Here is a 63,651-nt window from a genome sequence, read left to right on the forward strand (position 1 = left end):
CATCCAAGTAATTTTAAATTTTTTGTAGAGACGGGGATCTCACTATGTTGCCCAGGATGGTCTTGAACTCCTGGCCTCAAGTCATCCTCCTGCTTCAGCCTCCCAAAATGCTGGGAATACAGATATGAGCAGTGTGTCTGGCCTACTCTTCCTCCTGCTCACTCTGTTTCAGCCTATTTGGTCTCTGTGCTGTGCCTGGGACCTGCAGGTACCCTCCAGCCTCAGGGTTTTACATTGGCTGTTATGAGCACACCTCATTTTATTGCGTTTTGCTTTTTTGTACTTTGCAGATACTGCTTTTTTTTTTTTTTTTTTTCCTGAGATGGAGTCTCGCTCTGTCGCCCAGACTAGAGTGCAGTGGTGTGATCTTGGTTCACTGCAAGCTCCGCCTCCCAGGTTCACGCCATTCTCCTGCCTCAGCCTCCTGAGTAGCTGGGACTACAGGCGCCCGCCACCGCGCCCGGTTAATTTTTTTGTATTTTTAGTAGAAACGGGGTTTCACCGTGTTGGCCAGGATGGTCTCGATCTCCTGACCTCATGATCCGCCCGCCTCAGCCTCCCAAAGTGCTGGGATTACAGGTGTGAGCCACTGCACCTGGCCTTTTCTTTTTTTTTTTTTTTTTTTTTTTTTGAGACGGAGTCTTGCTCTGTAGCCCGGGCTGCAGTGCAGTGGCCGGATCTCAGCTCACTGCAAGCTCCGCCTCCTGGGTTCACGCCATTCTCCTGCCTCAGCCTCCGGAGTAGCTGGGACTACCGGCGCCCGCCACCTCGCCTGGCTAGTTTTTTGTATTTTTAGTAGAGACGGGGTTTCACTGTGTTAGCCAGGATGGTCTCGATCTCCTGACCTCGTGATCCGCCCGTCTCGGCCTCCCAAAGTGCTGGGATTACAGGCTTGAGCCACCGCGCCCGGCCTTCTTTTCTTTTTCTTTCTTCTTTTTTTTTTTTTTTTTTTTACAAATTGAAGGTTTGTGACAATCTTGTGTCTAGCAAGTCTACTGGCACAATTTTTCCAACAGCCTGTGCTCACTTCATGTCTCTGTCACATTTTGGTAATTCTTGCCGTATTTCAGGCTTTTTCGTTATTAATATATCTGTGACGGTGGCCCGTGACTGGTGATCTTTGATGTGACTGATGGTTTTAGGGCACCATGAATGGTGCCCAGATAAGATGGTGAACTTAATACATGTGCGTGTTCTGACTGCCCCACTGACCTGGCCCTCCATTTCCTGTCTCTCTTCCTCTCCTCTGGCCTCCCTATCCCCTAAAACACAACAACATTGAAATGAGCCCATTAATAACCCTACAGTGGCCTCTAAGTGTTCAAGTGAAAGGAAGAGTCACACGTTTCACACTTTAAATCAAAAGCTAGAAATGATTAAGCTTAGCAAAGAAGGCTGAAAGCTAGGCCTCTGTGCCAAAAAGCCAATTAGTGTATTAAAAATAAAAGTTCTTGAGGGAAATTAAAATGTGCTACTCCAGTAAATACACAGATGATAAGGAAGCAACACAGCCTATTGCTGATAAGGAGAAAGTTTGAGTGGTCTGGATAGAAGATCAAATCAGCTACATTTCCTTAAACCAAAGCCTAATCCCTAACAAGGCTCCAACTCTCTTCAATTCAATTCAGTGAGGCTCAGTGAGGTAAGGAAACTGCAGAAAAGTTGGCAGCTAGCGGAGGTTGGTTCATGATGTTTAAGGAAATAAGCCATCTCCGTAACCTAAAAATACAATGTAAAGTAGCAAGTACTGATGTAGAAGCTGCAAGTTATCCAGAAGATCTTGCTAAGATAACTGATGAGGTGGCAACACTAAACAACAGGTTTTAAATGTAAACAAAACAGGCATCTACTGGGAGAAGATGCCATCTAGGACTTTTGTGGCTGGAGAGAGGTCAACACCTGGCTTCAAAACTTCAAAGGAAAGGATGACTCTCTTGTTAAGGGCTAAGGCAGCTGGTGACTTTAAGTTGAAACCAGGCCGGGCGCGGTGGCTCATGCCTGTAATCCCAGCACTTTGGGAGGCTGAGACAGGCGGATCATGAGGTCAGGAGATCGAGACCATCCTGGCTAACATGGTGAAACCCCATCTCTACTAAAAAAAAAAAATACAAAAAACTAGCCGGGCGAGGTGGCGGGCGCCTGTAGTCCCAGCTACTCGGGAGGCTGAGGCAGGAGAATGGCGTAAACCCGGGAGGCGGAGCTTGCCGCTGCACTCCAGCCTGGGTGACAGAGCGAGACTCCGTCTCAAAAAAAAAAAAAAAAAAAAGTTGAAACCAATGCTCATTGACAATTCCTAAAACTGCAGGGCCCTTAAGAATTGTGCTAACTTGGCCGGGCGCGGTGGCTCAAGCCTGTAATCCCAGCACTTTGGGAGGCCGAGACGGGCGGATCACGAGGTCGGGAGATCGAGACCATCCTGGCTAACACGGTGAAACCCCGTCTCTACTAAAAAATACAAAAAACTAGCCGGGCGAGGTGGCGGGCGCCTGTAGTCCCAGCTACTCCGGAGGCTGAGGCAGGAGAATGGCGTAAACCCGGGAGGCGGAGCTTGCATTGAGCCGAGATCGCGCCACTGCACTCCAGCCTGGGCGACAGAGCGAGACTCCGTCTCAAAAAACAAAACAAAACAAAACAAAAAAAAAAAGAAATACATCTTACAAAGCTATAGCTGCCATAGATAGTGATTTCTGTGATGAATCTGGGCAAAGTAAACTGAAAACCTTCTGGAAAGGATTCACCATCCTAGATGCCATTAAGGACATTCATGATTCATGGGGGGAGGCCAAAATAGCAACACTAATAGGAGTTTGGAAGAAGTTGACTCCAACCCTCATAGATGTCTTCGAGAGGTTCAAGACTTCAGTGGAGGAAGTACCTGCAGATGTGTTGGAAATAGCAAGAAAACTAGAATTAGAAGTGAAGCCTGAATATGTGACTGAACTGCTGCAATCTCATGAGAAGACTTTAATGTTAATATTAAACCATTCAAGGCCGGGCGCGGTGGCTCAAGCCTGTAATCCCAGCACTTTGGGAGGCCGAGGCGGGTGGATCACGAGGTCAGGAGATCGAGACTATCCTGGCTAACATGGTGAAACCCCATCTCTACTAAAAATACAAAAAACTAGCCGGGCGTGGTGGCGGGCGCCTGCAGTCTCAGCTACTTGGGAGGCTGAGGCGGGAGAATGGCGTGAACCCGGGAGGCGGAGCTTGCAGTAAGCCGAGATCACGCCACTGCACTCCAGCCTGGGAGACACAGCGAGACTCTGTCTCAAAAAAAAAAAAAAACAAAACAAAACAAAAAAAACACCATTCAAAGTAAGGTAGAACACAATTACTTTTGCACTAACCTAATAGATGAGGAGTTACTTCTTACCGATGAGCAAAGAAAGTGGTTTCTTGAGATGGAATCTACTTCTGGTGAAGATGCTATGAACATTGTTAAAATGACAACAAAGAATTTACACATATTAGGCCGGGCGCGGTGGCTCACGCCTGTAATCCCAGCACTTTGGGAGGCCGAGGCGGGCGGATCACAAGGTCAGGAGATCGAGACCACGGTGAAACCCCGTCTCTACTAAAAATACAAAAAATTAGCCGGGCGCGGTTGTGGGCGCCTGTAGTCCCAGCTACTCAGGAGGCTGAGGCAGGAGAATGGCGTGAACCCGGGAGGCGGAGCTTGCAGTGAGCTGAGATCCGGCCACTGCACTCCAGCCTGGGCGACAGAGCGAGACTCCGCCTCAAAAAAAAAAAAAAGAATTTACACATATTACACAAACTTCGTTGATAAAACAGTGGCAGGGTTTGAAAGGACTCCAATTTTGAAAGAAGTTCTACTATGGGTAAAATGCTATCAAACACTATCGCAGGCTACAGAGAAATATTTTATGAAAGGAAGAGTCAATCAGTGCAGAAAACTTCATGTTGCCTTATTTGAAGAAATTGCCACAGCCACCCCAAACGTCAGCAACCATCATTCCGGTCAGTCAGCAGCCATCCATTAAGACAGAAAGATATGACTTGCTGAGGGCTCAGATGATTGTTAGCATAATTGTTTTTTAGCAATAAAGCGTTTTTAAATTAAGGTATGCACATATTTTTTAGACATAATGCTATTGCACATTTAACAGACTACAGTGTAGTATAAACATAACTTTCTTTTTTTTTTTTTTTTTTTTTTGAGACGGAGTCTCGCTCTGTCGCCCAGGCTGGAGTGCAGTGGCCGGATTTCTGCTCACTGCAAGCACCACCTCCCGGGTTTACGCCATTCTCCTGCCTCAGCCTCCGGAGTAGCTGGGACTACAGGCGCCTGCGACCTCGCCTGGCTAGTTTTTTGTATTTTTCAGTAGAGACGGGGTTTCACCGTGTTAGCCAGGATGGTCTGGATCTCCTGACCTCGTGATCCACCCGTCTCGGCCTCCCAAAGTGCTGGGATTACAGGCTTGAGCCACCGTGCCCGGCCAAACATAACTTTCATATGCACTGGGAAACCAAAAATTTGTGTGACTCACTTTATTGCAATATTTGTTTTAATGTAGTGATCTGGAACCGAACCTGCAGTGTTCTCTGAGGTATGTCTGTACAGTGAAATAGTTTAAACGTTCTTGTTTATTTTTCTTTTTTTCTTATTTTTTTTGAGACAGAGTTTTGCTCTTGTTGAACAGGCTGGGTGCAATGGCGCGATCTTGGCTCACCACAACCTCCACCTCCTGGGTTTAAGTGATTCTCCTGCCTCAGCCTCCTGAGTAGCTGGGATTACAGGCATGCGCCACCACGCCTGGCTAATTTTGTGTTTTTAGTAGAGACAGAGTTTCTCCATGTTGGTCAGGCTGGTCTCAAACTCCCAACCTCAGGTGATCCTCCCGCCTCAGCCTCCCAAAGTGCTGGGATTACAGGCGTGAGCCACTGCGCCTGATCCTTGTTTATTTTCTTAATGTCTGTTTCCTCCCAATAAAAACACATTCACAGGCCAGTCTTTTGTTCACTCCTATATCTTCAGTACCTTAGAACAGTGCTTGCCACAGAGTGGGCCCTCAGTAACTATTTTTTATGTTTGTTTTTTTGAGACAGAGTTTCGCTCTGTTACCCAGCCTGGAGTGCAATAGTGTGATCTCCACTCACTGCAACCTCCACCTCCTGGGTTCAAGCGATTCTCCTGCCCCAGCCTCCCTGGTAGCTGAGATTATAGGCGCCCACCACGACACCCAGCTAATTTTTTTGCATTTTTAGTAGAGACGGGGTTTCGCTATGTTTTCCAGGCTGGTCTTGAACTCCTGACCTCAGGTGATCTGCCCACCTTGGTCTCCCAAAGTGCTGGGATTACAGGCATGAGCCACCACACCCGGCCAGTAACTATTTATTAAACAAATCAAGTAATGGATTATTATTATTATTATTATTTTTTTTTTTTTGAGATGAAGTCTCGATCTTGTCCCCCAGGCTGGAGTGCGATGGCGCAATCTTGGCTCACTGCAACCTCCGCCTCCCGGGTTCAAGCGATTCTCCTGCCCCAGCCTCCTGAATAGCTGGGATTATAGGCACCTGCCACCAAGCTCGGCTAATTTTTGTATTTTTAGTAGAGACAGGGTTTCACCATGTTGACCAGGCTGGTCTCGAACTCCTGATCTCAGGTGATCCACCCGCCTTGGCCTCCCAAAGTGCTAGGATTATAGACGTGAGCCACCGCGCCCAGCCGAAGTAATAGATTATTATGCCATATGTAATCTAAATCAGATAAAGGGGAAGTGATATGAGGAGGATGTGAGACAAGGAGAAGGTGGTAAGGTCAGTGGATCAGAGGTTTTGGGTAGGGCTGGAGTGAGTCTGAATGATAGAAAGGGATTGGAGACTATGATGCTTGGGTTGATCTAATGGAGGGTGTCTTTGTTCTACTTTATTAGCTACTTCATCTCAGCCTTCATTGCTGGTTTCTCCTCAACATTTAAAAATATTTAAAAAGTTTAAATTTAGAGATGGGGTCTCAAACTCAAGGGTTTAAGTGGCCCTCCTGCCTCAGCCTCCTGAGGGTCTGGGACTACAAGTGCACCCTTGTAGTGTACACCACTGCACCTGGCTCCCCTCAACATCTTGATCTCTAAAACTAGAGTGAAGTAATTAAAAAAAAAAAAAGTCTGGGGCAGTGTTTTTCAAATTGAGATACACAGCCCATTAGTGGATCATAAAATTAAGTTCGTGGGTTGCAACCAGCATCTATAAAAATGAAATAGAATAGAATAGACTAGAAAAGAGCAGAGCACACCGCATGCAGCAAGGATATGTATCATATCACAAAACTTTCATTTCAGTTTTATATGTGTAGATGTGGGTGTTTTTTTGTTTTTGTTTGTTTGTTTCTTTTGAAATGGAATCTTGATCGTCGTTCAGGCTGGAGTGCAGTGGCGTGATCTCGGCTCACTGCAACCTCCGCCTCCCAGGTTCAAGCAATCCTCCTGCCTCAGCCTCCCGAGTAGCTGCGACTACAGGCGCCCGCCACCACACCCGGCTAATTTTTTGTATTTTTAGTAGAGACGGGATTTCACTGTGTTAGCCAGGATGGTCTCGATCTCCTGACCTCATGATCTGCCCGCCTCAGCCTCCTAAAGTGCTGGGATTACAGGCGTGAGCCACTGTGCCCGGCCAGATGTGGGTATTTCTATATGGTGCCAGTGTGTACTGAGTCACACATATGGTTGGGTCACGGACAATATAGTTTGAAAGCCCCTGGCCACCAGAGTGAGTTAAGAGGTCAAAAAACCAAGAGGCCAGGGTATTGGAAAGATTTTATCGTAAATTCTGAAATGACCAAGACTTTCTAGGCGTAGTGCTCAAATACAGAAATTTTACCGGGGTTGAAAATCTTCAATAAATGTCCCAGTGAGTCTGTAGATGGTTGCAACGGCCGGTACTTACTCCCTTTTCCAAGATCTCTAATTCTAACCCTTTCCTGCCTGTTCCTGGACTTCAGCCTGCTGCCGGCTCTTTCCTCACTAGCACACCCCAAACTGCCGTAGTAGCCTGAGCAACCTGCCTCCAACACTCTAGGTCTAGCCCCAGTGCCGAGTTTCCTCATTCATACCTCTTGCTGTCTCCAAGGGAACCTCGTGATCACAGCAGCATAATGACCAGGTCGGTCATCATTTACCGGGCCCCTCCATATGCTCTGGTAGGAATTGCCCCTTATTTTAATTTATTTATTTTTTTGAGATAGAGTTTCGCTCTTGTCACCCAAGCTAGAGTGCAATGGCACAATCTTGGCTCACTGCAACCTCTGCCTCACAGGTTCAAGTGATTCTCCTGCCTCAGCCTCCCAAGTAGCTGGGATTACAGGTGCCCACCACCATGCCTGGCTAATTTTGTATTTTTAATAGAGTCGAGGTTTCACAATGGGATCAGGCTGGTCTCAAACTCCTGACCTCAAGTGATCCACCTGCCTTGGCCTCCCAGTGCTAGGATTATAGGCGTGAGCCACTGCCCTTCATTTTATAGAGGAGAGCCAGGATTTTAGAGGTTAAGTGACTTGTCCAAGGTCACTCAGTAACTGGCAGAGCCAGGGTTTGAGCTCAAGTCTGTCTCCCTCCCTATAAGGCCTTTGCAATGCACGCCACAGCCTCCCTCACCAGCTATCTGAGTCACTCTTGACCATTCTCACAGCATGAAATTCAGATTTCATGCTTCAATAACAGCTACGAATCACTCCATTTCATGAATAGTGGGGTCTCTCACGGAGTTGAAAACGTTAAAATTATTATTTTTTTCTTCCCCCAAGACGGAGTCTTGCTCTGACACCCAGGCTGGAGTGTAGTGGAGCGATCTCGGCTCACTGCAACCTCCACCTCCTGGGTTCAAGCAATTCTCCTGCCTCAGCCTCTCGAATTAGCGGGGATTATGCCCGGCTAATTTTTGTATTTTCATAGTAGAGACGGGGTTTCACCATGTTGGCCAGGCTGGTCACGATCTGCCTGCCTCGGCCTCCCAAAGTGTTGGGATTACAGGCATGAGCCACTGTGCCCAGCCTGAAAACGTTAAAACTCTTGAATGGCTACTGTCCACGCTGCATGTCAACCCTGCCCCCAGAGCTGTGCTGGGGACATAGAGAGAAAGTGAAGACCTAAAGACCCAGCTCCTGGCCTCAGGAGATTACAGCCAGAGGACTGGAGACCTTAGAGATCAGATAGGTTATCTGCATTTCACAAATGCCAACACTGAGTCCTGCGTCACAATGCAGGAAAGAGCAGACGTCTTGAAGCACAAAGTAAGAATCAGCTTGTTGCAATTATTTATTGACTCCTGGGTCACTCCCCATCATTTCTTGGAGGTTTTAGTGCCTGGTAAAATACCGCTCACTTTCCAACCCTCCCCCTATAAAATCTTCAAAATACAAATCTCCTGGAGGCCCAGCAGTCTATACCTTTCACAGGTTGAGATGATAAAAGGACAATGTGGGAGACATATGAGTCTGGTTCACAGTGTTAGGGCCACTAAGTTGCTATGTCCCACTTGACTCCGGGTGTCTGGAGGCCACGTGCTCCAGGTGAGGCAGGACCCTCCCAACCCTGGGCGTGGGGGAACGAGTGCTGCTTCGCCTGACCTGCTGTGGTAATTCCTTCCACACTACTTGTCTTGGTTTAACAATGGGCATGTGATCATATCTGGCCAATGGGATGTAAGGAGATGTCTTCTGCGGGAATTCTGGGGATGTTTTTCATATTCTTTTCTTTTTTTTGAGAGAGCGTCTCACTCTGCTGCCCGGGCTGGAGTGCAGTGGTATGATCTTAACTCACTGCAACCTCTGCCTCCCAGGTTCAAGCCATTCTCCTGCCTCAGCCTCCCAAATAGCTGGGATTATAGGCATGTGCCACCATGCCTGGCTAATTTTTGTATTTTTAGTAGAGACAGGGTTTCACCATGTTGGCCAGGCTGGTCTTGAACACCTGACCTCAGGCGATCTGCCTCAGCCTCCCAAAGTGCTGGAATTACAGGTGTGAACCACCGCGCCTGGCTCATGTTCTTAAAAAAGAGACACACTGAAGGAACATTTTCTCTTCCAGCCTTAGACATAGATACCGTGATGACATGAAGCCTTGAGTTGTGGTAGCCACCTTGTGTCTTTGAAGGGATAAACACAAGGGCAAAGGCCAATGTGCTAAGGATGATTAACCATGGAACTTCCCCTCCTCTGACCTTCCTGCATGTGATAGAAGTTCCTTATTGCTTAAAAATGTTTGGGCTGGGTGCAGTGGCTCATGCCAGTAATCCCAGCACTTTGGAAGGCCAAGGTGGGTGGATCACTTGAGCCCAAGAGTTCAAGATGAGCCTGGGCAACACAGTGAAACTCCACCTCTACAAAAAAATACCCACACACAAGAAAACTACCCGGATGTGGTGGCACACGCCTGTAGTCCCAACTACTCAGGAGGGTGAAGTGGGAGGATCACTTGAGCCTGGGAGGAGGAGGCTGCAGTGAGCTGTGATTTTGCCACTGCACTCCAGCCTGGGTGACAGAGCCAGACCCTGTCTCAAAAAAAAAGAAGTCTGACTTTGGGCTTCTGATGCTTGTAATCCAAAGCATCCTCATGTAACGTGCAGCATCAGATGGCCATAGAAGGCCAAGCAAAGTAGCAATGGGTTGCAATGAGGGGTGCAATGCCAGCTGCTGAAGCAGATAAGCCCAGGAGTCCTAGTGTTTAATACAAGATATCCTGGCTGGGCACAGTGGCTCATGCCTGTAGTCACAGCACTTTGGGTGGGCAGATCACGAGGTCAGGAGATTGAGACCATTCTGGCTAACACGGTGAAACCTCATCTCTATTAAAAATACAAAAAATCAGCTGGGCGTGGTGGCGGGCGCCTGTAGTACCAGCTACTCAGGAGACTGAGGCAGGAGAATTGCTTGAACCCAGGAGGCGGAGGTTGCAGTGAGCAGAGATCGCACCACTGTACTCCAGCCTGGGTGACAGGGCGAGACCTCATCTCAAAAAAAAAAGAGCTGATTCAAAGGAAATCCAGTTGGGGTAGGGTCTGCATTTGGTGTGAAGGGGTCTATAAATTTGGGTAGAAAGAGACCCAAATACAGGGGCCTTGGGTGTCTGAGTCAATCTACCCTTGTCACATGTTCCCCAGAGTTAACTTGGAACCATTGTGCAAGACGGGCTCTATCTAGGTCACCACCTGTAAAGCATTAGGGATGAGGATAAATACCACGATGTTCAATGGCATGGGTAAAAGAAGACCTTCTGTTTATTTCTGAGGAGGTGGAGTAAGAGGAGGGAAAATTTACAGGTCCAGCAAGGGTCAGCAAGACAGTTGGCATGTTCCAGAGAAGGGACCCTGGCATTTATTTGCAGGGCGAATATGCAAGTAGCCTTATTAAGGGAAGGGCCCACAGACTGCTTGGGGCCAGGCAGTCTGGATTTGAGTGCTAGCTGGTGACAGCTGCCAGCACAAGCCCAGGCGCTGGAGACTCCAGGACCAGGAAATGCTGCAGTTCCCTGTTAAGCTACCCGTTGTGGGAAGCTGAGCTTGGGGTGGCTCCTCCCACTCCCCGAGAAGGGGAATCCCGGATCCCAATGAGCTCTTTGTGCCTGCAGCCCAGAGTAAGCTCCCAGAATCACTTTGGGACAACCGGGCTCCCGGCACACTGGAACCTGAGGATTTTGTAATCTTTTGGTGAGGTGGAGTTCAACACACTTACGTTTCAGTCAGTAGGATTCCATAGGAAAAATGCCATGTATTGTGTGTTTCCTATGTGCCAAGCACGCTGTATTTGCACCCAGTAGGTGGAACAAGCAGGGTTGGTGGGTTGCAATCTTGAAGCACCTTTCTTTTGTCTCTCGTTATTCCTAAATTGTGGTCAATGGGGGTAGTTGTTCCCTGGCTCAAGACAGACGCGTGACCAGTCCCAGACTTTCCTGATCCCTTTTAGGGTGAAGTCCCACAGTGACTTCAAACTGCAAAACACAGTCTTAATTCTAGAATGATGATGCTCGATTGTAGGTAACTGTCAAAGATTCCGATTATATTCAAGTTATGACAACTTTCCCTCTGCTGGGAGGAGCCAGGCTGTGGGGAAGAGGGGGTGGCCAGCTTTTCCTTTCTTGCTTGCTCACCTCGGGAAAGTTTTTTTTTTGTTTTTTTTGTTTTTTTTTGAGACGGAGTCTCACTCTGTCGCCCAGGCTGGAGTGCAGTGGCCGGATCTCGGCTCACTGCAAGCTCCGCCTCCCGGGTTCACGCCATTCTCCTGCCTCAGCCTCCGGAGTAGCTGGGACCACAGGCGCCCACTACGTCGCCTGGCTAGTTTTTTGTATTTTTTAGTAGAGACGGGGTTTCACCGTGTTAGCCAGGATGGTCTCGATCTCCTGACCTCATGATCCGCCCGTCTTGGCCTGCCAAAGTGCTGGGATTACAGGCTTGAGCCACTGCGCCCGGCCTGGGAAAATTTTTTAAGAGTCGCCTCTCCACAGCCCCCAGAGTCACCAGCAACACCTGGGACATAACCCCTCCTCCGGTCTGAGCCCCAACTCTGCAGAGCCCCTCCTCTGGGCTTCTAGGATCAGATAATCCCATCTCTTCCTTCTGTCCCGCTGCCCTAGGGCTGGCAGCTGTTTTCCCTGGCTATGATTTCTGCCTTACTTCTTCATTTTCTTAGTGATTTTTTTCAATACTTGCTTAACCAGTTTCCTACATTAAATTCTCTCTGATGAAATACCTGTTTTGGATTCTGTTTTCTTGGCTTACACTGTGTTTATACACTGGTTATTCAACAATTTCCAGCCTACTACAATTGAAAGGAGATATAAATTATACTAGATATAATAGCTAACTCTTATTGTAGAGAAAATGATGAAACATTTGCTTGTGTCAACCAGAGCTGAAAGCATACTTCTTCTCTTGGGAGAGAGATCTGAAATAACTGAAGTGCTGTTACCTTCTTTCTCTGTACTTGCTTTAAACCCAGAGAGTGGTCAAGATGTCATTCATGACCAAATGACTATTACACCTTCCAACACTTTGGTATCTGCAGGAGGATCTGGGAACATGGGAGGTGATGGGGGGCTCCATGCTGGTCCAGAAGGAAACGAAGCGGGGGAAATGAAGGGCAGCATGATATAAAATGGTGGTGGCCACTGAATTTGGGTCTCGGTTTTTCTAGGTCTGGCTGGGGCAGGGTGCATGGCAGAAGAGTTAGAAGTTCCCTTGAGTCTCTTTCAACATCAGGGCATTGTGATGGAGAAGTATCCATGCCAATGAGGGCTCCTGGAGAAGCTAGAGATAAGGTGTTGCTGATTCCAGCACCAATGGGGACTTGAACTCCTATGTGCTTTCCATCTCCAAGAGCTTAGAGAAATGTGGGTCTCCAAGCAAATACTCAGGAAACCAGCACTCTTGTTTCCAAGAGATTCAGGGGATTCCTAACTTTAATTTGCTGAATACCATCTTTGCATTTAATCTTCATTCTCCTGCTCATTTGCTTCATCACTGATAACTCTTTTAAGCAAAGATTAAGAAAAGTGGATCAGGGTCGGGTGCAGTGGCTTATGTCTGTAATCCCAGCACTTTGGGCTGAGGTGGGTGGATCACTTGAGGTCAGGAGTTCGAGACCAGCCTGGCCAAATTGGCAAAACCCTGTCTCTACCAAAAATACAAAAAATTAGCTGGGTGTGGTGGCGCACACCTCTAATCTCAGCTATGCAGGAGACTGAGGCAGGAGAATTGCTTGAACCCGGGAGGCAGAGGTTGGGGTGAGCCAAGATTGTGCCACTGTGCTCCAGGATGATAGAACGAGACTCTGTCTCAAAAAAAAAAAAAAAAAAAAAAGTTGGGATTACAGATGTGAGCCGCTGTGCCTGACTCTAATGCTTCTTAACCTTAACTGACTTTCTTTTATGTGCTCCGCATTTTTGGTCAGAAGCTTCAGAAATGTCATCAGTTTTAGTGCAGTCTTAAACAAAGCTGTGACTTTATCATAAACCTTAATCAAAGTTGTATCATCTCGGCCGGGCACGGTGGCTCACGCCTGTAATCCCTGCACTTTGGGAGGCCGAGACGGGCGGATCACGAGGTCAGGAGATCGAGACCATCCTGGCTAACATGGTGAAACCCTGTCTCTACTAAAAATACAAAAAATTAGCCGGGCATAGTGGTACATGCCTGTAATCCCAACTACTTGGGAGGCTGAGGCAGGAGAATCCCTTGAACCCGGGAGGTGGAGGTTGCAGTGAGCCAAGATTGTGCCATTGCACTCCAGCCTAGAGGACAGAGCAAGACTCCGTCTCAAAAAAAAAAAAAAAAAAAAAAAAAAAAGGCCAGTGCAGTGGCTCATGCCTGTAATCCTAGCACTATGGGAGGCTGAGGCAGGAGAATCATTTGAACCCAGGAGGCGGAGGTTGCAGTGAGCTGAGATCACGCCACTGCACTCCAGCCTGGGCGACAGAGCAAGACTCCATTTCGGGTGTGGGGGGAAGCTAATCCTGCCTGCATTTCCACAGTGGAAGCAGATGGTTTAGGGAAATCTAATTTAAAAGGAAAGAAATCAAATTAGCTCTCCAGGGGTCTGATGGCCAAGGCTTGAGCGAAGACAATTACATTAGATGCTCTGGCCTCACCAAGGCAGCCCGAAGACTGAAGGTGGGTAGGGTGGAAGCCGCCCCGGGCCCCCTTATCCTTGGGTGGGTTCAAATCATGGCTGAAGGGGACAGGAGAGAGCTCAGATTGGTGGAATGAAGTCCTTCGACTCTAATGATGCCTGGCTTGGGACCCGTGAACCTGCAGCTGATTCTGCCACTTGACTTTCTACGGGTCTGGCTCACAGACCCTCTTCATAAACTCTGTTTCTCAAAGAGCCTCACACACAGTCTTACCTCTTTTGGAGTGTGGTCAATTTAAGGAGAATGATTAAGAAAAACACCTCTCATCAGGTGCTGTTTGACAAGAATGTTAGGACTATTTACTCTGAGACACCAAAGCCCCTTAGGGTATAGAAACTACCGTGTGGGGGCCGGCGCAGTGGCTCACGCCTGTAATCCCAGCACTTTGGGAGGCTGAGGCGGGCAGGTCATCTGAGGTCAGGAGTTCAAGACCAGCCTCACCAACATGGAGAAACCCCGTCTCTACCAAAAATACTGTCAGGCCTCTGAGTCCAAGCCAAGCCGTCACATCCCCTGTGACTTGCAGGTATACGCCCAGATGGCCTGAAGTAACTGAAGAATCACAAAAGAAGTGCAAATGCCCTGCCCCGCCTTAACTGATAACATTCCATTACAAAAGAAGTGAAAATGGCCGGTCCTTGCCTTAAGCGATGACATTATCTTGTGAAATTCTTTTTCCTGGCTCATCCTGGCTCAAAAAGCTCCCCCACTGAGCACCTTGTGACCCCATCCCCCACTCCTGCCCGCCAGAGAACAACCCCCCTTTGACTGTAATTTTCCTTTACCTACCCAAATCCTATAAAACGGCCCCACCTTTATCTCCCTTCGCTGACTCCTTTTTCAGACTCAGCCCACCTGCACGCAGGTGAAATAAACAGCCATGTTGCTCACACAAAGCCTGTTTGGTGGTCTCTTCACACAGATGCGCATGATAAATACAAAATTAGCTGGGCGTGGTGACAGGTGCCTATAATCCCAGCTACTCCAGAGGCTGAGGCAGGAGAATTGCTTGAACCCAGGAAGCGGAGGTTGCAGTGAGCCGAGGTCATGCCATTGCACTCCAGCCTGGGCAACAAGAGCGAAACTCTGTCTCAAAACACACACACACACACACACACACACACACACACACACACACACACACACACACACACACACACTGCCTTGTGAGGTCAGTGAGGATAGCCGTCCCAGGCAGTCCTTGAGCCAGTCAGCTTGAACCAGAAAGGTGTCCCAGGGCATTCCTTCTGCCTACATTTTTGTGCTTGGAAGGTCATGGAGCATCAAGAACATCAATGCCGTTCCCTGGCCACAGGCAATTCGACCAGGGATTGATAGTGTTCCGGCAAGGGGTGCCAACAAGGCTGCGTCTTACTGGAAGGGAACAAACTACCTGCTTAGATCCTTCCTGCTAAAGGAGCTTGCCTGTGAGATGCAGAGAGAAGCAGAGGTGCTGGGGCAGATGCCAGATGCAGGTCTGCCATGAGCTACTGTCTCAGGCCTCTGCAGAGTCCAGCTTAGAAAATGCAGAAGTGGTAGCATGGCTGTTGAGATGATGAATATCCTTCCGGCAACCTCATTTAAGGGTTTAAATGCTCTCTTCCTTGTATCTTAAAGAGCCCAACCATGGTGCAAAAAAAAAAAAAAAAAAAAGCAACAATTTCAGAGATAAAATATTATTTTGAAATATTTTGGGGTTGCCCATAAAAATGTTCACTGTTCCTATTACTTAACTTTTACTAGCAGCGCCCACCCCATAAATGGATACAGAGGAGGAGAGAGCTGCTTCCCTGGGGATTTGCTTGCAGACCCACATTTTTATAAGCTCCTAGAGATGGAGGGCATCAAGTTCCAGTGGATGCAGGACATCTCTGTAGCTTCTCCTGGAGCCCCCTCTGATGTCCTGGGGCTCTCCACTCATGGGGAGCCCTTTTTCTGCTGGACAGCCCTGGTTTAAAGGGGATTCCTTTATGTTCAGCCAAAATCTTACCCGAGAGTTTCTGGCCATCAGTTGAAACTATGGGACAACATACGTTCTGGTTTAGACGGTTGTGTTGTTGGATGATCCCTCCCCCAGGCTACAATCCCCTGGTGCTTCACTGTCCTCTTGAGTGACAAGGTTTTTAGGCAGGCCCCCACCCCCCCAAAAAAAGTTCTGTCCTCTCCAGGTCTCTGTAGATGGTCACCTTTCTTCTTGAGGAATGGCCCCAGAATATAGCACCATATTCCTCTAGGGCCTGTCACATCTGTGGCTCAATTGTCTCCACCTGGACACCTCTCTGGATGCATCCTCTCTTCACAGTTTTGGCTTCTATTAAGTTTGTGGTAAGCTCAATTTCCACATCTTTTTTCAAATGAAATTTTTTCTTCATCCTGCGTTTATGTAATGGGTTCTTCCACTCAAAAGATGTTCCAGGATGTTCCTGTCAAGTTTCCTCCTATGATATTAATCCTGGAAGGCAGCCCTGTGTGAAATATGCAATGAAACTGAGAGAGAGTCCTGGATTCAAGCCTGTATCCAGCCTATTACCTATATGATATTGGGGCAAATATTTAACTTCTCTCAACCGTGTGTTTTCTCCAAATGTAAAATGGAATACAATATCTTTAACTCACTTGTCATTTTCCAAACTTCACGATAGACTGAAAAGAAACCTAAATGCTCATATTTTCTGTCTCCCTTAGAGCTATGAGTAGCCACGTGACAGATTTCTAGTCAGTGATGTACAAATGTGAGTTGACTTCCAGTTTGCCAGGGGAGGCTTTTGCATTTTAGATAGAAGAGATCACTGTGGCTAGCAGTTGTTTTTCCCCTACCTCTAGCTGTGAATGTAGAAATGGCTGGAGCTGCAGCAGCTACCTTATGACGGTGGGTTACAAGCCAAGAGAATCACAGAGATGCCATCTTCCACAGAGCGGAGCTGCTAAATCAACACTTCTAATTCCCTCCAGACTTAACATATGAGAAAACCCTGTTATCTAACCAGTCAAATATATGCTTGCCCAGCTAACTTAAAGTGCTGTGGTAAGGACCAAGGGCTGCTAAACATATTGTATGGATGGCTTGATTTTGTTTACTTATTCCTGTTGAGATATATCCTTTGGGTGTCATATTCTATTATTCCAGTCTCGGAGATCTCTTTGAACTATACTTCTGTTACTCAAATTACTGGGTATTTCTCAGAGCCTTGTGAAATATACATATAACAATACAGTATTTAGTAAAAGTCTTTTATTTTTTCTTTTTGAGACTGAGTCTCTCTGTCACCAGGCTAAAGTGCCGTGGTGTGATCTCGGCTCACTGCAACCTCCACCTCCCTGGTTTTAAGCAATTCTCCTGCCTCAGCCTCCTGAGTAGCTGGGATTACGGACACGCGCCACCACGCTCAGCTAATTTTTGTATTTTTAGCAGAGATGGGGTTTCACCATGTTGGCCAGGATGATCTCCATCTCCTGACTTCATGATCCGCCCACCTCAGCCTCCCAAAGTGTTGGGATTACGGGTGTGAGCCTGTTTTTTTTTTTCTTTTTTCTTTTCCTTTTTTTTGAGATGGAGTCTCACTCTGTTGCCCATGCTGGAGTGCAGTGGTGGTGCGATCTTGGCCCCCTGCAACCTTCACCTCCCGGGTACAAGCGATTCTCCTGCTTCAGCCTCCCGAGTAGCTGGGATTACAGGTGCCCGCCACCATGCCTGGCTAATTTTTTGTACTTTTAGTAGAGATGGTGCTTCACTATGTTGGCCAGGCTGGTCTTGAACTCCTGACCTCAAGTGATCCACCCACCTCAGCCTCGCAAAGTGCTGGGATTACAGGTGTGATCCTGCACCTGGCTGTATTTAGTAGTATTCCAAGTTATCATTTAAAACGTTGACCAGGAAGGAACATGGCAGGGCTGCACAGGTAGAGACCTCTCCCCCTTGTATGATTGTGTTCACCGAACCATGGATATGCCTAATTGTGCTGGAATTCCACCTACACTGCTCCATCTTGTGCCCAAGAAGCTTATGAGATATCCTGGTCTACCTGTCAGTGAAAAGATTCCCTGTACACCTGGAGGACTCTAGGAAATGACAGCATCATGGAATGAGCCCTGGATCCATGTGGAGTCTTGGTCCCACCCTTGGCCACTCAACTCCATCCAGAGGACATAGGTTTGGAGAGTAGGGCCTTGGGAGGACAGGGGGTTTATGGATATTAAAGCACTTTCAGTCCTTGAGGACATGGGTAATGTCCTTTTACTAAATCCAGCTGCTTTGATTCAAATTTGTTGCCCCTGGGCTGCTTTTTACAGTTGAGCCAAGAGGCCAACACCTCCATACAACTGCTTCTCTTATGCTCAAGGAGATTCTTTCTGGACCCAAAGCAGTTGTTACCTTTGGCAGTGTCTGTTGTCTTTTAGTGACCTAAACTTCCAAAAGGCCTTTGTTCCAAGGCCCTTCAGGAGCCGAGAGCAGCAGGCCGTCCTGGTTTTCCCTTAACTGCAGAGCTACACCTGGCCCTGTCCGCCAAGAGTCAGGGGAGGCTCGTTTAGGCCTGATTGAGGGTGTGGACAGCCCGCTCCTTTTGGGATGTCTGCCAGCTTGCAATGATCCCTTGTCTTCTGGCGCCAGGCCCGGTAATAGGTCACAGAGGGATTCTTTACTCCACACACCCCTCCCTGCCGGCTGCTAGCTGAAGGGACAGAGGTAGACATTGGACTCAAACTGGGTCAAATTTTTCTCTCCTAAAACTTCAAGTGGGGCTAATGGAGGTTGTCTCTGTGTAAGCTGGGGAGCTGGGGGGGGCAGCCCTTTCCCAACCCCATGAGGACTGAGTAGCAAAGTTGGTCTCCTCGGAGAACAAAATGTAGCAGCACAGAAATGGAGAGCTGTAGGAGTTCCTAGTCCATGTTTCCAGAATCTTCCTAAGGCTCAACCACGCCCGGCTGGTGTTCCGGAATTTAACGAGCCGAGGTCTATTCCATACTAACCCACCCTTCAGCAAAGCAGCAGCGTGGAAAGTGCGTGTCGCCTCTGAGACCTGCTTTCTCTAGAAGAAGCTGGCGACTACACGCAGGGCTGATGTTAGAACTCCTCAGGGGTCTCCTCCACTCCTACATAAAATGAATGGCTGGCCAGGCGTGATGGCTCATGCCTGTAATCCCAGCACTTTGGGAGGCTGAGGCGGGTGGATCATGAGGTCAGGAGTTCGAGACCAGCCTGGCCAACATGGCAAAACCCGTCTCTACTAAAAATAGGAAAGTTAGCTGGGCGTAGTGGTGAGTGCCTGTAGTCCCGGCTACTCGGGAAGCTGAGGCATGAGAATGGCTTGAACCTGGGAGGCAGAGGTTGCAGTGACCCAAGATCGTGCCACTGCACTCCAGCCTCGGCAACAAAGCGAGACTACATCTCCCAAAAATAATAAAATAAAATAAAACGAATGGTTGACCTGTTATTTCCACAACCGGAACAGTAGTCAGCCCTCAGATTAACAAGGGTCCTAGGGCCACAGAGCAGCAAGGACACTCAACAATGCCAACCCAGCTATTTTTTTGTGTGTAGTAAAATATATGTAATAATCAATTTACCACTTTGACCCTTTTTTTGTTCCTTTTTTGAGACAGTGTCTCGCTCTGTTGCTTCAGCTGGAGTGCAGTGGTGAGATCATGGTTCACTGCAGGCTTGACCTCCCAGGCTCAGGTGATCTGCCCAACTCAGCATCCCAAGTAGCTGGGACCACAGGTGTGCACCACCATGCCCAGCCAGTTGTTTTTGTTTTGTTTTGTTTTGTTTTTTAAAGAGATCGGGTCTTACTATTTTGCCCAGGTTGGTCTTGAACTGGGCTCAAATAATCCTCCCACCTAAACCTCCCAAAGTGCTGGGATTACAGGTGTGAGCCGCCGTGCTCAGCCCATATTAACAATTTTTAAGCATACAATGTAGTGGCACTAAGTATATTCACAAAGTTTTGCAACAATCACCACCATCTATTTCTAGAACTTCTTCATTATCCCAAACAGAAACTCTGTACTCATTATACCGTAACTCCCTATTTTCCCTTCTCTCTAGCCTCTGGTTACTTTTAATCTATTTTCTTTATAAATTTACCAATTCCAGGTACCTCCTATCAAGGGAATTGTAGAATATTTGTTCTTTTGTGTCTAGCTTATTTCAATGAGCATAGCGTACTCAAGGTTCATCCATGTTGCAGCATTTAAGGTGGAATTCTATTCTATCATATGGCTATGCCATGTATTGTTTGTCCATTTATCTGTTGATGGACATTTGAGTTGGCACCTTTTGGCTATTGTGAATAACACTGCTATCAACTTTGGTGTTCTGATGTTTGAATGTAATGGCATTCAGGGACATTTTGATCCTTCTTTCCTGTTTTTCTTTTTGTAGTGTTAAGGAGGAACCCAAATGGAATTAAGGAATGGAAAATAAAAATTGGTTTCTTATGCCTCTGCACTTCACCTTTCTCCTGTTCATCCCACTCTGCCATTATTGCCTGCTTGCCTCCGAATGGCCCACGACAGTGCATTCTGAGCACGGACCACACCTCCCATGCAGCGGTGGCTTTGTGATCTGTCCACCTGGGTAAGCTGAACCACACTTCCCAGAATTCTCTTCCTGTGTGTTTCCGGTTAAGAGTAGAGCACAGAGGAGAAACTTGTGGAAGGTTTGGAGGTGGGAAGTGAAGCAGCGGTCATTTCACAGCTCATACGAATTGTGACTTCTCTGCTGGCTCACCTCAGCAGAGGCAGGTACTAACACAGGGCGGGGTGCGGTGGCTCACACCTGTAATCCCAGCACTTTGAGAGGCCAAGGCGGGTGGATAGCTTGAGACCAGCAGTTCAAGACCAGGCTGGGCAACATGGCAAAACCCTTCTCTACAAAAAATACAAACATTAACCGGGTGTGATGGCTCATGCCTGTAGTCCCAGCTACTTGGGAGGCTACAGGGAGCTGAGATTGGGCCATGACATTCCAGCCTGGGCAACAGAGCAAGACCCTGTCTCAAAAAAAAAAAAGAACTGACACAGACGGATGTGTCTGCCTTCAAGGGCTCCCGCTCGGGCCTGTCCTCCCTTACGTTACGTCTGTCTGTCCTTCCCAGTTGTCTACAGAGCCTGCTTAAGCAGCCCCAGTGCCAGTGACTGTGTTAAGGTCAAATTCCCACAACAAATCTCTTCAAACAAGTACCTCTTAGTGGTTCTGCTTCTCTGATGAAACCCTGATGGGTACACACTCATTTATTCATTCAACCAACAAATATTCACTGATAAAAAAATACTGAGCACTACTATGCACCAGAAACTGGGGGCTAGGCAGTGAATAAAACAAAGTTCTGCCACCATGGTGTGACGTGTACTGTCATGTCCCCAAGATATACGTGTCACACTGCTGAATGAGCGTCTGGGCACCAGCTGCTGGTGCTGACTCCTCTGTTAACACCTGTGTGACTCTGGATCAGAATCCCTTAATCTTTCCACATCTAGATGTCTTCATTAGTAAACAAACTGGGGTGAGCAACTGCCCAAACTACTTCTCATATAAATGCAGGTAGAGTTAATAGCAGTTGAAAGACATTTGCAAACCAAATAGCTCTCAAAATAATTAAAGGAAACCAAAACCAGTCCAGGACATTGTCATAATTTTTTATTATGTATCAAATTGTCTTCAATATAAGTTACAACTTGATTAAAGTCGATAGACATTTGTATCTATTTAAAGACAAAAAAATTCTTTATGTACAATATCTTGTCTAGAGTCTAGCAAATATAGTACCTTTCATTGCAGGATTTCTGCTTAATATAACAAGCAAAAACAAACAACTGAAAAAATATAAACCAAAGCAAACCAAACCCCCCGCTCAACTACAAATGTCAATATTGAATGAAGCATTAAAAGACAAACATAAAATAACTTTAGCTTTTATCTAGAAGTGCAGAATGAATACTAAAATTAGTGGCAAAAAAAAAACAAAATCAAAAACAAAAACCAAACAACCAACAAACAAATCCCAACAATCTTCATGGGTAAACTTTCCTGCTCAGGGATGTAAGCTGACTCTAGACCATCTCGCGGTTCCTGCGGATAGCACAGCACAGGATCATACTGAAGATCATGCCAAATATCTGGGAGATAGGAAGAAACATGAGGATCAGGGTGGTTTGATGTGAAGGCAGGCTGAGGGAAAGGGAGAGACACGGGTCACCCAGTCCAAGACAAATGACAAGGAGAATGGCATCCAGGAGGCCAAACGAGTCAGAAGGTACCGAAGCAGGAGAGATGCAGGCCAGATAACGAGAAGGATGCGGGACGTGAGGAATCTGGGGGGTTGGCAGTCAGGTGCACAAGCAGCTTCCTTGGGAACTTTCAGGGTGGGACAAGGAAGCTCAGAGCCAAATTAAATGCTCAAATTCCAGGTTTTCCTACAGTTCATACAGGTTAGTACTTTTGCGCTTGTCTTTGTGTGTATTTAATATTACTTTTTTTTTTTTTTGAGACGGAGTCTTGTTCTGTTGCTTAGGCTAGAATGCAGTGATGCGATCTGCCTGCCTCGGCCTCCCAAAGTGTTAATATTTTATTTTATTATTATTATTATTATTTTATTTATTTATTTTTTTGAGATGGAGTCTCGCTCTGTCGCCCAGGCTGGAGTGCAGTGGTGCAATCTCCACTCACTGCAAGCTCCGCCTCCCGGGTTCACGCCATTCTCCTGCCTCAGCCTCCCGAGTAGCTGGGACTACAGGCGCCCACCACCGCGCCCGGCTAATTTTTGTATTTTTAGTAGAGACGGGGTTTCACCGTGTTCGCCAGGATGGTCTCGATCTCCTGACCTCGTGATCCGCCCGTCTCGGCCTCCCAAAGTGCTGGGATTACAGGCGTGAGCCACTGCGCCCGGCCTTATTTTTATTTTTTATTTTTGAGATGGAGTCTCGCTTTGTCCCCCAGGCTGGAGTGCAGTGGCGCGATCTCGGCTCACTGCAAGCTCGCCCTCCCGGGTTTACGCCATTCTCCTGCCTCAGCCTACCGAGTAGCTGGGACTACAGGCGCCTGCCATCACGCCCAGCTAATTTTTTGTATTTTTAGTAGAGACAGGGTTTCACCATGTTAGCCAGGATGGTCTCAATCTCCTGACCTTGTGATCTACCCGCCTGGGCCTCCCAAAGTGCTGGGATTACAGGCATGAGCCACCGCGTCTGGCCTAATATTCTATTTTAAAAGGTATTGTGATATCTTGGCTGGGTACAGTGGCTCACGCCTGTAATCCCAGCACTTTGGGAGGCCAAGGTGGGCAGATTACCTGAAATCAGGAGGTCAAGACCAGCCTGACCAACATGGTGAAACCCCATCTTTACTAAAAATAATTAGCTGGGTGTGGTCGCACAGGTCTGTAGTCCCAGGTACTCAGGAGGCTGAGGCTGGGGCTGGATAATTGCTTGAACCTGGGAGGTGGAGGTTGCAGTGAGTCGAGATCGCACCATTGCATTCCAGCCGGGGTGACAAGAGTGAAACTTCGTCTCAAAAAAAGAAAAAAAGAAAAGAAAGAAAAGAAAGAAAGTATTATTGTATCTTTTGCTGCAAGGTACTTCATGCCTTTCTTAGATGCCGGAGAAAGGAGGCGATTCTCTCTTTGGGGGCAGTCTGGCAAGGGGGCAGAAGCGGGCGGGGGTGGGGGAAGACTCAGGGAGCCAAGGCCATCCCAGCGAGGACCATGTTCCGTCTGGGGCTTTCCCTCACGGGGAGAGAGGACATGACCCCAAGGAACCTGGTTGGCCGTTGTTGGTTTCTAGGGGCTGATTAGCAGGAGACCTCCTTCTGGCTGCCCATTTTCAGAGGCTCTTCAGGAAATAATTCCCATGCCGGTAGCCTCTAGTGAACTCCTTTCTTAGGGAGAAGAACAGCAGGTGCATGAGGAGACATGCTCTGAGGACTAGCAGCGCCAGCACTGCTGCCCATGTGCCCTGAACCTTAATGGCTAAGAGAGTCGACTCTGAAGAAACCCAGGGGAAACCTCAGATACTCCACTCAGGAGGTGAGAGGCTTTGATCAGAACGGCAGCCTCTCTGTCTCTCCATTCCCTAGTGGTAAAATGGAAATACTAAGGGCACGAGGACAAAGTGAGCTGACAAATGCACAGACTGCGGCAGTATCTGGGCAGAGCATGGGCTGAATCAGTGTGAATTCCTCAGTCCCCCTCCTGGGACGACGTCCCGCCACTCACCATGACCACGGCAATGCCGATGCCCACTGCGCCGATGATGTGGAATTTATTGTCGAAGACCTCTTTGATGGCATCAGGACAGGACTTGGGGAGACAAACCAAGACCTGGGTCACACACAATCCTTGCTCCCGGGGCACCTCCTTCCTCCCATGGCACCCGTCTCACCCGGGAGAACTGGTGGGCAGAGGGTGGGCTGGGGACAGGGGTGTTCAGGGATAAGAGAAGTTCTGGCTGGTGGATGGAAAGGGGAGCAAAGGGATGGCTATGCTAATGGATGCTAAACATTTGGGCAGGACATCAGGGAAGGAGGAGGGAGGGACAGGCCCTGCTTGGGGGCCTATTTCTGATACGGTTGTAAGGTCACTTTTTACTACTCTGGAGCTGGACATTAACTCCAGCTTACAGACAGGAGGCACTGACAAAGTCAGAGCGGGAGTCCAAGACTCAGAAGCACGCCTGCCCTCGACAGCTTCCAGGCTGGCAGCAGTGGGCGGTGCCAGAGCACTTGTCGTTCCCCTGGTCTGGCCTTTGTTTTATTTTATTTTTTATTTTTTATTTTTTTTTTTTGAGACGGAGTCTCGCTCTGTAGCCCAGGCTGGAGTGCAGTGGCCGGATCTCAGCTCACTGCAAGCTCCGCCTCCTGGGTTCACGCCATTCTCCGGCCTCAGCCTCCCGAGTAGCTGGGACTATAGGCGCCCGCCACCTTGCCCAGCTAGTTTTTGTATTTCTTAGTAGAGACGGGGTTTCACCGTGTTAGCCAGGATGGTCTCGATCTCCTGACCTCGTGATCCGCCCATCTCGGCCTCCCAAAGTGCTGGGATTACAGGCTTGAGCCACCGCGCCCGGCCTTTTGTTTTATTGCCCTTCAGTAAACAGAGGGCCCAAAGTAGGGGAGAAAGAGATGGGTGCCCTGGGACCCTTTCACAGGCAGACCGGGTCTTTCTGAAGCAGCACTTGGCTGCTGTCACTTTTATGCTCGCAGGGTTTGCCCACAGTAATGGTGCAGGGGCACCAGGATCTTGCTCTGAGTTTACCTTTATGGTCAAGGTTTCGAGGACATCCTTCTTGGGGCAGATGTCTGAGATAAACTGTTCCACGCCCCCAGCCAAACCACAGCAGTCCAACTACAGCGAGAAGGCAGGGATGGGGATGAGAGAAACACATTTTAAAAAGATGATTAGAATGTTTGCACTGGTCTGGTACAGTCAGCACCGCTGTGTGCAGACACGGTCCGGAGTGAGCGCAGGAGGGTGTCTCTGCCAAGGCCACATACCGCATAGTGGATGGCTTTCAGCGTTTCCCGCTGGGGCTCATCCTTGGTTTTCAGCTTGTTGTAGGTGTCCTTGTAAAACTCCTGAACTTCCTTAATCACCTACGATGGGCAGACAAGAGAGGGGCAGAGGCGGCATTTTCACACCTTTCTCCACGAACAAATGTTACGTGTTCCATCTTGTTCTCTCTCTTTAAGCTCTCAGCCACGTGCTTGGACATCACTGGGCAGATGGCAGCTGCTAGCACTGCCTTCTCTCGGGGCCTTTGGGCACTTCCCATCTCCTCCCACGTCCTCCAGAAACCCGCTCTGGCTGTTTCTCCCTGTGTCTTATACTTTGGTCAGTTCTTCAGCTCTGCTTTGCTCCTAAATTGAATCTCTATGCTCTAAAGGATAATAATATTTTAAAAACTACTACTCCTGACTTGACTATTTCCTCAGGCTTCCATCTTCTTTTTCTCTTCACTTAGGTATGAGTTTTGGCAAATTACTAAACCTCTCTGTACGGAGTTTCCACATTTGTCTCTATAGCTCATAAGTTATTGTGAGAATTTAAATGAGATATTGCACGTTAAGCCCTTTGCCACTATGTCCAGTACAGAGTAAATCTGGAGGACTTGTCAGCTATTGTATTATAATATAGGGGATATATTATTATGTGCCTGCATCTGGTACATCCCAATTTGATGCGTATCTGTCCCTTTGATGCTCACCCACATCCAGTTAACAGACCAACAGCCAGCATTTTTCCTTCAGCATCTTTCTGACATTTTTCACAATGATCCATTCCTATTTCTATGGCTGTAGCTGTTATTGCTTGGATACTTTTTTTTTTTTTGAGACGGAGTCTCGCTCTGTTGCCCAGGCTGGAGTGCAGTAGCCGGATCTCAGCTCACTGCAAGCTCCAACTCCCGGGTCTACGCCATTCTCCTGCCTCAGCCTCCTGAGTAGCTGGGACTACAGGTGCCCGCCACCTCACCCGGCTAGTTTTTTGTATTTTTTTAGTAGAGACGGGGTTTCACCGTGTTCGCCAGGATGGTCTCGATCTCCTGACTTCGTGATCCGCCCGTCTCGGCCTCCCAAAGTGCTGGGATTACAGGCTTGAGCCACCGCGCCTGGCCTACTTTTATTTTTTAATAAAAATATTAAAAAGTATTAAATACTTTTTTAATAAAAATATTTTTTAATAAAAATATTAAAAAATATTAATAAAAATACTAGACCCTTGGCTGGTCTAAAAGTAGTGAGTTATCTCAATGGATTGCTCACGTCAGTTACAGATGGAAGTCCTTGTTCTATTTTTCCCTGCTTCCCACTACCGTACTTGACTAGTCTCAAGAACAAAACAAAACAATAGGGTTCCTGCCTCCAGCATCTCTCTTCCTTCCCCCTTCCTGCTGAACATGACAAGGTAGCCCTTCCAAAAACACTACTCTGATATGGCCCATCCTGGTCCAAAAGTCTGCAGGGCTCCCCACGTAAGCCCAAGCCCAGCCATGCTCAACCTCTTTGACTGGAAGTCCCCTGCCTCCACTAACTTTCCTCCTGAACACATCTCTCATTCAAGGTTTCACGGCTCCCTTGTCTATGAAGTCAAAAGAGATTCCCTTCCCCACCCCACCTTTTCAAATCCCATAGTACTTTGGATATAAATCACCTCTATGACCCTTGTCGATTTCATGTCTTTTTCCCATACTAGATGGCCAAGTGTCCGGAAGTGGGGCCCATAGTTCAAACATCTGTGGACCTTGCACAGGCTTGGGGGCAGCACTTGGCTCATGGGGGCAGCACTTGAACGTGTTATTTATAGATCAGAGGAGGAGGCAAGGGTGTCCAGCCCACAGAAAGCCTGTATTTTCTGAGTAATCTTTCTAAAAGTTGGGGGAGAGGGCTGCTGAGGTGTGAGACGGACAGACACACACACACGCACAGGCCCAACAGGTAGTTCCTGAACATCTACTATAAGCCAACACCATGACTGACACAATCTCGCACAGGACAGTAAGCGTGCTGACATTCCCTGCCCTAAGGAGGGCATGTTCGCTGGCACACAGGCACGCGATGAGATAAGGGGCCTGGTCAACAGCTGAAAGCGGAACAAAGTGCCCAGCCAGGACTTGCCCCCTGCTTCACTGTCCCCCATCCCCCAACTCCCAAACCCAAGAGATCTCATGGGAAAAACCTACCTCATCCTTGTGGGAATATCCCCAGATGGCCGCAGCTATTTCAATGGCGAATATCACCAGGAGGAAGCCAAAGAACTGGAAGGCAGCGAGGGGACGGGGTGAGAACAGTCCCAGCCAACCAGCCAGGAAAATCAAAGGGTATTTTGGGACAAGGAAGGACAACTCCCTGGGGAACAGGCATCTGGTGGCACAAATGAATAGCCTAGAAGGGGCAGGGAAGAAGTTCACAGAACAGGCAGTTAACCAAGCCCAGGACAGAGGCCACAGTGAGGCAAGGTGCCCGGACATGAGGAAAGAGCTGAGCACAGCCGAGCCCAGAACTAGCATTTACAAGGCGTTAGTTAAGAGTCAGTGAGCAGGAAACTACCATTGCTCACAAAAGACGCAGAGATTTGGGGAAGTAAAGGGAGTGAATCCACTCCATGGAGTTTGGAAAAGATCAAAACAGATTTTGAAACAAGAAGAACAAGAAGAAGAAGGCAAAGGTACCTGTGGATTCAGGGAAAAAAAGCAAACGTGGTCCTCGAGAAAAGGGGGAAACAAAGTCCTTTTAGTTGCCTAGGGGAAGCGATAAGACAGGCTCCAGAAAGGAAGAGGGGCTATGCTTCACACTGGGGAGGGGCCCAGGCTGAGGACAGCTCATGCCCTTTGGGTACCTTCTCGACCCCATCCCCCTCCATCTGTTCTGTGGGTCTGGGTCTGGGCCTGCTGAGATTTTGGCGGTGGGAGTCAGGGTGGCCGCGGGGATGCGGAGGGGAGACTCACCAGTCCCAGCATGCACTGGGACTCCTGCACAGCCCCACAGCAGCCCAGGAAGCCCACCAGCATCATGAGGGCGCCGGCTCCGATCAGAATGTAGACTCCTACGGGAGGACAGAGGAAGCACACACGTGTGGAGACATCAGTTCAGAGGCTCAGGCATCTTCGGCAATTTGTTTCCCTCTGCCTAACTCCTGCCTCCCCGACTCCTTATTCCCCTCCTCTCAGGGAAGAAGTTCCCTTTCCTTAAAATACAGCCTCCTCTTCCACCTCTGCCCCTAGGTCTCCTTCCCACCAGCCTCTCTTCCACGACTCTACTTCATCAAACCTATGCGCCTACCTTACCCTCAGCCCTTCTGGAAGGTGCCCATTAGCCCTCAATCCAGGACAGAGAATATCCATGGGCATCCCCACATTGGGAATGCAAGCTGCTCCAGTCTCTCAGCTCTTTCCAGCAAGATGAGTCCACTCAAGCTCGTTAGCATACACCCTCCACACTTTGGCTAACTTCTGGGACCCTGCCTTACAGAGGATGCTGTCAGAGCAGACTTCCAGCAGGAAGGGGCCGTGCACACCTAGGCACCCCCCTACCCTACCCAGGGGTGGGGGGAACCAACTCTGCCTGTTCCCAGAAGGCGGGCCTCCCTGCCCTGTTGCTGGGTGGTGGTGAGGCACACACAGTTAGGAACGCCCCAAGGCACCGCTTGGCAAAGGTCCAATACCTGACCGTAGTGCAAAGGACACAGATCTGGGTGTCAGAAGACCCTTCTTTGGCCCTAACAGTGATGCTGATTGCTGTGTGACCTGGGGTAAGACATTTTCCCTCTCTGGGCCTCAATTTCCTTACGAGTAAAATTAAAGAGGTATGTTGCTGGAAATTTCAAAAGATCTCTATAGCATGCTAACGGGATCTTAACAGTCGCAACTCAGTTATTCCAGGTTCAGGGTGAAGAGGCTCCTCCTTGCTAAGGAGAGGATGAGTGACACCATCCCTAAGCCCTTGATTTGAGTGGCTGATGGGAAGGAGGTGAGAGAAGGGCAGCGACTTCTATAACTTTTGCCCAAACCCAGAACAATGCAAACCCCTGGGACAGAAATACAGTGGAGCAGCACTGGCCCCATTCGCTCCACAGCCCACCAAACGCATGAATGCCCAGAGGGGCTACCCCGCAGTTCTATTCTTGGGAAGCCACAGCTGTCCTGCAGGGACTACTCCCTTAATCAGCAGCCCAGCCCTACACGGGCCCCCTGGGAAAGCCAGCAGAGAGGTCTCTGCGGCCCTGTCTTGCAGGCATGTTCTGTTTGGCCTTGGGAGAGGCTAAACTGTCACGTGTCGAGAGCACCAGCTCTGTGACTCTGGGGAAGCCACTTCACCTCTCTGTGCAATAGTTTTTTAGTCTGTAAAACAGGAGTAGCAATAATGCCCACTTCCAGGATTGCCGTGAGGATTAAGTGATATAATCCACATGTGCACAACAAATGCTAGCTGTTGTTAATTATACCATGAGTAACAGTCATTCATAACCACCGCGGCGAATGTGAACCTGCTGCTGTCTCCCTGCGGTCCTGTCATTGCGACCAGAGACATCCTTGAAGTAGGGGCTGAAAACGCACGCGCGAGAGAAAGTCTGTGATGTTTCCCCACGATGCACAGCAGGACACTCGATGAGACCCCTCGGCAGGTGACACACTGACTTCACTGTCCCACATCTGCACCCGAGCAGGGCTGAGGCTTTGCAGGCAACAAACCACGTAGCCTGCCCACAGCTGAGGCTCACGGGCAGCACAGAGCAGAATGCACACAGAGAGCGTTTGTTCCTCCCCCTTCTCCCCCACATCCGTCGTGAGGTCAAGTCACGTGGGGTTACTGGTTACTGGCAAACCCCACGGTGCAAGAATATGGGTATTGTTCTTGTGCATGCCTGGCCCAGACTGGGCACGGGGACAAATGGAGCTTGTCCTCAAGTCAGGTCGCATCTTCCTGGGCAGTCAAACGCTGTGAGGCCACAGGCTGGGCTTGGGGAGGCCGTGCAGCCCCACGCATGGGGCACTGGGTAAGAGGGCAGCCTCCTTTGGTTCTCTCACATGGGGACAGAGAAAAGGCCCCAGTTTCTCCCCATCTCATAGGGGCAAGTCAAGGAAGGATGAGGTCACTCCTTTGAGCTCCATAGCAGGGGCTGAATAAACAGGAGGTATTAAGAGATCAAAAGGATTTACAAGCACATGAAATACAGTAGAGTGGGAACCAACAGGCAGACATGTTTTCTCTAAGTCCAGATCCCAGTGCATGAACCTGGTGGTCCTGGCAGAGGCCAAGGGAGTTGGATTAGCTGCAATGAGCTACTAAAGGGAAAAGTATTTCCCACGCAAAGAAAGAGACCATTCTCCTAATGCGGCTTGTGGTTAATATTAAATATTCATGCTAGGGCTCAGCAGAGGAAGATTTTAAGATCAAGGGTTTTGTGGGCTTTAAATCTTGCGTGGATGGCCACAGATCTGCAGTGCCTAGCTTTAGCCCTCTCTAGTCAGGGGAAAAGGGAAGCGATTCCCTGGTAGCTGTGTTTGGGGACTCAGCAGCAGCCAGCAAGCTCTAGGGCAGCTCATCTGGAAGCAGGCCCCATGGAAGTCACGGAACCACTGCAGGACTTGGGCTGCTTTTCCACAAGGGCTGTTCAGTGCTTCCCTTTGGAAAGGCTACTCATCGCTTAGACCCCAAGCTTGTGAGCCAGGGCTGCTGATGACAAATGACGAAGTGTTCCTCCTTATACAACAAGTGAATGTTAGCTTGCTGTCTGACTCATGGAAAAACTTATCCACCACAGAGCCTTCTCTAGGATTACGGTATGAATTTGCTTAAGGGTTGTTTATTCCGCTTTTTTCAGGCTGACATTACAGGCCTAGGGGAAAAAAAAAAAAAAAAGGCTGGTGTAGCAGCAGTAGCATAAGCCAGGGTGTCCTTTACACAAGAAATGGAACAGTGTTTTTCACTGTTCATCAGGGCTTCTCAGCTTAGGCCAGGGAGAGGACACAGCAGGCGCCAGTCCCCACACCAGCTCTGTCTTGCAAACAGCATTCACCACGCCCATTTGTGTGAAGGAGAACAAAATCCGGTAGGGCGTCTGGCCTGCGATAAAAGTTTATTATATCCAAATAACTCCATCAGGTGTTCAAAGAAACCCCACCTCTGCCCCCACTGGTTCCGTCTTTGTTCCCCACCCTCCCGAGTTCACAGGAATAAGTGCCACAATGGAATTCCATTTGCCACACACTGTACTTCTTTGCCTCAGAGGCGAGTGGGTGTGTAAGCCGTGCTGGTTTCAGGAGGGAGAAAAATGAAGCCCAGAGCAACAAAATAAACTGCCCCAGGTCACAAGCCAGGATGGGGACACCAGCTCACTGAGGCCAAGTGTCGCTCACTGAGGCCAAGTGTCGCATGTCCTGAAAATCACCAGGCACCTCGTGATGGATAGGGGGCTGGCTGAGGAAGTGGGGGGCATTCGCGGCCTCTGGCTGGAGCCCTCCTAGAAGCCCTCATTCAGCAGCCATGGTTCTGGAGGGACACCAGGGAGCTGGGAAAGGCTGCTGGCCTAGGACCAAGAAAACGAAGTTCCCCAACATGCTTGCAGCCTGGGATTAGGGATCTTGCTGACGGGCTGCATCTCCAGGCCTGGACTGGAGAGAAGGCCCATATAAGGCTGTCAGCCGTTCTGGACTCACCACGGACTGTCTGCATGTTGGGAAGATTTTCACTTGCTTTTCTGCCTGGTGATATACTTTTTCTCTACTTGGTAAGCAGTGGCCCCACTGGAGAAAAGACACCCCTGGGCTGTTCGGGTTTCCTGAAAAGTCAGCCGCACGGTCAGGCTGGCCTGTGGGTTGCTCTGCAGATAGCTGGTGGCCCAGTGCAAGGGGTGGTCACCCCATGACTCTCCCTTGGAAAAGCAGCCAGGGTGTGGCTGGCACTCCAAGCTCATCTGCTAGGAGAAGGACTCTTCCTCCCAGTTCCATCCTCTTACCCGTGAGATTCTTACCTCCCACATCTGAAAATATAAAGAATCAGCCATAGACGCTTTGGGTAACAGAAAAGAAAAAGTGGTTTGTTAGAAGCAGCCAGGACAAGGGAGGGCCGAGTCTCTCTTTGGAGACACAGGCACCGGCCACAGGGCTTTTGCTTAGGAAAGCGGGCCTGACTGTGCCTGCTCCTGCCGGCAGACCTGCTCCCCCAACGCAGGGCTCTCTTCTGGAACACGGTGGAACATGGTGTGGAGCGTGGAGAGTCTTCCCCAGCTCCCGCACCCGGCTCCTCCCTCCCGCTCTGCATTCTAAGCCTGTCGCAGACTCGCAAAAAATGTTCTGTTGCTAAAACAAGTCAGGGCGCTATAGAAACCTTTTCCCTAAAACCTCTGTGTGTATGTGTAGTTTCTTTTTAAACATACGTTGTGCTTTCTCTCACTTTCTTTCCGACAATAGAGAGACACACCCCAAAAAACTCCAGCTAACAATAAAAGGCAGTAAACCCAGCAAAACTATCCACAGGGCTCAAATGTTATGCAACCAATGAGCTGTTTTTAAAGACTCTCCCTACCCGGTTCAAGAGGTGGGAAAGGGAAGGTCTACACGGCTGGCCAGCCTGGCTTCTCCCCGAGGGACTGGGAGATAACTGTTTTCTCCCTCCTTTGTAAAAATAACTTTTTTGGTGGGTAGGAAGGAAGTGACCAAACTTACACTTTGAGCCTGACAACATGTCAGTGTCATCCTAAAAATAGGAGGTTTCCTTTGTTTCTCACAAATGAAAAGTTTCCTACCTCCAAGCCAGGCAGAATACAGCCACAGAGTCTGAATTCATGCAGACGCAGGCAACTGCGCTTGGCAAGCACCAGGATCCCCCTCCTCTGAAGGGAGCTGTGACGTGGTGATACAGCAACGAGAGGGACGGAATGGTGCTAGCAAGGCTGCCTGAGTGTAGGAAAAAAAACCCTGCCAAGTCTGTTCATGTTGAGGATCCCAGGCAGGTTTAAACTGGAAGCCTTTCTCCCAAAGCAAAAGTCGTTTCAAAAACAAACAAATAAAACTAAACACCACAGCATTTACCCCAGTACCAGGGGGTCCAAAGGGCTGGGCAGAGTCCATTCTAGTCCCTCCTGTTGTTGCTGTGTTTTCCAGGAGGCTGATGTTTTTCTGAGTCTCAGAGTCCCTATCTGAACAGTGAAGAGGAAACCCATCTATATCTTCCTCCAGCACTGCAGATCCCCAGGACAAGGAATTGGATTAAGGAAATTATGCAGGATAAGAAGACATAATTAGGATAGAGCATCAGAGATGAGAACGGAGGTTTGTAAACCCTCAAGAATGGGTTCAACTGGCCAGGAGTGGTGGTGCACGCCTGTAATCCCAGCACTCTGGGAGGCCAAGGTGGGTGGATCACGAGGTCAGGAGTTCGAGACCAGCCTGACCAACATGGTGAAACCCTGTCTTTACTAAAAATACAAATAAAAATACAAAATTAGCCAGGTGTGGTGGCATGCACCTGTAATCCCAGCTACCCAGGAGGCTGAGGCAGGAGAATCGCTGGAACCTGGGATGCAGAGGCTGCAGTGAGCTGAGATCATGCCACTGCACTCCAGCCTGGGTGACACAGCAAGACTCTATCTCAAAAAAAGAAAAAAAGAAAAAAAAAGAATGGGTGCAACTTTGGCAGACGCAATATCACATCAGAAAACCATCAACATGCCCAAGTTGGCCATCAGGAAAAGAAACCACATCAGTTAAATGCAAATTCACAGGCACAATGACACACACAAAAACTGCACAACTTGAAAGGGACACGACTGGCCAGTGTGGCCAGAGCAAAAGTCCTTCCCAAGCCCAAGTCCCTGGGTCAACTGGGGCCTCCAAGTTGGAGGAACTCCGTTGGCGCCAGAGTCTGAATTCACGCAGTCTGAATTCACCGAGCCTTCCCCGTCCCTCACCTGTGTAGAAGCTGGAATTATTATTATTAGTTTCTTGCTCGAAGATGCTCTTGGTCTGAGAGTCGAATCGCAGCCATAGTCCAATGGCAAGGACAGCAATCCCGGCAAGCTGCAAGACACACAGGACGCCAGCATTAATTCTGGCTGCCGGCAAAACGCAGTCCCCGCGCGCTGAAGGGTGAGACTTGCAAGGACTCTGTGACCCTCTGCCCCTCATAGACGCCTGGTAGCTGCAGATGCCATTACGGGGTGTGTTTGATTAATTCAGGTACTAAAAATACCAGCAAGGGAGGAATAAACAGTCACCTACCTGCCGCCCATTGGCCGCAGGGGTATTTTATAGGCAACAGAACACTATACAGCAGTGAAAACGAATAACTCCAGCTACACACAACACTGTGAGTGCATCTCACAATGCTAAACCAAAGAAGCCAGAGCCACAGGAACACACACAATACGATTCCATGTAGTGAAAAACCGCTATGCTGTTTAGGGATGCACGCAGAGCGAGATGCTTACATGTGGCTATAAATGATAAAGGAAAAGCATTGTCGTCAGGCGAGCGGTGATGTTTAGGTGGAGGAGGAAATTACGCTCAGGGAGGTGCCACGTGGCTGGGGGTGTCCTATTCTAACGGTTGACTTGGGTGATGGTTACGCAGTTACAGACACACATGCACCAGGGACGGCAGCTGCAACGTCCCTGGAGACCTGCTGCTCAGTAAATGACATGTCAGGGCCTCCCCTCGCTGGCACTGCTGAACTAGATGCTGGGCAGGAGGCCTCCTGCCAAGTCCACTCAGCGCCAGCTGAGCTCCCTCGTCGTCACCCGTACCAGGGCTTGCCGGGGGAGTGACTCACAGGCCTCCAGTGTGCTAGCCGGCTGGACGTAGGAGTGGGTGGGCTCAGGTTTCGCTGGCCCACTCTCCTCCACAGAGGCACTCTTAGGCCAGAGCCTGCTCATCAGGGACCTTGGTTCTCAGCTATAGGAGCTGGTGATAGCCCACGGTGTGGATGGGCCTCTCTTTCCTTCCTTCTTTTCTCCTCTCCTTTCCCTCACGATATGGCAGTGAGTGCGGGCGTGCTGGGTAGACAGCGGAGGTGGAAACACTGGGAAGGGCCACCCAGACCTCCGCCTGCAGCAGTCACAACCTCACCTACCCCCAGGCACATAAGCAGATTTGCTTCTGCCAGGGAGGTGTGCTTCCACCATGAGGGGCTGCAGAGTCTGGCTTCATATTCTATTGCTTCCGTGTTCCCATCTGTAAAGCAGGGACTGTAAGATGCGGCCCTTCCCTGCCTTTTAGGTATGGCTAAAGAATAAAGGAGTTAATATCAGAAGTGCATCTGAAGAGGAAGGTACCAAATGGGCTCCGGGAGAACAACCTCACTTTACCAGCGCGAAGCCCCAGCAGCCCTGCACTCCCCAGCCTGTGGACTGTCGCTCAGCATCTTCTCAGCCTCTCAGCCCCACCTTAGGGCAGGCAGCTCCAAACACTGGTAAGGACCGTACAACGCCACGTGCCCCGCGGCTGGACAAGGCAGAGGATAAAAACGCACACAGGCACAGGAACTTTAGTGTTAAAATGAACTTGAGAGCTCTGAGTTCAAACATGGGTCCGGTTTTCCTTCTTAATAAAAGACAGGCCAGTGAGGGAGGGTCTCCTGGCCTAATGCAAAGGCAGCAAGCAGATCACTGCTTGGCTGGGGAGAAGCGTGAGTCTCCACTGTCCTGGACCAAACAGGGTACTCGCATTCAGACTGTGGGCTCCCCGACCGCCAGGAGTACTGCAGTCAGCTTAGGTGGGGAGGCGGGCCCTGCTGGGAGCATTCTGGGCTAGAAGAGTTATGTGGCTTGAATCTACATACACAAGGGACTACACACACACACACTGGGTGGGTCTTGACTCTGTAGGTGGCAAGTCCTGGCCTGGGTCCCCGAGTCCCTGAGCATTAAACGTATAAAGGTGATACCTTCCCTCCTTCCATCCCAACCCCATGGAGGCCCAGTCAGAGCCCTGGGAATGGAAGACCGAGGCTGCTGGCCACCTTCTGGACATGAAAGTGTTAACCTGAAAACTGTAGGCTGGAGCTCAATTTTGGTCCACGGAGCTCAATTTTGGTCCACGGAGCTCAATTTTGGTCCACATTTAGCCACAACCTGTTTGTCATTCCTGGTCCTCCCCTCTCGCCCTGGTCTTGTGATGCTCTTGCCGCACAGGGAGATAGTGAGACAGTGCTCATTACTGTCCTTTTTGCTCTAGGCTTGTGCTTATCAAGCAATTATCTCCAAGTCATCTTACCTTCCCTGATGAGTGAAGTTATGACCCCACCCCTTATCTGCTGGGAAAACTCCTAAGTGAGTTGCAGAAAAGAATGAAAACAATCCCAGGCCTGCCAAGGAACTACGCTGTAAGATGAGGTACAGCTACGCTCTGCACAGCAGCCTCTCACGGGCAGGAGCTACATCTCTCTGGGAATGTTCCATGCTCGGATGATGACAGGGTACCCCAGTGGAAGCTCCAGGGGTAAGGCCCCTTCCATCTTATAGAAAGCCCCAATGTCAAGGACCCTGAGTCAATAGGTTAAGTTGAGTCATTGACCTGGTCTCTGCACAGGTGGTAAGAAGGATGCTGGGCTGGAGAACTGGAACCAGGAGTGAAAAGGAAGCTCTCAGGTCTTATCTTGGCCAAGGGCCAGGCCAAGCCGGGAGTCGGGAGTCCCCTGCATTCGGACCCTACCTTAAACCTTACATCACGTTGCTTGGTTGTCGAAGCTACAACATTTCACTACAACCAGGAAGGAAGAGCAGCTGGCTCTGGAAAAAGGGGAAAAGCTGTCATAGGTCTCGGTCTCATAGGCTTAACAACTCACAGTAAGAGAGGAGAAAGGTTCAAGTAACCCAGAGAAAAGGGAGGGCCAGGGGCATGACTGGGAGCACTTGGCTCACGAAAATCAGGAGTGAACCCTGCTGCCTTTTCTGATAGAATGACTGAGTTAACTGGCTGGAGGGGATGCTGTGTGAACCATTAGCTGCCCCATTTTCTGTAACGCTGTTGGAGAAATTGCTCCAGTTGGCTGAGTCACAATGGCTTGGGGTCACAGGGTCACAAAACTTGTATAATCAGTGCCACCCAATAATGGCTTTCACGGTTGTCAGGCAGCGCTAAGGCGCTCTAAAGTACTTTCCAGGAGACCTCACTTTCTGGTGTGGCATAGAGGGGCTCCCCTCCCCCCATCTGGCTTTCACCCCAGCTGCTTTAGTTTTTGAGACAGGGTCTTGCTCTGTCACCCAGGCTGGAGTATAGTGGTGCAATCATAGTTCACTGTAGCCTTGGACTCCTGGGCTCAAGCCATCCTCCCACCTCAGCCTCCTGAGTAGCTGGGATTACAGGTGCATGCCCCTAATCCTGGCTAATATTTTAAACCTATTTTTTTTTTTGTAGAGCCAGGGGTCTCACTATGTTTCTCAGGCTGGTCTCAAATTCCTGGCCTCAAGCAATCCTCCTGCCTCAGCCTCCCAAAGCACTGGGATTACAGGTGTGAGCCACTGCGCCTAGCTTCAGCTACTTTAATAACAGGAGAAACTAAATGGGAGGGGCCAGCGGCAAGAAACAAAGACAGCTTTAACCCTTAAAAGACGGCGCCAAGTCAATTATTCAGGGACTCCATAAATGAGAATATAGGGGTCCGGGAGGCCAAGGGGTCGACGGCTTCCTCCCAGGTTAATTAACAGACACGTGGCGGCATGCTGACCACGCAATCTCCTCGATGGCTGCCCCACTCCAGCCCACCATCGCGGGAGCACAGCAGGTTTGACGCGGATGCTCAGAGAGACAGGGCCCTGTTCCCAGGGCTGTGGAGAGAGGATGGCAACCTGCAGTATCCCCCGCTGGTCGGGCGGGGATGCAGGAGAGGGCCCGGAGCTTCCACTCCCAGCCCGCGGCCCTGCCCATGGTTTCCTCTTTTGTTTCCAAGAAAAGCCAAATGGAAACATTCTGGTTTTGCTGGGAAAAGCTCCTTTGCTATCTGGCCAAAAAACCGTTCCATCCCTTTGAGAGGGCCGAGAGGAAAAGGGTCACTTTTTCCCATTGTTTTACTGGAAATTTCTTCATTTCTTCACTGGTGCTAGGCCCTGAGAACACATGAGCCAAACCTCAGCTGAGCCCAGTCTACAAAATACTTGCCCAGTACTTCTCCAAACTGTCAAGGTCATGGAAAACAAGGAACGACAGAAACCGTCACAGCCCAGAGAAGACTGAGGAGGCATGACAACTGTCCTGTGGTGTCCTGGATAGGACCCTGGAATAGAAACAGGACGTTACATGAAAAACTAGTGAAATCCGAGTAAGTCCGGAGCTCAGTTAACAGAGTGCACTAAGGGTGGTTTCCTAGTTGTGACAAATGAAACACGGTAATTTGAGACAGTACAATGGGGGACACTGGGGAGGAGGGTGAGCGAATTGGCTACACTATCTCTGCCACTTTTCTGTAGATCTGAAATTATTCTAAAGCAAAGTGTATAAAACAATAAAGAAGCGGAGGCGTCTCTCTTTCCAAGCTTCCTGTCTCCTTCAAGAACCTGCTCCATTAATTAACTTCTCTCCTGACCGTGCAGGTCTGCCTCTGCCACTTTTTTGAGCTTTGTGAAGACACAGGCAGGTCTCCCTAACCTCAAAATCCAAACAGAACAAAACCAAAAATAGAACCCTCTTTTTCTTCAACCTCGCAGCTCCTTCAGGGTGCTCTCTGCTTTCCTTTCACCCCTGAGCGGGCGGCTTAACTACCTCCGAGTTCTCACTGGCTCATCACCGCCTCTCTCCCAACCCGAAAGAGGCCGCAAGTCTTAAGACTTTTGCTGAATCCTCATGTTTCGGGATCCCGCAGCAGCTGACACCACTGAACCCTGCCTCCTCCTTGTCTGCTCCTTAGATGAACCTCTCCAAGTTTCCTGAGTTAAGCCTCATGCATTGTGCCTCTGCTAGTACAAGTCCCTCCTCCTCCTGGAATGCTATCGTGGTCACCTAAGCCAAGCCTGCTGCTTCCCCACCCATTTTCCCCCACTCCTCCAAGCAAAAGGCAAATGCAATCCCTGAGCAAGCCAAGCACATGGGCAGGCCAGTGTCGCCTCCGTCCTGTCCTCTCCAGCATCCGCGCTTCGCACTCTCTGCTCTTCCTCTATCTGGGGCTTGCCTCCTGTCTCAGCAGAGCACAAGCTCCCTGAGGTCCAGGGGACCTCTGAGTCATTCTTTTATCTCCTCTGCCCCATACATGCTTTGGACGGATGGTCGTTAGTAAATAATTACTCCATGAATGAATGACTACTTCAGTGAAAAATTATCTGAAACCCACCCAGATCTCCTCTCCTGTATCCTCTTCATTTGGACCAGATTCCTTTCCCACCAGGCCTTTTATCCAGATCCATCTTCCAATGTCTCATAAGAGTCAGAAACCACAAAGAGGCCGGGCACGGTGGCTCACGCCTGTAATCCCAACACTTTGGGAGGCCGAGGCGGGCGGATCGCCTGAGGTCAGGAGATCGAGACCATCTTGGCTAACACGGTGAAACCCCGTCTCTAATAAAAATACAAAAAATTAACCGGGCGTGGTGGCGGGTGCCTGTAGTCCCAGCTACTTGGAAGACTGAGGCAGGAGAATGGCGTGAACCCGGGAGGCAGAGCTTACAATGAGCCAAGATCACGCCACTGTACTCCAGCCTGGGTGACAGAGTGAGACTCTGTCTCAAAAATAAAATAAAATAAAATAAAAATAAACGAAACCACGAAGAACAATTATTTGCCCAGAGAAAATACTAAGGAAGACCCATGAAGGTTGGTTGGGGAATATTTGGGGAATGACAATGATTTCTCTGTTGGTGAAACATGTCCCAATGTGACTTATGGGCAAATCCTTATACAGACTTTTTTTTTTTTTTTTTGAGACGGAGTCTTGCTCTGTAGCCCGGGCTGGAGTGCAGTGGCCGGATCTCAGCTCACTGCAAGCTCCGCCTCCCGGGTTTACGCCATTCTCCTGCCTCAGCCTCCCCAGTAGCTGGGACTACAGGCGCCCGCCACCTCGCCCGGCTAGTTTTTTGTATTTTTTTTAGTAGAGACGGGGTTTCACGGTGTTAGCCAGGATGGTCTCGATCTCCTGACCTCGTGATCCGCCCGTCTCAGCCTCCCAAAGTGCTGGGATTACAGGCTTGAGCCACCGCGCCCGGCCTATACAGACTTTTGAAAACCAAGTTTATAAAAAGACCATGCAGGCTGGGTGCAGTGGCTCATGCCTGTAATCCCAGCACTTTGGGAGGCCAAGGCGGGCGGATTGCTTGAGGTCAGGAGTTCGAGACCAGCCTGGCCAACACGGTGAAACCCCGTCTCTACTAAAAATACAAAAATTAGCTGTGTGTGACAGTGTGTGCCTGTAATTCCAGCTACTTGGAGGCTGAGGCAGGAGAATCACTTGAACCCGGGAGCCAGAGGTTGCAGTGAGCCGAGATCGAGCCATTGCACTCTGAGCTGGGTGACAGAGCGAGACTCCGTCTCCAAAAACAACAACAACAACAACAACAAACAACCCATGCATTGCTGTCCTCAGTCTTTATCTGCAATTCTGCCAGCACCCCTATCCCTCAAAGGAGTCCAGTCCAACACTGTCCTGGTCATCCCTTGCCACACCCACTCACCACTGAAAGCACAATTCACCAAAGGCTCCCACGCAAAGATGAGAATTTCAGTGACTCACACTGCAAAATCTTGCTGCAGGGACAGGTTCAGAAATCTTACACCGAAACACACACCTGGAGTCGAAGGAAACATTTCCAATTTCAAAGGAGGATTAAACAAAAAGCATCGAAGTGTAATGGAGCTTAGGGGCACCTGGCTGCTCTGGGGACCCTATGCCAAGTGTGCAAAACCAGTTCCAGTTAGAACCTGGGGAGGTTTGTATGTACAGCCTGGCTTCCTGAAGGAAATTCTTGAAGTAAGTGTGCTGAAAAGGGGAAGGTAAGCCAGAGGAAGAGGAAAAGAGCAGTGGGTTGAATGAAGAAGGTGGTTTCAGTGAGGGGGAGGGCGTACTGCATACCACTTCCCCAGGTGGGAGAAGCCAAGTTTGCCTATGGGACAAATCCTACTTGAAAGAAGAATCCTTTGTAGGCAAACAAACTGGGTGCTCTTGGCATGGACCCCCTTTTCCTCCAGGTCCCCTCTTCTGTAATATGACCTGACTGGCCATACTCTTTGTTTTTTTTTTGAGACAGGGTCTCACTCTGCCACCCAGGCTGGAGTGCAGTGGTGTGACCATGGCTCACTGTAGCCTCGACCTCTCTAGGCTCAGGTGATCCTCCCACCTCAGCCTCCTGAGTTGCTGGGACTACACGTGTGCACTACCATGCCCGGCTAATTTTTAAAATTATTTCTAGAGATGAAGTTTCCCCATGTTGTCCAGGCTGGTCTCGAACTCCTGGGCTCAGCAGATCCACCCACTTTGGCCTCTCAAAGTGCTGGGATTACAAGCATGAGCCACTGTACCCAGCCCATTTTTTAAAAAGGATACAATATGGGCCGGGCGCGGTGGCTCAAGCCTGTAATCCCAGCACTTTGGGAGGCCGAGACGGGTGGATCACGAGGTCAGGAGATCGAGACCATCCTGGCTAACACGGTGAAACCCCGTCTCTACTAAAAAATACAAAAAACTAGCCAGTCGAGGTGGCGGGCGCCTGTAGTCCCAGCTACTCGGGAGGCTGAGGCAGGAGAATGGCGTAAACCCGGGAGGCGGAGCTTGCAGTGAGCCGAGATCGCGCCACTGCACTCCAGCCTGGGTGACAGAGCCAGACTCCGTCTCAAAAAAAAAAAAAAAAAAAAACAAAAAGGATACAATATTTGTTACGCTTCCTCTATTCAGCTGTCTTGGAAAGCCCAGAAAATGGGGAGCAGATCATTGTTCACGGTGGTTTCTCGCTGAGGACTGCCTCAGCCTTGAGGTGGCCACATCTACCACTTTGGGAGGGGTTGGAGGTGGGCAGTGGTGAGTGGATGGAGTCCAGGAAGGAGGGGTAACTTTCTTCCCAACTTCCCATTGTACTCCTGGAAAAGCAGTGGCTACTTGGTTACTCTGCTGAGCCCATGGTCAAAATGATACACAATTTTCAGCAAGGGACAGGTGGCTTAATAGAAAGAATAGTGAGCTGTTACCTGCACAGCTGTACCACCTAGGGCCTGGTTCTATATGGGGTGGGCATCAGAATTATCTGGGGAAATACTTTAAAAATAGACAGGTCTCAATCTGTCACCCAGGCTGGAGTACAGTGGCACAATCTCGGCTCACTGCAACCTCTGCTTCCCGGACTCAAGCGATCCTCCTACTTCAGTCTCTCAAATAGCTGGGAACACAGGTGGAAGCCACCATACATGGCTAATTTTTTTTTTTTTTTCATACTTTTTTTGTAGAGACAGGGTTTCACCATGTTGCTCAGGTTGGTCTCGAACTCCTGAGCTCAAGCAATCCACCCACCTTGGCCTCCCAAAGCACTGGGATTACAGGTGTGAGCCATGGCGCCCGGCCTACCTGGGGGATTTCTAAACATGCACCTGCCTCAGCAATCCCAGGGGACTCTTTGTGCTCCCCGGGATTCTACTGCACACCTCTGTTGAGAATGACTGGACGGTGACGGATATAAACTTGGGCTCTAATTCTGGCACTGCTACCTAGGAGCGCTCTGACACTACACACTTTCCTCAGCTTCTCTGAACGTTACAGTCTTCATTTGCGAAAAAATACACGATGATACCTGTCCTGCCTTCAACACAGGTTGAGGGCGAGGATTAAATAAAGTGATGCATGTAAAACATTCTGAAAACTGTGAAGTGTTACAGCCAGCTGGATTCCATAGGGAAAAAAAAAATGACAATAATAATAAACCTTGAGAAAGACGTGAGGTGACAGTGGGGCAATTCATGGGCCTTCTGTGGACGGCTGTTGTGTCCTCCTGTGATCGGAGAAGGCGGCTGGGTGGCAGCGGGGGAATTTAGGACACTGGGGTTCTGTTTTCTGGTTTCTGTGGGAGTCTGTGTGAGCGCTGGGTAGTGGAGGAAAATGGATAAATTTATCCGCTTCACACCCGCAAACTGCCATCCAGAGCTCCACTAAGACTGGATGGGAATGGCCAAAGAAAAGTGGGGAAGGAAGGCTTAAGGGAAACTGTTGGCTCAGATTTTAGGCTTCTGCCCTTCCTCGGATCACAAACTGCTTCCGTGGGCAAATTAACCCTTCTGAAAGGAGTTATTACAGCAGCAGATAACAGAGAGGGAGCGGATTTTCCTGGGTTGGGCAGGAAAGAAAACCTTGGCCTCTTTATTACCCTCCTTCAGTCAGATGCTTGTCAGCCCTGGTTTTCGTTTTTGTAATCGACTCAACTTGGGAGACCATTAGTCATAGTTGTCCATGGCACCCAGGAAGTAAGTAACACACCAAATATTGGGGATGCAAGCTTCCCCCAGTAGCAGTTTTCCAGACCCCAAAATACCAGTCACGCTTTAAGAGAGCCACAGAAGTGGAGATAGCCCTCTGTGTTCGCACAGACTTCAACATTTAAAAACAAGTCAGGCCACCCAGACCTGTGGGCTCTGGGCCTCGCCCATCTCCATGGCAACCTTGGCTCACTACTGCATGCCAAGCCTTGGATGGGCTGATTCACTCCTCAGGAAGGCGGGCCAGGCAGTGCCAGCAAGAACAAACAGGATCCCGATGCCCACAACCTCCTCCAACCCTGTGTCCTCCTCCCCCACCTCCAAATGAAGGCTGGGGCTGTTGTCTTTGGAATGGCAAAGCCACTTGGGCAGGACTAGAGGCCTTGGGGTGCTCCCTTATCCAGCCCCACCACACAGTAAACACCAGCAACAAGAAAACCGAACTCCGCTGTAATCAGCAGAAAAAACCGCTACGACTTGCTCTCCTTAAGCATCACAAGTAAACTACTGTGACAGTTCATGGTGGAATTTCTACATGACAACAGGGCATATTACTAACTTTAGTTTTACTACAGCTAAGTTGAAAAGCCGCAGAGATCACAGCCCTAGAGAACCTGAGTTCCCTTTTGCATGTATGACTGGTTGGTCAGGCACATCCTGGGGGGCCATCTCTCCTCTTTAGACAACTCTGCTCTTGGGACTTCTACCGAGCTCCTGTCTGAAGGCAGTGCTCAAATCTTCAGAAATTCTTATCCTCAAAGGCAACCCAGGAAACTCTTCTCTATGCCAGTCCAGCAGCTCTCAAAGTGACCCCAGACCAGCAGCAGGATGACCCAGGAACCCAGACAGGCAAATTCACAGTTCCCTCCTAGACCCACTCAGTGAAACGGGTGGGACTGGGCCTGCACTCTGTTTTCCAGCACCTCCCCAGGTGACTCTCATCAGGCTCAAGTTTACGAACCACTACTCTAGGCCTTCGTTTACACACCAACAATCAGGAAGGAAGAGAAAAGCTCTCTCTGGGGGTTCTGAACCCAGATAATAGCTTTCTAAATGCCAGTGCCGAAAAGCCTGAGGCGTGGATGGGAGGTGTGAGCTTCCTCTGAGCTGGAGGCACTTCTCGTGTGTAAGGGAGAGCTCACCGCCCAGCCCAACGAGGGAGCAGGACTGGACCCTGCTGCTTTACACTCCCATCTGGAGAGTGGAGGCTCAAATGCTCTAACCAGCACTGTGAAGCCGCGGGGAGCGCACCTGGGGTCACCTTGGAACCGCGGCATGGTGACCATTAAGGGTAAGGATACAGGGAGGTGGGAAGGCAGGAAGAGTTAAGAAAGGAGGATAGTGGCTGGACAGCTCTGTGCTGAAACTACTGGGCCAGGAAGTCATGGTAAAGGGCTCCAGTTGGAACCTGCATTTAGCTCCCAGTTCACCCAGGCCCTGCCTGTGTGAACTCTCCTCTGGTAACAGGCAGGCCCTGATGACTCAGTGGGCCCGTGAGAGGCTCCCACAGCCTGCAGCCGGGCACTCGTGGTAAGATCCTCCCCGCTGAATTCTGCAGCCGGCTGTGCTCCCTAGGCCAGTCCACTGTTATGCATGACACTGGACTTCTCCTCAAACCTTCCAGAACTCTAGAAAAACATTTGTTTTCAAAAGAATACACTCAGAGCCTGATGGTCAGGCCTGTAATCCTAGCACTTTGGGAGGCTGAGGGGGGTGGATTGATTGAGCTCAGGAACTGGAGACCAGCCTGGGCAATATGGTCAAATCCCATTTCTACTAAAAAATACAAAAAATTAGCTGGGCATGGTGGCACACGACTGTAGTTCCAGCTACTTGGGCGGGGGGGGGGGGTGTGGGGGGGGTGGCTGAGGCAGGAGGATGGCTTAAATCCAGGAGGTCGAGGCTGCAGAGAGCTGAGATGGCACCACTGTACTCCAGCCTGGGTGACAAAGTGAAACCCCCATCTCAAAAAAAAAAAAAAAAAAGAGGCTGATGGTCAAGTCTAGGTTTATCTAGCTTAGGGAAAAAAAAGAACACCATAGTAGCAATTTCACAGTAGGAGTTACTATGTACAAGGACCCACGCGCCCGCCACATTACAGGAGGTGGTTTATGTACTGTCTCTCACTGAATCCTCTCATCGCCCTCATTTTATGGATGAATCAGGCTCAGAGATTTTAAGCAACTCACTCAAAAAGACACAGCCAAGAAGAGGCAGAGCTCAAACGGAACCAGCTCCATATACACAACTCAAAGCTATGCTCTTCTCAATGTGTGGTGCTTCCTTACTGGCCGGGGGTGACTGGGAAAGATGCCAATCCCTGAGAAATCTTCTTGGGGGACAAGTGGGAGGCTTGGACATATTGAATTTGGCAAAATGCTCTGACTTAAACCTTCACCTGGTGACAGGGTTTCCCTGCCTGCTGCAGCCTGACAACAAACGCTTTCGATTCAGGGTGTTGACCCTGGCCTAGGGGAGGGCCAAGAGGGAGGGAGGGAAGATGCCGACCAGTAGCTTCTCCCTTGGGTTTGTTCTTGTCTCCCTCCACTGAGGCTGGGAGAGGTGGTGGTCCCTGGGAAGCTGCACCCTCAGGTGCTACCTTCCTTCCACTTCCTACGCCCGGTGTCTACACAAGCAATGGTGACTGTGGCTCTGCATCTCTCTGGGACCTGGTTTCTGGGTATGGGTGTTCTAGGTGTCCAGAAAACTCTACATGTGAAGAATCAACTTCCTTTTGGGACGCACAAGGAGTGAACTGAAGGAGAAGCATTGAGGCCACCTTCTTGGTGTGGATATGAAGTAGATTTTCCTTCAATTTCCATTGTAAATTAATTTCCAAGTTGAGCTCCACAAAGCGCGTCTCTGCCAATGGGGCATTCTTACAGGCGTTTCCAGCAAAGTGCAAAACGGATTCTCCTCTTTCTCCGTCTTCCCCAAACTGGGGACGTCTCAGAAATGAGTGTTTTATAGACAGATGGAAAGATACGTCCTCCAATTCGTGTTTGAGAGGGAGAAAGACGGGAGGTAGATTTCAGCTTTGAGTCATCTTGTGTGATGTGGTTTCATGAACTGAAGTGAGAAAATATGGATGAATATGAACATTTAGACAACCTCAATCTGTGAAAAATGTTAAGGAGGGGTACCAGTAACAGCAACTACAGCAACAGCAGCAGAAGCTAACACAGGAGCTCTGCCTGTGAGCCAGGCCCATATAACAGCTTTCCATTACATATCCCATTAGTCCCAGTAACAAGCATAAGACGCTGGTTGTATTATTACCTTCATTACACAGATAAGGAAAGTGAGGCTTAAGGAGAGTCACTAATTTGCTGTCTCCCCACGGGAATCGGCGTCTCTATCATGACAACTCCCTGCCTGCTCCTGGCCCACTCCCCGCAACCCCAGCAATGTCCCTGGGTCATAAATGGCCCCTGCTATTATATGTCGCTCTTTTACACCATAAGGGCAGGCTGGGGAGAGGGGTCCACCCACACACTTAAACCCAACATTTCATGACAAGCCAGGTCCCTGGGGAGGCCAACTTCTGCCTTCTGTGGCCATTTAGTGCTCTGGACACTTGGAAGATTACGGTCCCTACCCCACAACCCATACAATTCAACATAAAAAAAGTTGAACTTGTAAGATAAAGCTCAAAAAAGTGCCCATTTCCCTGGATTCCGTGAGCTACCTGCATTGTTGGTGTCCTAAGCGCATGCTTAGCCTGCCTACTGACTCTGTGGCCTCCCTTTCCAAGGGTGCTAATGCAGCTGGGGGGCTCCTGGGTGGAAGGGGGAAGGTGACCCTAGACAGTTACAGCCTGGGGGTGCCACCACCTTGCTATGCCTGGCTCAGTTGTGTGTAAATGTTCGAGCCTGGCCTCACGCTGGTACGGGGCATTACTTTATAGGAGAACATTCCCTATGGGAGCAACAGTAATGCAATGCATGAGAGTTTCCCCAGGGAGGAGGCTAGAATTACATTATAAGGCCCTGTTGCTCCTTCTGATTCTTAGTGGGCTGCTTTAGAGCCTGAAAGCTAGTTAGTATCATCCCTGTGAAAGATGAAGAAACAGACTCCGAGAGGTAGAGCGACTTGCCCATGGTCACAGAGCAGGCATGAGTGACCCAGCTGTCAGCACTCTCGCTCTGTTCCGTGCACAGCACATGCCATGCAGAGATCAGTTACTTGCTGGCCTGTCTCCTCCCTGATAGAAGGGAGACAGCTTGGTCCCCTCTCCAGGGTGTGGCAGAGGATGAGGAACTCCGTAAGCTTTTTCTCAGCATACCTTTCTGGAAATTAGGCAGCTACCTGGTCTGAACAAGTTCAAGAGTTGAGAAATCTTCCCTCTTTTCAAGGACAAAGTCAGCATCATTTAGAAATCTGGAGCCCTTCCTCTGCCCTGGAGAGGAGAAAAGCTTCAGCGAAGTGTGCTGGCGTTAGGATGTTGGGGCTGATTGGGAGGGAGGCCCCGGCCCAAGGTAACCTCTTTCTAAACAAGAAATCCCATTTCAAGTTTCCATTGCCTGCTTGCCAGACGCGTAGCATACGCTGGCCAGCCCATAAATCCCTTTTCCGCTGAAAGCAGGCATTCTGATCTTAACCAAAATCATCTGATGTGGGAGATTGTTTTGGATGTTTTGCTTTAAATTCCAGAATACCACACATTTGTTTTCCATTGTGTACGCCTCGCCGAGCTGTCTGGCGATGACTGCACACACACTTGCTGACACACTCTAGCCACTTGCAACAGCTTGCTCTCATTCCATCTGCAGAGTTGGCCACCATGTGCGTGCGTGGCCCTGAGTGGTGGGAGATGCTCCTTCCTTGACAGTTTTCAAGCCATGCCATGTGGTGCCTGGAGTGGCAGGGTGGGTTAAAAGCACTTTCGGCCCCGCTTGGTGGAACGGCCCTCCTTTTCCAACATGGGATCTTCCAAGCCCCAAGCCAGCAAGGGAGGCCAAGATCCCCAAACTCTTGTCTAACTTATCACCTGCCCTACCCCTCTGCCAGGAGCTCCTTCTTCATATGAGGTCATCTAATTACTAGCAGCAAACACTCAAATATTTGCTATCTATGTTCCACACCCCACCCTAAGTACTTCCCTGGAACTATTTAATTTTCACAATAGGCCCGCCAAGTAGGTAATATTATCTTCTATTTTTTAGATGAAAAAAACTGGGGCACAAAAGTTAAGCTCCTCAACTGAGATCACAGGGCAAGTAAGTGGCAGAGTTAGAACTTGAACCCAGAATGTAAGTGGCAGAGTTAGAACTTGAACCCACGATGGTCTGACTGCAGAGCCCACATTCTTAATTACTTTGCTAAGCTGTTTGTGTTTTTGATCCATTTCTTCTATTCTGAAGCCAGAATTTTTCCCTTTTGCCCATTCTCCCCCCTATTCATATCTAATCCCATTTCAAAGTGGTGTTTTCCATCTTTAAAGGCCCCAAGGGAGTCCATCTGCACAGGAAGGAAGGCAGCTTGCAGATGCCCGCCTCCTCCCCGATAGCAAGGCAGCTGCAGTGGCCACCTGGGCTGGAGGTGCCACCTACACCTGGCCTCACTCGGGGGCGGTGGGGGGAGTGGGCGCTCAACGAACAGAGTCTAAAAAAACAGCCGGTGCTTCCTCTCCCTGGCCTTTGGCCTGAGAGCTTCAGCCACACCCTTGGTTCTACTGGTCATATAGTCAGCGTGGACAGAGGCAGCGCTCTGGGAAAGGATTCTCCAGGGCAACTCACACACCCTCCTCTCCCGCTGGCTGCACTGTTGCAGCTGCCTATTGGCATTGTGTCCATAGACGGGGCCGCAGCCCGTTCAGTGGCCATGGTCCTTCCAAACCCCGTGGAAACAGCCCCAGAGTGGGACCCGGAGCCTCTGCCCTTCCCCAGAACCATCCTCAGCAAAGGGCAGAGGAACAAGATGACATCAGCACAGGCCTCTGTGTTATAGCCCTGAGCACGAGCTCTCAAGACACACCCCAGAGTCCTAGAGGAGAGTGACAGCTTCCCATGACAAAGAAGGCCAAAGTGTCCCTCTTCATCCTGGAAAAGAATCTCATTTCTATTTGAAATGAGCAGTCCCAGCTGGGCGCAGTGGCTCAGGCCTGTAATTCCAGCACTTTGGAAGGCCGAGGTGGGCATATCACCTGAGGTCAGCAGTTTGAGACCAGTCTGGTCAACGTGGCGAAACCCCATCTCTACTAAAAATACAAAAATTAACTAGGCATGGTGGTACATGCCTGTAATCCCAGCTACTCGAGAGATTGAGCCTGGAGAATCGCTTGAACCCAGGAGGCAGAGGTTGCAGTGAGCCGAGATTGTGCCACTGCACTCCATCCAGCCTGCGCAACAGAACGAGACTCCGTCTCAAAAAAAAAAAAAAAGAAAAGGAAAAAATTAGCAGTCTGGGTCTCTAAAGGGTTGTATGTCTTAGGGAGCCAGGGCTACACTTTGACTAGAGTGGAGGAAAGGAGAGTATGAAGATATTTTCTCAGGCTTGTAGACAGGAAGCTTTAAAACATCTGAGCTTAACAGTAATAAACTTAAATCCACAGCCCCACATCGCGAGAAAGAAGATGTTTACATTGCACCATGGAGAGCAGGAGGAATATGTCTTAGTGGGAAGGGCCTCCTGTCTCTAAGAATGGGGCTGCTGAGGGAGGTATGGATGACTCCCCACCCGGAAAACATCCAATGGAGTTGGGCATGAATCTGGGGTGTGTATGCACACTAGTGCACCACAACTGCTCACCTAGAAGGGAAGACGTGACGTGGATTCAAACACCAGACTTCTATTGACTTGAAAAGCTACGATGAGCCTGGTGTGGTGGCTCACAAAGTCCTGTAATCCCAGCACTTTGGGAGGCAGAGGTGGGTGGATCACCTGAGGTGAGGAGTTCGAGACCAGCCTGGCCAACATGGTGAAACCCTGTCTCTACTAAAAATACAAAAATTAGCCGGGCATGGTGGTTCATGCCTGTAGTCCCAGCTACTCGGGAGGCTGAGGCAGGAGAATCACTTGAACCTGGGAGGCGGAGGTTGCAGTGAGCCAAGATCACGCCACTGCACTCCAGCCTGGATGACAGAGCAAGGCTCTGTCTCAAAACAAACAAACAAACGACAAAAAAAGCAAGGATGAGTTCACAAATACTATGATTTTGCTGATCTTTTCATCTAGAGTTTTAATAAATCAGTACACTATATTATTATACTATAGACTCAATCAACTTAGATTTAAAATAAATTAAACTACACACCTGTAATCCCAGCACTTTGGGAGGCCGAGGCGGGCGGATCACCTGAGGTCAGGAGTTCGAGACCAGCCTGATCAACATGGAGAAACCCTGTCTCTACCAAAAATACAAAAGTAGCTAGGTGTGGTGGTGGGCACCTGTAATCCCAGCTACTCAGGAGGCTGAGGCAGGAGAATTGCTTGAACCCAGGAGGCGGAGGTTGTGGTGAGCTGAGATGGCGCCATTACACTCCAGCCTGGGTGACAAGAGCGAACTCCATCTCAAAAAACAAAACAGGCTGGGTGCGGTGACTCATGCCTGTAATCCCAGCACTTTGGGAGGCCTAGGCAGGCGGATCATGAGGTCAGGAGATCAAGACCATCCTGGCTAACACGGTGAAACCCCGTCTCTACTAAAAACACAAAAAACTAGCTGGGCGCGGTGGCAGGCGCCTGTAGTCCCAGCTACTCGGGAGGCTGAGGCAGGAGAATGGCGTGAACCCGGGAGGCGGAGCTTGCAGTGAGCCGAGATTGCGCCACTGCACTCCAGCCTGCGTGACAGAGAGAAACTACATCTCAAAAAACAAACAAACAAACAAACAAAAAAACCCTAAAATCTTAGAATAGGTTTTGAATTAATAAATTCATAATTAATAAAACTGCCTTATTATGGTATTTTTAGCCTCGGTCAAGGATCTTCTCCTATGCCCATGTGTTGTGTTGTTTCTGCACTTGGATAGTAACACACAGCTCAGACTAGGAGTGTCAGCAAGGGACTGGCACCTGAAGCTGTGAAGCTCGGTTCCGAGGTGGGGGCTTGGCAGGAGCCACCAGCTGCTTAGTCTGCCCAGCGGTGTTCACTGGAAACTTGGATGTGCATTGGGTAAGCTCTGAAGGGTTTCTTTTCTTTTCTTTCTTCTTTTTTTTTTTTGAGATGGAATTTCGCTCTTGTCACCCAGGTTGGAGTGCAGTGGCACAATCTCAACTCACCGCAACCTCCACCTCCTGGGTTCAAGCGATTCTCCTGCCTCAGCCTCCCCAGTAGCTGGAACTATAGGCGCACGCCCCCACGCCTGGCTAATTTTGTATTTTTAGTAGAGACAGGGTTTCTCCATGTTGGCCAGGCTGGTCTCAAACTCCAGACCTCAGGTGATCCACCTGCCGCGGCCTCCCAAAGTGTTGGGATTACAGGCGTGAGCCACGGCGCCTGGCCTGAAGGGTTACTTCTCTAACAGAGCTCACAAGAGCCACCATTTCTTCCCGCGGGCACAATGCCTGGCAAAAGGATTGAACAGGAAGGGCCCTGAAGACCCTGGTTTCTGATTTTTCTCCAAGTCAGTAGTCCCCAAACTCCTCTCCACAGGGACCTTCTCTGGAATCACATTAATCCGGGCCCTTTTCCAAGTCAGACTGCTTTGCCTTTCCCAGTTACTCAACCAGGCTGCTTCTCAACTCCTCGGGAGTCTAGCTCCCCAGTTGATCCCTCCTGAGACATGCCTCCTTTCTTAAAGTCCTCAGAAGACAAGCCTTTCCATCTGCACTCGGAGGGAAGGAGAAGAGAGACGGACCGCCACGCTTCCTGAACAAAGACGAAGCACCAAGCTATGGGAAAAGCTAAGCGAAGAGGCCTAACCTGGCTGGAAGATCATAAAGTTGCATTTTTTGTGTGGACTGGAAACACAGAGCACTCATTAAACTAACCGAGAGTGAAAACCACTCCTTGGGCAATGATTAAGCTGAGAGTCAGAGGGATGGGTGGGAGGCCAGTTGTCCCATCTGAGCTGCACTGGATTACCAGGGAATTTAGGGTTTCTCATGCCTTCCACAAAGTCCCCTGTTATGCCCCCATTGCAGCCCCCAGGAAACGGTGAGGCAACCTGCCTCTTATGGCCGAAATACGGGACTCAGGACAGAGCAGGGGTTGTCTGGAAACTGAGGGAGAAAAACCAATACGGAGAGTTTATAGCGTGAGTTCAGGCTGGGCGTGGTGGTTCACATTTATGATCCCAGTGCTTTGGGAGTCCGAGGCTGAAGGGCTGCTTGAGACCAGGAGTTCAAGACCAGCTTGGGCGACAGAGAGAGACCCTCTCTCTACAAAAAAATTAGCCGGGTATAGTGGTGTGTACTGTAGCCCCAGCTACTTGAGAGGCTGAGGCCGGGATTGTGTAAAGCCCAGGAGTTTGAGGCTGCAGTGAGCTATGATGGTGCCACTATACTCTGGCCTGGGCAACAGAGAAAAAGAATTAAAAAAAAAAAAAAAAGATGTCTGTGGGCCTCCAGAAACAAACATAACATTTTTCTGGAGGCAGGTCGTACAGATTCCAAGGAATTCCCTAAAAAGGAATCTCCCTAAAAAGGTTAAGATGTACTAGTCTAGGATGACAGGATATAGTATTTAAAAACTATCCACAACTAAGTATTTTTGGAGGGGTGGGGGGAAGGAAATTACCAGATAGATATAATTATTATAAAATTATCTCAAAAAAAATTATCTCATCTGGGGACAGGATGTTGCTTTCCACGGCTGCATGCCATCGCTTGATGGAAAATGAGAATGTTCCTGGACCAGCATGACTTTTTCTGTGGAATAAAACAGGCAAGTAATCTGCAGTCAGGCCTTAAAACATAAATTTAAGAAATGTAGGCCAGGCACAGTGGCTCATTCCTGTAATCCTAGCATTTTGGGAGGCCAAGGCGGGTGGATCGCTTGAGCCTAGGAGTTTGAGACCAGCCTGGGCAACATAGTGAGATCCTGTGTCTACAAAAAAATTAAAAAGTTAGGTGGGTGTGGTGGCACATTCCTGTAGTCCCAGCTACTCAGGAGCTCAGAAGGCTGAGGTGTGAGGATCGCCTGAGCTGGGAGGTTGAGGTTGCAGTGAACCATGACTGTTAACACTGCACTCCAGCCCGGGTGACAGAGTGAGAACTGTCTCCCAAAAAAAAAAAAAAAAAAAAAAAAAGAAAGAAAGAAATGTAGAAAGACCAGCCCCCGATCCCCAGCCCCCCCCACCCACTTTTTTCGTCTTCTGAATTTTCTTCCTAGTTGCAAAGGATTTTTCCCGCTCTCTGAGGCCAAGGGTCTGACGAGCTCTCACCCAGATTTTCAGACTCTTAACAACGAAGTTGTTGCTCTTCTGTATGTACGGGGAAAGCCTGTTTCTGCAAGGCTTTGGCTGAAAAGACCTGTGGTAGATGCAAATAAAGTCCCGCTGACCCCAACCTGGGGGAGGGAGCAACACAGAACATAAACATGCAGCTTCCTCAAACTTCTCCACTCTCCTTTCCCCAGCTCCACACACACAGGTCTGTCTAGAACATGCTGCCAGTAGGACCACAGAAGCTGTGGCTGGGGTGACCTCAGGCCCCCTACCCTCACAGCCAGGCTCACCCAGGTGAGAACCACACCCAGGCAAGAACCATCAATGTTCGTGTTCTTTGTTTTTGTTTTTGTTTTTTTTTTTTTGAGACGGAGTCTCGCTTTGTCGCCCAGGCTGGAGTGCAGTGGCCGGATCTCAGCTCACTGCAAGCTCCGCCTCCTGGGTTCACGCCATTCTCCTGCCTCAGCCTCCCGAGTAGCTGGGACTACAGGCGCCCGCCACCTCGCCCGGCTAGTTTTTTGTATTTTTTAGTAGAGATGGGGTTTCACCGTGTTAGCCAGGATGGTCTCGATCTCCTGACCTCGTGATCCGCCCGCCTCGGCCTCCCAAAGTGCTGGGATTACAGGCTTGAGCCACCGCGCCCGGCCAATGTTCGTGTTCTTTAGAAGAAAAGGCGCTTTTGTAAATCCAACGTATTATTAAGTTCCAAACCCAACCCTGCAACCAAGTCCAAAAGCTACGCCTCCTTATAAAATTGAACAGAACGGGAAAACAAAAACAAACAAACAAAAAAAGCAGACAAAACAAACACAGGACCCGTGTGTGTAAGGGGTGAGAAGGCTGATCTGCGAGCCCAGCAGCCGCAGAGAGCTCATCTCGAGTCAGTACTGGCAGGGCCCTGGGGAGCGCCGCTTATCAAAGCACTCCCAAATTCAGGCCGGAGCCAGCAGCTGCTTCCTCCGAACACAATAGAGCAGGGTCTGGAATAGTGCTGTGGGCCACGTTGAAAAGAAAGGGGTAGAAACCGTGAGTGTGAGCATGTGCAGAGGAATCCTTACCACCATCAAAAGATCGGGTCTTTGTTGTTCACACTCATTGTGGGTGCAGGGGAGAGACCATCAAAATTCTGGGCAAAGGATGCAGACACCTGGCCTCAGCTCACCTCTCCCCAAGCCTGCCAGCTTCGCCCCAGCGCAGGCTGTCTGGGCACTGGAGGTGGGAGCCATTTTATGCAACAGTCCCAGCAACTTGCTTCTGGGGGAAAAGGCAGACCGTGGGGAGGGGCTTTTGCCGCTGCCACCCAACTTGTCCAAGCCCTGCCCAGATCCAGAATCCTGATCCTGAGGGTTTCTCTGACATGCGATTTTATTTTCAGAAGCGGGGCTCCCCCCGTAGCCAAATGAGCAGTAGCAACCCATGAAATGGAGTCGGGGTTTTGATGTACAGGACAAAAGCTGGCGCTGATACAGGAAGAGGCAGGGAGGCCGGTGTGTGGATGGCGAGGGTCCTCCTGGCCACACTTGCGGTTTAGACTTCCACACTAGAGAACTGCTCCCACCCTCCCCAGGGCCCCAATCCACTCTCCACTAGTGAGTAACAAGAGCTACCATTGGAAGACGCGTCTAGTGCAATCTACTATGCTAAGTGCGCTACACACGTTCCCCATTTAACTCTCACAGCAACCCTGTGGGGTGGTCACCAGTCCCATTTGGTGATGAGACACGTAACCCAGGATTGGTGCTTTGACCACTAGGCTAAGTACTAACGTATATGGGCAATGAACACAGAACTCCCTCAGAGAGAGACCCCAGCCAGGGTGAGGAGAGGGAACTGAGCGGTAACAGGAAAGAGAAGCAACAGCTGGGCTCTTGCTCCAGAGGTAAAGGCCAAGAAAAGCTGAATTTTGAGGACAAGCCTTGGTATCCATCTCCCATTTCCAATTCATGACTTGTATTTTGTTTATTATGTTATTATTTATAGATTTAGGGGACACGAATGTAGTATTGTTACATAGTGGTGAAGTCTGGGCTTTTAGTGTGACCATCACCAACATAGCATGCATTGTACCCAACACTGGTTCCTATTTTGGGTGTGTGGGAAAGTCCTATTGCTGCATGTGGTGTGGGGAGGGGCGCTGGGTTCACAGACTGAGCCTGAAAGGACCTTTTGAGACCATCTGTTCCAAGCCATTGTTTTACAGATGAGGAAACTGAGGCTGAGAGCACAGAAGTGACCAGCCCAAAGTTTCAAAGTGAGTTGAGGACAGAGCTGGACTCACATCCAGGTCTCTGAATTCCCAGTTTAGGTCTCTGTGTTTCGCACTAGCCTCCACTAGGTCCAGGGGATACGGTGTCTTGGAAAGAGAGCCCCCAGCCCCGCACTGCTATTTCCATTAGGGAGTGAGGGGTGAGAGACAGTAAGCAAAGGGGCTGAGGGAGGTGGGGAGGGGACTGGGCTCTCTCAGTACAGCCAAACCTTTCCCTCTTCTGCCCTAAGGAGTTCCTCCCCTTGTCTGACCAGAAAGAGGGCAGACATGCGAGTGTTAGACTGGACTGGCCCTAACCCTGGCTCCCATTTCAGCTGGAGATAAACACTTGCATTGTCTACCGCATGGACATCAGCAAGACGTTTTCCCTCTCAACTGGTTTTTGGGGGGTGGGCGGGGGGGCAGGGAGGTCTGAAGGAAACGTAGAAACCACCAAAATAGAGCCAGGAGGGCTGGTTCTGGAGGCGCTGGAAGAACAAACTGATGTGCTGGTTGGCTGTGGCCACCAGACCTGGGGAGGCCAGGCTGTGCAGAATGGGCCATCAGGCAGTGATCCACGGGGATGAGATCAGGCCAGGGAAGAGGCACAGCCCCCCAAGAACCATCCTACTCCACGGAGGCTGGCCTCTCTCTGGATGCCTGCTGGACACCCCCTCTCCGCATCCTCTGTGTGAAGCACTGCTGGCCACTGGCCTCACAATTCCTGCTTTCCAAGGCCCACATCAGGTTCCAAATGCCAAGTTTATAAATGTCTGGTCTCAAGAGAGAAACGGATGTGGTGACAACATAATCACCCAAGCAGTTCCCTTGGGTTACAGTTTTCCTTAAGAGAGTTTTGGGAGCTTCATTCCACCCTTCTCCCGTTCCTGCTCAGCAGCCAAACCCAGTTGGGTGAAGTAACCTAGTTCTGAGACCACCCTGCCCCGTCATCTTGGATAAGTCACCTAACCTCCCTGGGAAATAGTTTCCTGATCGTCAGTATAGTGGGGACAATGCGTCCTGCTCTTGGCTACATCATGGGGCTAGAACAAGAAAGGCTCTAAAGACTAAGACTCTGCACAAGTGGACCGACCACAGTCTTCCTTTCCATTACATCATCTCCTAGGGATGAGGGCTTCATCTCCATAGGGACCCAGATACCAGACAAATGAGCAGTAATTCAGGAAAGCATAGCTACTGCCCACCTTCCTGCTTCTGATGAAGATGGAAGAGGACAGAAGTAAGGGCCCCAGGAGTTGTAATACTGGCTCTGTCTCTGTGATCCTGGGTAAATCACCCCATCTCTCTTCCTCTGCTGCCTCACTATGGATAAGAGGGCTGGAATGTACGATCTTCAAGTCATTCCAAACATTTCCAGTGCGAGTGATTTCTGTTTCAGACTACATAGCTCATCAGCTGCACCTAGGCCGGGGCCAGGGGTAGGGGGCTCTGAATACGAGCGGGGTGGCAGGCTGAGGACAGTACGGACAGATTGCAGGCCAGCAGGCCACAGACAGAGTAGATACTACTGGCCGTGGGAGCCTCGCATCAGCTTCCTGCATATGCCATGGGGCAGATGGGGGTAGGGAGGCACACGGTGGCCGTCTGTGTTTCCCTGCAGTCCCAAACCTGGATGCAGTCTAAGCAGACAGCTGGGGACGAACCAACACAGGCAGGGAGAGACTGTACCTGGGAGGGGAGAGGAAAACTCCCAAAGGTCAAGGGTGGGTGAGGCCAGCTGCCTTCCCACATACTTTTCTGCTGCCAGGGATTGGTGAAAGGAAGAAGCTAAGCGTGGCAGCTGGCTGGTTGCTGGGGTGGGTAGCAACACAGGAGGAGAGGGGTGCCCACGGCCGGCAGGGTCTTCTTAAAGCAAGTCAAGGGTTGGGCAGGAGCACACCTACATGTTGTCCTCACTAGGGCGTGTGTTATGGTGACTGATGCACTAGGGGAGGTCAATCTCTACAAACTGGAAAATCTGTTCGACCACCCCTTCAGCTCTGGGGAGGAGTAAATCTTAGGAGATTTCCCTAAGGAGGCTTGTGGGGACCTCAGTGACCAGGGGAATAAGTACACTTTCTTTTTTTTTCTTTTTGAGACCGGGCTCACTGTGTCACCCAGGCTAAGTACAGTGGTGCAATCATGACTCACTGTAGCCTTGACTTCCCAGGTTCAAGTGATCCTCTCATCTCAGCCTCCTGAGTAGCTGGGACCACAGATGCATGCCAACACGCCCAGCTAATTGTTTATTTTTTGTAGAGATGGGGTCTAATGCACTATGTTACTCAGGCTGGTCTTGAACCTGGATGAAAGCAATCCTCCTGCCTCAGCCTCCCAAAGTGCTGGGATTACAGGCATGAGCCACTGTGCCTGGCCAAGTGCACTTTTTCTGTTACAAGACTCTGGTGGCATGCACCTGTTTCTACATCCATCTTGAGAGTGGCACACAGACTATCTTCCTGCCTGCAGAGGGGCAAGTATTGTCATGAGTGTGTAGGGAATGTGGCTACAGAAACAAGGACACAAAGGTTTCCTATTCCTTGCTTCTGTCACCTCTCTGTCTTCCCATTTGTAGAGGCTGAGTGGCCTGCAGTGGGTGTCCCTGGAGCTCCTGGCCTCGTTGGCCTCTCCGGATGAACGTCCGCTCTGCGCCCTGCCTGGCCTTGGGTGGGCCGCCTGGGCTGGCGGGGAGGGGAGGGGGCAAGGCCAAGGCTGTCCTGGGCGGGCAGCTGGCTGGCACCTGATGTCTCCCGGAAATGCACACACAGGACTCATCCCACTAGAGGCGCAGATAGGTATCTGCCCTCTCCTCTCCTCTCCCCAGCTCCCAGAGTTCTCTCCAGTGAAGATACTTATCAGCCTTGAAAGAAATCAAGACAAGCTAGTCTTTCAGTAGCTGCCAGGGAGTTTGGCGCTCTCACGGTGGTTCAGAATCAAAGTCTGAGGGAACCGGGACCTGCGAGGTTCCTCCTCAAGGGTGGAGGAGCCCCCGACTCTCAGGGACTGGGTGCCGGGGCCGGACCCGCAGCCAAGGCACCCCTTCCGCTCCTGTGTAAAAGTGAGAGCAGCTCTTGGCTGAGCTCTCGCCGTGCCCGCACCCTCCCTTCCTCGCGCCCCCTACTACCTGGGAGACCCCACCCAGTCACGAGCCGCACTGCTCACCACAGTCCTCCTTGGCCCTGGCCCAAAGAGGGGTGCTCCGCTTCTCCCTGCCTTCCCCTCTGGCACTTGGAGGGGCTTGGGCTGGGAGCAGACACACAGCCCAGCTCAAATCCTAGGCGAGGGAAAGGGCTCAGGACCCGCCCGCACGCCCCATCCCAGGAGGGCCCGGCTCCCCACGCCCGCTGGGCGGTGGTGAGCCCCCACCCGAATGCGCCCGTCGCGGCCGTCCCGCCCGGCTCTGGACCCGGCCTTGGAGCCAGCTGGCAGCCGCAGGGCCCCCTCTCTTCCCGCCCGGTGCCTGCCCGGTGCGGGCAGTGCCAGCTGCCAGCACCCGCGGCCAGTGTCCGGGGTCCGCGAACAGGTGGCCCCTGAGTGGAGCGTGCGGCAGTCGCGCTCACTCACCCAGAAGATGAAGTTAAATCCGAACAGCAGGTATTTGATGCACTTGGTGCCTCCTTTGACCGGCATGGTGAGGGCTAACCTAGCCTGGGTCGAACGGGTGCGGGACTGAGGGGCGCGCGCAGCTGGGACAGGCGGGACCCGGGCTGGACACAGATACAGGCAGCTGTGGGCTGGTCTCCGGCTGCACTTTTAAAAAGTGCCACTCCTTAGGGCGCGCGACCCGCTGCGGTGCGCATGTGCCGGGAAAAGCCGCCCCCAACTCCCCCGCCGGCCACGCCTCCCGCCCCTTCGGCCCCGCCCCGTCGGCCCCGCCCGGGCCGCACCCCGCCCCCTGCCCCCGCCCAGGTCCGGCGTGTCTCGGCCCCAGCTGCCAGTCGGAGCCCGACCCTCTCCCTGTTTCCCCGCCTAGTCGCCCTAACCCCCACCCGCCACCCCCCCCTCCTTCCAGCCGTCTTGGGGTCTTTCCAGGCAGCCACTCCCTGCCACTTTTACCGCGGACTTCTGTGGAGGCCTCGCCCTTCCGGTTCCCCGGGTTTGGTCTGGGCGCCCGACCCGGCTCTTTACTTTGGAAGACTCTCCCGGGGTCGTCCGGGCTAAAGGCCCCTTGTCCAAGGCCTGGTCCCGGAATGAGGGGCCCTTCTGCTTTGCGAGGATTTAAAGGGAAGCCGCCTGGCTTCATTTCGCCCTCGGCTGCCTCCTTGCAAGCCTTCGCTCGCTGGCCATACTTTTCATTGGGCACAGCATGTGGGGTAGGAGGAATTAGAAGCGCGCAGTCTGGGTGGGATGACAGATGGGAGGCTTTTGGAAGTCATTAGCAAGTACCTATCACCGAATGATAACATAGCTGAGGGCTGGGCAGTCCCCAAGCGCTTCCTGCACTTGAGGTTTAGTTGCCCTAGAGGGGAAAAGGGTTTGTAAACGGCTTCTGTTTTCTCTCTACTCCCCCACCCTCCCTCCTGCGTCTTTGGACGTGTTCGCTGCTGCCTTGGACTGCTCCAGATGCCAAGCTCGGAGCGCTTCTCTTCAGCTCACAAACTTTCTGTAGCTCTCCAGATTCAAGGACCTAAGTCGAAATGCCTCGTCCTGCCTTCCAGGCCCTGTGCAGAGCACTGATCTGACATCTCCCGGACCCAGAGCCCACCTCGCTCTCTGGCCGGCATGCGCGCTGGCTGGCTGGCCCTCCCCACGTCACTTGTAGGAATTCTGCGGGTCTTTAAACACTCCTTTCCTGATTCTCCGGAGTGGACGAGGAGAGTCCCCGTCCTTTGAAGTTCCAGAATCCCTTTGTATTATTTTCAAAATGCAGTTTCCTTTAGCGTCCTTTATTATTGCAAAAGCAAGATATAGTCATTACAGAAACAACCGAAATACCAAGAAGTAAAAGTAACAGAACTCAAAATTCTGCTCATCAGAAACAGCCACTGTTAGCACATTGCTGTTATTTTCCTGTTTATTATCATTAGACTTGTCTCATTGATTAAAAAACATTTTTCAGTATCTCTTAGGGTATTTCATCAGGGGTAGGAGCTGAAAAAAATGGATTAGCCCTTGTTTCTGCTCAGGGTCCAGTGTGGGAGGAGACAGGCAGCCAGACAATGGTTTGAGGGTGACAGGTGCAGTTACAGAGAGAGGCTTGGGGGCTGAGAGGCTAAGCAGAAGCCTCTGACCCAGACTGGGAAGTGATGCTGCAGAACCACAGGGAAAGTTGCCGCCAAGGGAGAATCCTGGGCAAAGGCTGGCTGTCACGGGAGGTTTGTGGGGAGGTGAGAAAGAGCCTTGTGCTCCTGGACTTTGCACTCTGAGCATTAGGGGCCACCGAAGGGTTCAAGCAGGGGAATGGTTGGATCTGCTGTGTTTTCAGAGGTTCTCTGCTTGTGTTTTAGGTAGGTGGGTGGGGGAAGGCCGGAGGGGCAGGTAGGAAGCCCCTTGAGGATCAGGACCATTATTGGCATCTCAAGTTCTTGGCTCAGTGCTTTAGGGGATTGCATGGAAAATGGAGATGTTGGCCGGGCGTGGTGGCTCACGCCTGTAATCCCAGCGCTTTGGGAGGCCGAGGCGGGCGGATCACAAGATCAGGAGATCGAGACCATCTGGGCTAACACGGTGAAACCCCCTCTCTACTAAAAATACAAAAAATTAGCCGGGCGCGGTGGCGGGTGCCTGTAGTCCCAGCTACCCAGGAGGCTGAGGCAGGAGAATGGAGTGAACCCATGAGGTAGAGCTTGCAGTGAGCCGACACTGCGCCACTGCACTCCAGCCTGGGGTACAGAGCGAGACTCCATCACTCTGCCTCAAAAAACAAAAACAAAAACAAAAACAAAAAAAAAACAGAAAATGGAGATGTTGTATTTTGGGAGATGCAATTAGGTAATATGAGGGGAGCAGTGGGAGATGAAAGTTGAGCTAAGGACCAGGTACAAATCTGCTAGGAGGCTGTGGAGTAGTTCAGGTGAGAGAAGTGAATGAAGGCGGGGCAATAGGATAAAGGCTGGAGAGGGCAGGGTAAAACCCCATGAGGTGTCAGGGCAGGAAGGGGAGGGAGAGATCAGAGGCAGAGCAGCAGAAGCTAATAACAAGTAGGGGCACAGGGCATATCCCTAAGTCAATCTGAGTCCGGGAGGCTTCCCAGAGCAGAGGACATTGCAGCAGCTGACGACTTGGGAAGGTGGAGTCAGTAGTCAAAGTGGAGGAGGGAATTCCGAGCAGAGGGAACTGTATATGCAAAGACACAGAAGCAGGCAGCTGGCTGCACTGGGGACACTACCGGTAGTGGTAGATGGGGAGGAAGGAGGACAAGGAAGGAGAGGCAGGGCGTAAACTGCACCTAATGCCAAGAGGACAAGCAGAGGAATTTTGGTGATGCTTGACTTTATGCATCCTAACCCGTGTCCAGGACAATTCCAGCACAGGGGAGGCGTGTGAAGCACCCTGGAGGGTGGGAAGGTCAAAAAACAGACAATGTTCTATTCTGCCCTTTTGGGCCTGCGTCCATCTATCTTGGGAGACAGGTCTCAGGAAAAGAAAGGTTTTATCTCATCTCTGCCTTCTTTCAAGTTAACAAGTACTGGTGGGAAGAGTTCAGTAAATATTTAAGTTTATAATAGAAACAACTTATTAGGGTAAACATGAGTGTTGGCAGAGGAAATCCACAGGGAGGCCTTAGAACCTACCTGCCACAGAAATGCTGCCTGTTGCTCCCATTGCTATTATTGTTTACACTGAAGAAAGAATTGGCGTCAGCCTATATAGTTCAGTGCCACATTCATATAATCAAGGCATCCTTTTTATGTGATAAGAGCATTGGACTTGAAGTGAGGGGGTCTGAGTTCTACTCTTGGTTCTGACTCCTTGGTCTCTGTTAGGCAGGCAGCCTCCTCTCTGGGCCTCAGTCTCGTCGCCTGTATAAGAGTAGTGTGAAAGGAAAATAAATATGGGGACCCAAAAATCAATAAGCCAAAGGGAAAAATCAAGCTCGGAACTGCCACAGGCAAACCTGCCTCCCATTCCTAAATAAGATAGCTACAAATATTTTTTAAAAAGCTATGCATTTCTCGCCGGGTGGTTTGGCTCAGGCCTGTAATCCCAGCACTTTGGGAGGCTGAGGCAGGTGGATCATGAGGTCAGGAGATCGAGACCATCCTTGCTAACACGGAGAAACCCCATCTCTACTAAAAATACAAAAAAAATTAGCCAGGTGTGGTGGTGGGCGCCTGTAGTCCCAGCTACTCAGGAGGCTGAGACAGGAGAATGGCATGAACCCGGGGGGCGGAGCTTGTAGTGAGCCGAGATCACTCCACTGCACTCCAGCCTGGGCGACAGAGCCAGACTCCGTCTCAAAAAAAAAAAAAAAAAAAAAAAAAAAAAAAAAAAAACTATGCACTTCTCTCACAATTTGCCCACGAGGAAATTTCTTGTGGACCCTATGATATTTGCCCTAAAACAGTTCTGTTGAATTTCACCGTCACAATGTAAATTGATAGCTTATCTTTACAGGTACAGAACAAAGGACAGA

The 63,651-nt window shown here is 50.1% G+C and overlaps 1 protein-coding gene across 1 annotated transcript; it reads right to left on the reverse strand.

Annotated features, from left to right (window-relative positions):
• Window positions 1-21,262: 21,262 nt before the first annotated feature.
• Window positions 21,263-59,843, reverse strand: LOC105484248 (CD9 molecule). Its single transcript, XM_071072328.1, has 8 exons — window positions 59,640-59,843; window positions 34,037-34,145; window positions 28,074-28,171; window positions 27,309-27,383; window positions 25,126-25,224; window positions 24,887-24,976; window positions 23,852-23,935; window positions 21,263-21,758 (listed from the first exon to the last, which is right to left on the reverse strand). Exons 1-8 carry the CDS (start codon window positions 59,703-59,705, stop codon window positions 21,693-21,695), a joined length of 687 nt encoding a protein of 228 aa, XP_070928429.1. The 5' UTR covers window positions 59,706-59,843; the 3' UTR covers window positions 21,263-21,692.
• Window positions 59,844-63,651: the final 3,808 nt, after the last annotated feature.

The sequence above is a fragment of the Macaca nemestrina genome, chromosome 10 (genome assembly GCF_043159975.1).
Source record: "Macaca nemestrina isolate mMacNem1 chromosome 10, mMacNem.hap1, whole genome shotgun sequence".
Classification (NCBI taxonomy): Eukaryota; Metazoa; Chordata; class Mammalia; order Primates; family Cercopithecidae; genus Macaca; species Macaca nemestrina.

Coding starts and splice junctions, on each gene's coding strand:
- LOC105484248 (XM_071072328.1), bottom strand. CDS start 59,705: ATGCCGGTCAAAGGAGGCACCAAGTGCATCAAATACCTGCTGTTCGGA. Junction 34,146..59,639: donor GATTTAACTTCATCTTCTGG/GTGAGTGAGCGC, acceptor TGTGTCTTGCAG/CTTGCCGGGATTGCTGTCCT. Junction 24,977..25,125: donor TGAAAGCCATCCACTATGCG/GTATGTGGCCTT, acceptor TTCTCGCTGTAG/TTGGACTGCTGTGGTTTGGC.